Below are 72,089 nucleotides of genomic sequence, written 5' to 3' on the forward strand. Positions count from 1 at the left end.
TGTGTGCGTCAGAGTTGTATCCTCTCACCATACCTACTCAATCTGTATGCTGAGCAAATAATTCAAGAAGCTGGACTCTATGAAGAAGAACAGGGCATTGAAATTGAAAGAAGACTCATTAACAACTTTTTTTATGCAGACGACACAACCTTTCTTGCTGGAAATGAAGAGGACTTGAGGCACTTGCTGATGAAGATCAAAGACTACAACCTTCAGTATGGATTGCACCTCAACATAAAGAAAACAAAAATCCTTACAACTGGACCAATAAGCAGCATCACGATAAACAGAGAAAAGATTGAACTTGTCAAGAATTTTATTTTACTTGGGTCCACAATCAATACCCATGGAAGCAACAGTCGAGAAATCAAAAGACGCGTTGCATTGGGCAAATCTGCTGCAAAAGAAATTTTTAAAGTGTTGAAAAACAAAGATGTCACCTTGAAGACTCAGGCGTGCCTGACCCAGCCATGGTGTTTTCAATCGCCTCATATGCATGTGAAAGCTGGGCAATGAATAAGGAAGACTGAAGAATTGACACCTTTGAATTGTGGTGTTGGTGAAGAATATTGAAGATACCTTGGGCTGCTAAAAGAATGAACAAACCTGTTTTGGAAGAAGTACAAACAGAATGCTCCTTAAATGCAAGGATGGCAAGATACATCTCACATATTTTGGACATGTTATCCAGAGGGATCAGTCCCTGGAGAAGAACATGATGCTTTGTAAAGTACAGAGTCATCAAAAAAGAGGAAGACCCTCAAGGAGATGGATTGACGTAGTAGCTGCAACAATGGGCTCCAGCATAATAATGATTGTGAGTGTGGCACAGGACCAGGCCGTGTTTCGTTCTGTTGTCCATGGGATTGCTATGAGTGGCAACTGGCTGGCAGAACCTAATAACAACAAAATTGTCAATGAGGGAAGCTCATTCAAGATTTGGTGTCCAGAATTTTTATTGGGGCTTCACTATATAGGCATGGTGAATGATTGATTGATTGTATATATGGTTGAACTCAATCTTCAGGTCAATTGATACCACAAGGCCTGAAGCTCCCACCCTAAATCACTTGATTTGTTTTAGTGACATGGCCAGCCACCACCCTAAGATTTTCAGGAGTGGCTAGATCCACCCTAAACAAAGACACTCCTATCAGATATGTTACCTTTGAGTTTGATTCAGACTCATAGCGACCCTACAGGACAGAGCACAATATCCCACAGGGTTTCCAAGGCTTTAATCTTAAGGGAAAGAAGCCCTGGTGGCGCATGGTTAAGCACTCAGCTGCTAACCAAAAGGTCCATGGTTTGAACCCACCAGTCACTCTGTGGGAGTAAGTTGTGGCAGTCTGCTTCTGTAAAGATTACAGCCTTGGAAGCTCTATGGGGCAGTTCTACTGTCCTACAGGGTTGCTATGGGTCGGAATTAACTCGACATCCTTGGGTTTGGTTGTTTTTTTAATCTGTATGGAAGCAGACTGCCACATCTTTCAGTTAACAGCTGAACCTCTCAAAACCCAAGGGCAAAGGCCAGAACTTCTCCTTGGGTGAGGCCAATTTCTTCACTACACACCCAGGTATTTAACAGTGACAAACCAGAGTACATATCTTGTGAAGATCTTTGTTTTAAAGCTACTAATTTTTTTGAAAATTATGACTAATTTGCTAATTTTAAGTATGTGTGGTGTTGAGAGGTGAATAAAAAGCACAGATAAATTTTTCCAATTACAATGTTATAAAAATAAATTCTTGTTAATTATATATATATTATACTGTTCCCTACTTCTCAATTAATTTATAATTACTACACAAAGGTTGAAACAAAATGATATCCAGCATATTGGGTCCATGATCTATCCTGTGGCTAGTATGACATTGAACAAAAATGAATTTTAAGAGTTTTCATATTAATATGCTGGCTGTATTGTGGATATGCATGCTGTATAGTGGCAGCAGGCTGTTAATTGATAGATTTTTTTTTTAATTTCCATAAATGCTTAAAAACTAGATCGATTGTAATGTGCTTTGTACATTTTGAATATAGGAGTAATTACCATAGAGCAAAACTGAGCTGCTTCGTTGTTCTCTTAGGAAAAAAAAAAAGTGTTCATATTTAAGAACTTTTGCTCTAACAAAGTTTTAAAATAAACATTTAAAATGTACATTCCATAAAATAGTACTTGTAGAAATCAATATAGAAATTTACTTTCATTTTCTGAAATGCATCCTTTAAAATGTTGATATAAGCAAGAGCCCACACATATTGAAGCATTAAAGAATTCATTTCCAAATGGTCAGGCTTTACAGTGCGTTATAAAATCTGTCATTATGTATACTCTAGGAATAGCTCACCCAGAGAGATCAGACATAAAAGAGGAACAAAACTAATAAGTCAGCTTCTAAGTTCCCTTAAAATCTACAGGAGCACTTGTGCTAATTGGTTTATAGAAACTAAAAAGAGCTTATATGACTAGAAGATATGACAACTGCAGCCTTTCCAAAGAAAACAAATAAATAACTTTAATGCTTTAAAAATGCTGGCTGTTTATAGGGGAAAGAATATGCTATAATAATAATGGCCTTTTGATGTGAGTTAATTTAATGGCTTCTTTAATGTAGATTTGAAAGTAAGGGTTATGGGAACATACATTGCTTTTAAGAGATTTAAAGAGTTTCAATAATTGACATATATCTGTAAAAAGGGGGAGATATAAATATCTTTAATCAAGATGAATTCTTGGAAATTATATTGGTGTGGTAATATGCTTTCTAACTTCAGCAGAATGTAAAAAATAATTTTATATATGTATATCCCTAGACATATTTTGCTATAACACTGCCTAGACATTGGAGAAATAAACTTACAAAAATTTACCAAAATCTCAGGTTATGTCCATCCTGCTAGTATAGTGTTATACTGTCTTGATTACTGTAGTTACAGAGGACCAATTCCGAAAGCTTATTCTTAAGATTCTCTTTCTCTACCCCACCAAGATTTTTATCAGCTAGGGTATGAGTTGGAATCGACTCGATGGCACGGGGTTTGGTTTTTTTTTTTTAGGGTCCAGCTAAAGAAGTAGAACTAGTAAGAAGTACATAACAATAGGTTTATTGCAAGGAATTGGCTTACACAATTGTGGGGGTTGGCTAGGCAAGTCCACAGTCCTAGGGCAGGCTCTCATGAAGAGCAGGCTGTCAGGAGGGCAGCCTGGAACGCATGGGCACAGGCTGAAGCTAGTATTCAAAGGTGGAATTTCTTCTTCAAGGAAACTCCAGATCTTCTTTTAAGGCACTCAACTGATTGAATCAGATCCACCCACATTATCTGGGATAATCTCCATTACTTAAAGTCAATGATCACCATCTTCAGTCACATCCGAAAAATACATTCATCGCAACATGCAGATTAGTGTTTGATTGAATACCTGGGGCCCATATCCTAGCCAAATTGCCACCTCAAAAGGCCATCATGTCCTTCTTTATTTAATATGGAATATGTACTGCATTTTTTAATTAAAAGTGATAAATGTATGATTGAAATTTTCCTATTTAAATGACAGTGGATACATTTAGACTGAAACTTTTCTTCTTTGTACTGAGGGAATAAAATAATTTGGATCCCTTTTCCTTCCTTCATTCATCTTGTTTCACATTTGGCCTGTTCCCTTGCATTTGAACTATCAAAGAATGGTCACATAACATATATAACAGTTCTTGAATAGTAGTTCTGAATTAATGCAGCTTTCAAAGATAGCTTTCTTTCTCTAAGATGATAGGTTTTACTGAGAGAATCTCACTTTTTAGTCTCAGGAGCACTGTTGTCTTTTATTACATCAAAGCCACTGGTTATTCCTTATAATATCCTAAATTCTGAACTTTGGTTGAATAAGAAGTGTACAATGATTATTGGTCCAATGGAACAAAAGGCACATTAATTTAAGTAGTGATAATAAAGGGCAAACACTTTGCTCTAGTTTCTGTAATAGCACAGGGATGATCCAATTCACGCAATGTCATATTCAGTCTCTTCTTTGAAATGGGCTATTTTCATGGCAGACTCAATTATGTTAAAGGCATCATGTGACGTCATTTAATATATTTTATATCATATCATTTTTCTCTGTAATCTTGTTTGGGCTCTGTCCTGAATAGTTTTGCTGAAGATTTTAAACCACTAATCCCTGCTCACATTGATTCATTTCCAAAAAAATCTCTAGGCTGTCTCTTTTCATCAGAAAAGAAATGACTAATCAGTCAACCAGCAATTTTTAGTGTCCTTGGTGACAAAACAGGGTTACTTCTTTTCAATAAGAACCCTAACGTCATCAGTGTCTGAAAACGTATTTATATAAATCGGTTCTTTGAAAAAAGTAAAACCAAAAATGCCAATCACCTAATTGAATCATGTAACAGAAACCTGTTTAAAAAGATGTAAGGAGAACAAAATCACATTTTAAAAATAAGTAATTAAAAAATAGGAGGATGGGGTTACACAGGAAGTAACATAGAGGACCTACTTATTTCTTATTTATGAATTACTAGACTATTAACAGATTTTTCTTCTTACATCAACTTTTTATTCTCCTGCTTTTTCCTTTACCATCTTCACCAGGAGCTGGATGAGACAGTTGTTCTATTAGAATTATTTGCTAAGAATCATCAGTTAATAGGAAAGACTTTTATGTATTTGACTTCAAAACAGTGGTAGAAGTAAATTGTATTCAATTGGAGTATTTGTCTTCTCAGTCTAGAAGACATGGGTGGAGTTTCCTGCCCAAGAATTGTATGAAGAAGTCTGGGCTGACGTCTGTAAGGAGATATTATTTTCGTCTCTCTGAAACAGAAGATTTCTAGGCTAGACTGGATGAATCAGGATATTTATACAATGCTTTACAGTTTATAAAGCATTTCCTTATATTATTTTATTTAATCACTTAATCTTCACAATAACACAATAAATTAGATAATATTCCCTCTAATTTTAAAAAGAGGACTTACACCTTTGAAAAATTAAGTTCGTTGCCCAGTTTCACACAGTGTTTAGCTACATTTTCTGACTCAGAATCCCATAGATATTTCTATTATAATGACTTATCTCTTAGATGGTATATCTTGTGTAATACATTCTTCCAAAGAAATAAGAATTTAGGTGTTTCATACAGGCTCAAAGATTTTTCATAATCTGAAGGAAATTCACTTTTAAAAAGATTAACAAAGAAGGCTGGGAGATATAAAGTAACATGTACATACAATAACCATGTAATGGTAGAATTGGGACTAGAACTCTGGTCTGATGTCCACAGTAGTGCTCTTTCTAATCTACAATTCATGCCTTATGATTTTATTGTCCATAGATTCACGGTGGTACAGGCAAGGAAGAAGGTAGACTCAAACGCATCAGTTTGGAAGGCACTTCCAAGGAAACCAGTGAAACCGATTAAAGTTGTGAACTGACCTAAGCCAATGTAACCCTTCACAATTGCTGGCTTACTTTTGTTATCACAGCATCCAGTTTTTACAGGTAGGCGAGTACTAAGGGCTGTCTTCCTGACACACCAGCTGCCAGGTATCCAAGCAAAATGTGCTTCACATAAAGTTATTTATTAGCGAACAGGAACTGAAACAGTCACAACATCCCTAAATTCAATGATACCCCAGCTCTCTGCTCTTTTAAATGCTTTGACCATGCTTTGCATCCCTGGAAGCAAACACACCCACTCCTCATTTATGGACGTGGCTAGGTTCCAAAGACGAGGCCTTTAGGCGAAATTAGCGTTATGAGAGAGTTGGGGGCTGTGCCCCATCTTTGACACCAGTGTCCCATTTTCAGGTCTCTCACCATCTGTCGGGCACTCCCAGTATGTCTTGGGATAACCATGGCTGTGCGGGCCCCCCCTTCCGCACCACTGCAGAGCCGGTGGGGACCGTGGCAGGCGTGATAGGGTATAGCCTGCAGCCCCCTGTCCCCCACCACCCGCAGCCAGCTCTGGGAGAGGATTCCGTGCATCCTCTGACTGCTGCCTTACTTTTGCCGTTTGTGGGGACCTCGCTCATCGTCCGTCCGCCCGCGGTACCACAGCCCTGCACAACCCTTTCCCCCTTCACCCCTCACCCACCTACCTTCCTGGCACCTTCCGGCTCATGCCCCCACCCCCTGCCTGCCCATGACCTCGCCTTATCCCACCGTCACCCCACCAGACACAGCAGGCTAACGGGAGAAGGCTCCAGCGGCCAGTTGGCCACAGTCCCTCATGGTCCAGTTGTCGCTCGGGCCTCCAGGCCATCATTCCGGGCGGCCAGTGGAGGGCCACCGGCCTAGCCTTGGCCCCCGCCCCCTGTGGGGTCGGGTCCATCAGAGGTGGCGCCTGAGAACTTTGTCAAAGTTGTCTTAAATGTGAAATGTCAGATAATGGGATAGTGGATAGACAGGTGTAAACAACAACAACAAAAAACTTGCCATGAGTGGAATCGGACTCATAGCACCCTATAGGACAGAGTAGAGCTGCCCCATAGAGTTCCTAAGGAGCACCTGGTAGATTCAAGCACTTAACCACTATGTCACCAGGGTTTCCAGGTGAGGCGTAGGTGTGTGAAAATATGATAAAGGAGTAACAAAGTAGACTCTTTCAATTAGTGGCTGAATAGCATACTCCTAAGGATTAAAAATTTAGTAGCCATTTAAAACCACACAGACTGTTGGCCTCACTATTTTCATGAGGACCAATGTCTCTGCATTGGTCAGTCATGCATTGCTGGTGGCACTCTAACTTGTTACTGACATTTTGAAAAGAGATTTTGTAATTTCACATAGAAATGTTATTGATTTGGTATGGTGGAAAATAATAATATCAAATGAATACAGCCACACATCAACCTGGAAATGACTGAAATTCAAGCCAGATTCAGAAAAGGACAGGGAATGAGTGCTATTATTGCTAATATCAGATGGATCTTGGCCAAAAGTAGAGAAACCAGAAAGATGTTAATATGTATTTTATTGACTACCTGAAAGCACTATATAATGGATAAGATTGCAAAGAATGAAAATTCCAGAAGACTCAATTGTGCTCATGTGGAATTTGTACATGGATCACGAGGCACTTGTTAGAACAAAGTAGGTGGATATTGTGTGGTTTATAACTGGGAAAGATGTGTGGCAGGGTTGTATCCTTTCATTTTGCATATTTAATCTGTATGCTGAACAAATAACCCAAGAAGCTGGAGTATGAAAAAGAATGTAGCATCAGGATTGGGGGAAGACTTAATAACAACCTACAATATGCAGGTGATCCAACCCTGCTTGCCAAAAATAGGACAAGTTGAAGCATTCACAGATGAAGGTAAAAGACAGTAGCCTTTAGTATGGATTACACTTGAACATGAAGAAAACAAAAATCCCCACAACTGGACCAATAAATAACATCATGTTAAATGGCAAAGAAATTGAAGTTGTCAATGATTTCATTCTACTTGGATCAACGATCAAAGTCTATGGAAGCAGCAATAAAAAAAAAGTGTCGCATTGGGAAAATCTGCTGCAAAAGACCTCTTTAATATTTTTAAAAAGCAAAGTTGTCATTTTGGTGACTAAAGTGTGCCTGAATCAAGCCACAGTCTTTTCAATCACCTCGTATACATGTGAAAGTGGATAATGAAAAAGAAAGAACGAAGTAGAATTGACACATTTGAATTGTGGTATTGGAGAGAAATACACCAGAGACTGCCAGAAGAACGAACAAATCAGTCTTAGAAGAAATACAACCAGAATGCCCCCTAGAATTGAGGATTGGACTTGTCATCAGGAAAGACAAGTTGCTAGAAAAAGACCATGTTTGGTGAAGTAGAGTCAGTGAAAATGAAGGTTACTGCCAATGAGATGGGTTGACATAATAAGCCACTACAATAGACTAAAACATACCAATAATCATGAAGATTGCCTAGGACTAGGCAATGTTTTGTTCTATTATACATAGGGTCACCATGAGTCAGAGCCAACTGTATGCCAGGCATTGGTTTTCAGTGTTTTATACGTATTAATTCAAAATCTCACAACAATCTTATGAGGTTGGTGCTATAAGTTTTCACATTTTGAGGATAAGAAAACTGAGGCAAAGAAAGGTTAAGTACTTTGCCCATGGTCACAGAGATAGTAAGTAGCATAGTAAATTGCGGCCTGTTCACTTTATCTTCATTTTATCTCTTTTCATATTTTACTTGGTAATTCTTATATCCAATATGATTCTTCATTTAACATGTGACAGGGCTGTGTCTGATTATCACGTCATGGGACTGGTTTCTTGTTAAACCTCTTCAACCCTTCAAAACCCCTGCCCATCTCTTCAGTCTCAACAGGTGACCTGGCCTCTCATTTTACTGAGTAACTTTAGAGGAGAACTACTTTGGTAATCTCCCAAGCCCCCATCATCTCTCAGGAACTCTGACTGCTCCCCTGTAATAAGAAAGAAGCTCTCGCTACTCTGTCTGAGGTAATTTTCTCCATGTGGGCAACAGATCATGTCTTTCTGATCTATTCAGGCATGTAGCTCTCGTATTAATTCCCTCTATCTCCTGAGCCACAATTTTTTCTCTCTTACCAGATCAATCCCTTCGATAGAAAAATGTGCTATATTTGAAGAGGGCTTGAAGCACTTACTGATGAAGATCAAAGACCACAGCCTTCACTATGGATTACACAAAAATCCTCGCAACTGGACCAATAAGCAACAAATGTCATAATAAATGGAGAAAAGATTAAGGTTGTCAAGGATTTCATTTTACTTGAGTTCACAATCAACACCCATGGAAGCAGCAGTCAAGAAATCAAAAGATGCATTGCATTGGGCAAATCGGCTGCAAAAGACGTCTTTCAAGTGTTGAAAGCAAAGATGTCACCTTGAAGACTAAGGTGCTCCTGACCAAAGAAAGCCGTGGTATTTTTGATCACCTCAAACGCATGCAAAAGCTAGACAATGAATAAGGGAAGACGGAGGAAAAATTGATGGCTTAGAATTGTGATGCTGGTGAAGAATATTGAATGTACTGTGGACTGCCAAAAGAATGAACAAATCTGTCTCAGAAGAAGTATAACCAGAATACTCCTTAGAAGCAAGGATGATGAGGCTAAGTCTCATATACTTTGGACATATTATCAGGAGGGATCAGTCCCTGGAGAAGGGCATCATGCTTGGTAAAGTAGAGGGTCAGTGAAAAAGAGCAAGACCCTCAAAGAGATGGATTGACCCTTGGCTGCAACAATGCGCTCAAGCATAGCAACAATTGTGAGGACGACACAGGAACAGGCGGTGTTTCATTCTGTTGTGCATAACGTCACTATGAGTCGGAACTGACTGGGCGACGCCTAACAACACAACAACATATTTTTACTTTAATAAAAGAAAATACCTTCCTTAGTTGCCTTCCCCACAAGCTACTTCATCTCTCTCACCTCTTTAGAGCAAAATACCTCAAAAGAGTTCTTTTCACTTCCTCATCTCGTTTTCTTTATTCAACTCACTTAAATCACATTTTTTGGTTTCCCCCTCACTGCTGAAATTTCCCTTTGTGAGAATACTAAGGATCTTCTTTTTAACTTATTTCAAATATGTATATAGATGATGGTTTATTTTCATCTAATGCATAAGAAAAGTAGGTTAATATTGATATACCTTAATAAGGAACACACGGTGATCAGTTTTCATTTGAAAACTCAAATCAGAAGCACACACTACAAGAGAAGACATCAACTCATAAGCCTCAAACATTGTTAGCTCTGACCAACACCACAGATTTTTTTAATTAACATAATGAACACTAGAAATGGCTTTTTGCTGATTAAGTAACTGGTGTTCAAGATGTGTAAATTAGGTAGAAATATTTTCTAAGCACTCTGATCCCTACACAAAAAGCCCTATTTCCTACATACTTCAGAATGTGTCCTTAGGTTAGAATTCAGAGCCAGTTATATATCTGATTATTGAATGATTTTTTTTTACAAGACTCCTTCTAGAAAATTAAGTGATCTCACGTGCTTCATTGGAAGCACACAAGGTACCATACGGCAAATAGCTGGGAATTCATTTTGCTTATAGAACAGGTTGCTGATATGTGTTTGTTTAACACCGACTTTCTCAACTCAACATTATTCACACTTTGGACTAGATGAGTCTTTGATGTGGAAGACACCCTTGTGTATTATGCTTGACAGCATCTCTAGTACCACCTCCCCTCTCAATACCTCCAGATATTGTCAAATCCTCCTGGGGGGCCAAATCACCCCCTGTTGACAAGCTGTTTTAACAGAAATCATCAAAGATTTGTTTACATGGTAATATAATACTTGATGGAAAGATTATGGGTGGGAGAGGAAACTCCCCACTCACCTAAGTAAAAAGAACCTAGTAATCTTCAACAGCGGAATGAGCTTAGGTCATGTAGAAACATCCTCCACATTCAAGACAATTTCAAGTCTTCAAGTTACTCAGAAATGGCATTTGACATAGTTCTTCTCTCATTCCTTTTTGAAATTCTTTCTTTCCCTGGATTCTTAGACATAATACTCTTCTGCTTTTTAGCACATGCCACTAAATTTTCTCTTTCAGTATTCTCTGCTAGATCTCTCTCCAGTTCTGGGCCTCTTTATCTAGGAAAATCCATACTCTGTAGATCTCTTAAGTATGTATTCTCACTCCCTTGCAATCCCATTCATTCCAGTGACTTTAAGTATCATTAATGTTATCTTGCTCAATTTTATGCCTCGAGCCAAGATCTCTACTTGCCTCAAACTCCAGACTGCTATACCCTATTGCCATTTCCACTTGGATGAGTAATAGGCATTTTAAATGTTACATGTCTAAAACCAAAGTCATAATTTAGACCCATCAACCTGCTCCTCCTTCAGTGTTCTCATATCCATAAATGGCAACACCATTCACAGAGGAGTTTGACCCAAAAACTTGTAGTCATCTTGAACCCTTATACTTTCCTCACACCATTTATTCCATCATCAAAACTGGACACTACCTTCAAAACAAATTCGTAATAGAACCATTGGCTTCCTCTATGGCTGCTGCTCAGGCATACCATTATCTCTAGCCCATGCAATAGCTTTTTAACATTTATTTTGCTTCCATTGTCAAACAATAGGCATTGTCAATTCTCCCCACACAAAGAAGAATATCCCTTAAATGAAAGTACATTATGCCACTTCCCTTACTCAAAACCCTTCAATAACTTCTTCGTACACTAGGAATAAAATCCAAATTCTGCTATCATAACCTCGAGGTCACTGCTAATATCTCCAACCTCATTAATCTCTTCATCACTCACTCTGTTTTTTTTTTGCTTGCAAGCTTTCTTACTCTTTCTTGAACATACAAAGATACCAAGGTTATTTCTACCTCAAGACATTTGTTTTCTTCTGCTGAAATATTCTCACCCCAAATGATCTCATGACTTCCTCTATCTCTTCCTTCTGGTCTCAAATGACAACTTGTCCAAAAATTCCACCAGCCATCCTATTTAAAATAACCTTCTGACATACCATTGTCTATTCTCCTACCCTGGTTTAGGTTTTTGGTAACCTGATTAGTTTTTTTTTTTTTTTAATAGAACATATTACTACCTCACATTTTATAACATGTTTATTTGGTTATTGACCTATTGTCTATCACCCCAAATAGAAGCTAAGTTTCATGAGGGTAAATATCTGTTTACTTTGGTTACTTCTCTATTCTCAGAACCTAGAATAATGCCTAGCACATAGTTATCATTTAATAAATATGTGCAGAAAAATATATAAATCTTTAAATGAATGAATGAAATGAGATTCAATGTAGTCCATAAGCCCTAATTTTGATTGGTTCTTGTTATCTGCTTTATTACCTTGGTTTTCTAGGCTCTGATACTATCATCTTATCCAATATTTCAGTAGCTCTTTTATTGTAGACAATGTGACTTGGTCTTAAGTATGCGCCTCTCGACTTTGCTCTGGCCTATTCCTCTACATCTATTGGATCCAGACCCTGACAGACTTTCAGTGATTTGAATTTTAAATTTTGAGAGAAGTTGGATGAGTTCCTTAATGTATTTCTGCTTTTGTGCCAGAGTAAACTCTGCTTAATGTGCCAAATATGCCCTATTTCCTGAGCAGATTCTAAGAAGCTAAATCATTCTGTTACCAATAAAGATATATATAATCTTTATGCCAAGGTCCTGGATTAATTAAAGTGAATTTGTTGTTCATTCAACAAAAAAATGCACTGAACATCTACTATGTAACAGGTATTTGTGCCAAGCAGAGAGTTCAATATTTCATGAATACTGAACTGTATATCTCTTCAAAAATTGTGTGTTGGATATTTGAATACTAAAATATTTTGCATTAACATATTATAATTTTAGAGCTATGTTCAGAAGAGAGAAATTTAAGAGGAGACATAATTGACAGTTATTGGAAGAACTCCCAAAAGTATGAGGTATTTGATAGATTTTATTTTTTCAAATGAAAAAAAGGTTGGAAATTACAAAAATATTTTGCCTCAGTAAAAGGAAAAGCATCCTAACACTCAGAGCTGTCTCTCAGAGATGTACCAGAAAGTCCCAATGGACTAGTTTTAAAATCTTCTCAGTTAAAAACTGTAACCTTCCCCCCCCCGCAACATCTATCAGTTTGTCGTACTCTGGGGGCTTGTGTGTTGCTGTGATGCTAGAAGCTATGTCACCGGTATTCAAATACCAGCAGGGTCACCCCTGGCAGACAGGTTTCAGCTGAGCTTCCAGACTAAGACAGACTAAGAAGAAGGACCCAACAGTCTACTTCTGAAAGGAATTAACCAGTGAAAACTTTATGAATAACAGCAAAACATCATCCGATATAGTGACGGAAGATGAGCCCCTCAGGTTGGAAGCCACTGAAAATACATCTGAAGAAGAGCTACCTCCTCAAAGTAGTCAACCTTAATGACATGAATGGAGTCAAGCTCTGGGGATCTTCATTTGCTGATGTGGCATGACTCAAAATGAAAAGAAACAGATGCAAAAATTCATTAATAATCAGAACCTGGAATGTACAAAGTAGGAATCCAGGAAAATTGGAAATCATCAAAAATGAGATGGAACGCATAAAGATCAATATCTTATGCTTTAGTGGGCTGAAATGGACTGATATTGGTCATTTTGAATTGGACAAACATATGGTCTACTATGCTGGGAAGGACAACTTGAGAAACGGCATTGCATTCATTGTCAACAAGAACATTTCAAGATCTATTCTGAAGTGCAATGCTGTCAGTGATAGGATAATATCCTATCCCTACAAGAAAGACCAGTTAATACGACTATGATTCAAATTTATGCACCAAGCACTAAGGCTAAAATGAAGAAATTGAGGATTTTCATCATCTTCTGCAGTCTGAAATTGATTGAACATGCAATCAGGATGTACTGATAATTACTGGTGATTGGAATGGGAAAGTTGGAAACAAGAAAGACTGATAGTTGGAAAATATGGCCTTGTTGACAGAAACGATGCTGGAGATTGCGTGATGGAATTTTGCAAGACCAAAGACTTCTTTATTGTAAATACTTTTTCAACAACATAAATGGCGACTATACACATGGACCTCACCAGATGGAATACGCAGGAATCAAATCGACTACATCTGTGGAAAAAGACAATGGCAAAGCTCAATATCATCAGTCAGAACAAGGCCAGGGGCTGACTGGGGTACAGACCATCAGCTACTCATATGCAAGTTCAAGTTGAAACTGAAAAAAATTAGAACAAGTCCACGAGAGCCAAAGTATGACCTTGAGTATATCCCACCTGAATTTAGAGAACATCTCAAGAATAGATTTGATGCATTGAACACTAACGACCCAAGGTCTGACAAGTTGGGGAATGACATCATAAATGAAAGCAAGAGGTCACTAAAAAGGAGAGAAGGAAAAGACCTAAATGGATGTCAGAAGAGACTCTGAAGCTTGCTCTTGAAGGTTGAATAGCTAAAGCTAAAGGAAAAAATGAATTAAAAAAAGGTGAACAGAACATTTCAAAGGGCGGCTCAAGAAGACAAAATAAAGTATTATGGTGACATGTGCAAAGGCCTTGAGATTAAAAACCAAAAGAGAAAAACACGCTCAGCATTTCTCAAGTGAAAAGACCTGAAGAAAAAAATTCAAGCCTTGAGTAGTAATACCGAAGGATCCTTCAGGGAAAATATTAAACAATGCAGGACACACCAAAAGAAGATTGAAGGAATACACAGAGTCACTATACCAAAAAGAATTGGCTGATGTTCATCCGTTTCAGGAACTGATGGTACTGAAAGAGGAAGTCCAATTTGCACTGAAGGTATTGGCAGAAAACAAGGCTCCCAGAATTGATGGAACACCAATTGAGATGTTTTGACAAACGGATACAGCACTGAAAGTGCTCATTCCTCTATGCTAAGAAATTTGGAAGACAGTTACCTGGCCAACTGACTGAAAGAGATCCATATTTATGCCTATTCACAAGAAAGGTGATTGAACCAAATGTGGAAATTATTAAGCAATATCATTAATATCACATGCAAGCACAATTTTGCTCAAGATCATTCAAAAGTGGCTGCAGCAGTATATCGACAGGGAACTGCCAGAAATTCAGGCTGGATTTAGAAGAGGATGTGAAATCAGAGATATCATTGCTGATGTCAGATGAATCCTGGCTGAAAGCAGAAAATACCAGAAAGAAAGATGTTTACCTGTGTTTTATTGACTATATTAAGGCATCCGACTGTGTGGATCATAACAAATTATGGATAGCATTGCAGAGAATGAGAATTCTGGAACACTTAATTGTGCTTGTGAGGAATCTGTACATGGATAAAGAGGCAGTCATTCAAACAGAACAAGGGAATACTTCATGGTTTAAAGTCAAGAAAGGTGTGCATCAGGGTTGTATCCTTTCACCATACCTATTCAATCTGTATGCTGAGCAAATAATTCAAGAAGCTGGACTCTATGAAGAAGAAGGAGGCATCAGATTTGGAGGAAGACTCATTAACAACCTGTGTTATGCAGATAACACAACCTTGCTTGCTGAAAGTGAAGAAGACTTGAAGCACTTACTAATGAAGATCAAAGACCACAGCCTTCAGTATGGGTTACACCTCAACATAAAGAAAAAAAAATCCTCACAACTGGACCAATAACCAACATCATGATAAACAGGGAAAAGATTGGAGTTGTCAAGGATTTCATTTTACTTGGATCCATAATCAACAGCCATGGAAGAAGCAGGCAAGAAATCAAAAGACACATTGAACCGGGCAAATCTGCTGCAAAAGACCTCTTTAAAGTGTTGAAAAGCAAAGATGTCACCTTGAGGACTAAGGTGTGCCTGACCCAAGCCATGGTGTTTTCAATCGCCTTATATGCATGTGAAAGCTGGACAATGAATAAGGAAGACTGAAAAAGAATTGACTCCTTTGAACTGTGGTGTTGGCAAAGAATACTGGATATAGCATGGACTGCCAAAAGGATGAACAAATCATTTTACTTGGCTCTATAGTCAATACCCATGGAAGCAGCAGTCAAGGAATCAAACAACACATTGCATTGGGGAAATCTGCTGCAAAAGACCTCTTTAAAGGGCTAAAAATCAAAGATGTCACTTTGAGGACTAAGGTGTACCTGACCCAAGCCATGGTGTTTTCAAGCACCTTACACACATAAGAAAGCTGGACAATGAAAAAGAAAGACCAAAGAAGAATTGACAAATTTGGATTATGATGTTGGTGAAGAACATTGAATATACCATGGACTGCCAGGAGAACGATCAAATCTTTCTTAGATGAATTACAGTCAGAATGTCCTCTAGAAGCGAGGATGGCGAGACTTCATCTCACTTAGTTTGGACATGTTATTTGCTGGAAAAGGACATCATGCTTGGTAAAGTAGAGAGACAGCAAAAACCAGTAAGACCCTCAACAAGATGGATTGGCACAGTGGATGCATCAACAGGCTCAAACACAGCAATGACTGTGAGGATGGCAGAGGACTGGGACAAAATTTCATTGTGATGTACATAAGGTCGCTAGGAGTCAACACTGACTTAACCGCACCTAATAACGACGACATGATACATTCTACGATGCAGTAGAGAACCATCTAACGTCAGGTGTAAGAAGAGGCTGAAAAAGAGAAAAAAAGACAGGGTATAGTAACTACTGTTATTTTTGCAGAGTAATTATTCCCACTTCTCTCTCTGGTGATCAAATTCCTCTTTTCTGAGAAAAAGCTGTAACACTTCAACATAAAGAAACGAAAAGCCCTCACAAGTGGAGCAATAAGTAACATCATGATAAACGGAGAAAATATTAAAGGGCTAAAGAGATATTCCTGTGACCCAGGCCTGGCCACACAAGCCTCTGTAGAGTGCTCGATCACAGTGATTGGTTCAGGTTGATCATGTGATCCAAGTCAGACTAACTTGTCTCTTCACAGACTTTATCTCAAAGACTAGTTGGAAAGACTGCCCTTCTATGGTGGATAGGATTTAAGCTTGAGAGATGAAGTGTAGGGCTCCTGGTAGGCGTTTTGTGAGCCATTTCAACAGAAGAGATTACAAGAGAACAGAACCTGAAGGAGCCCATGAGTCTAGCCATGTCTGAAATCAGCTATACTCCATTACAGCCAGGACAATTTCATGTGAGCTTTTTTTTCCCCACTAAAAACAATTTTGAATTATATGGAGGATATCAGCAATATTACAATCAATTATTGGTACACTTAATTTACATCTTAACTTACTACAAACCGTCTTGAATTTCAATCTTGATTATTTTATTAAGAAGTAATTTTGGTCATAATTTCTGCATGAATTGGCAGAGATGTCTAATGAGTTCTGTTTTATTTTTTTCTTGGCACTGTTGGTAAGTAGAACTAAGATGGAACTAAGCATAAAGAGAAAAAGCAAAGTCCACCAGATATTATGCTACTGGACTTCTGTGATTACACAAACAATATATGCCCTCTGTTGGACTGTAAGATCATGAATCAGGCACGTAGATAAAAATACACAGGAAATGAGGTGGATTAAGGGAGTGGAGAGAAAAAAAAAAGAGTCTAATTTAAATCTCATTATAAAATCTACCTATTGACAACATAGGAAAATATACTTCATGTTATAAGTATATCTTAACAGTCTACAAAATGAGAGAGAATTTATGATATGTTCAGCTTCCAGTAGAAACCTGCTGGAGTTGACAAGTTCACTGTTAATACTTGATTTGAAAATCTCGGGCACAGCAGTAGCAAGTTAAGATGCAAATTAAAATTTTCAGGGAACAGGAGAGATGCACATTTTAATTGAATTCCCCATGAATAAAAGGTTATAAAGTCCCCACTAGAAGGGAAGCAGCATTGTTTCACAGGCTGAATTTATTTTGGATGACTTGGGAGGAGGACTTAATGTTCTTCTCTTTTCCTTTATTTTGTTCCCCATGTGCATTAAGAATCCCCCCTCCTGTCTTAGGGTGTTGCCAGTAGGACTCAAAGGGCATTTGTCTTGTTTTAATAACAGTCAGTTCGTTATAAAGAAGACCAAGTGAATGGGTTCCATGTGACTCAGGATCAGAATTAATGACTTGACAAAGGCTGATCCCCCAAGGGTGAGCTGCTTAGGTAACAGTGGGCTTGGGTTTGCATTCAAACACAATCTGCAAAATTTTCCATTTAAGAGATCTTAGTATGCTAAACTGCAAAATAAATCCTTGTCCCTAACCAACCGAGGGTACGAGGGTACCAGCCTTTTTACCTGATGTACTTGTACGTAGCTCTTCACAACTTCGTGTTCAACTTTTAAGATAAATAAAGGAGGTAAAAAATGTTATTAGCAGTTTGAATAATACTGTAATGAATTCCCATATATTCTCCCTGAGAAATTCAGGGCCTCATACATGATGGTTTCCCATTTGGTTCCTGATGCTTTTCCAGGAACATAATAAACATAGAGATGAGCAGGGTTTGCTAAGAAAAAAACAGCAGTGGGGAGGGGGGTGGGGGGGTGTGGGGGGGAACAGCACTAGCAATTCAGTCTTCAAAGGAAAAAATTATCATGTTCCTTTACTAATGACAGTGGTGAGACTGGCCAATTTTTGCTGTAAACAAGTATTTTTCTGGGGTCAGCTACATGGTATAATAGGAATGAATTTAATATCTTGTCAGTTTGTATCTTTTAGATGAAGAATAAGAATAAGTGGATTATCACTGAGACTTGAAAATGAAACAAAATAGGAATAAATGTATCATCACTGAGATATGAATATGAGACAATTCATTTTTACTGTATATTTGAAGGTGGCCATAATTAGGAAACTGTAAATTTATCAATAGCTTTTTTAAAAAAAAGACAATTTGAAGACAAATAAAAAATACACTAAATAAATAATTTATCATGATGCATATTATAAAACCATGATTAATCTAGTGGAAAATGACAATGTTGAATTTTTTTACCTGAGCCCTGTGCTTCCAGAAAATGGTGATGGTTAAGAAAACCTCTTATGGATTTGTGTTTGTGGATATGGCCAACTCCAACCCTGCCTTCCTCATGCATATTCCAGGAAAGACCTTTCACCATTCTTCCTCACGACTCGTATAAGACTTGGGAATGACTCTCTTTTTGTCTGCCTCTGTGAAATCCCTAGGAAATCCTGCTGGTATAGTGGTTAAGAGTTAGAGCTGCTAACCAAAAGTTTGGCAGTTCAAATTCACCAGGCACTCCTTTTCTTTAAGACATTCATCATTAATGAATGTTCTCCCAACTGCAATAACTTGATTAAAATCATCTCTGGTGATTTTAATCAAGTTATTGTCTGGTGTAATTTTTGTCTTTCACAAGAGGTATACAAAATTCAAAAAACTGGTTTTGAGTCTTGATGCTAGCACATGCTCACTACCTTTCTAAGCCTTGTTTGCTACATATATGGAGTAGAAATAAAAGCAGTAGCCCATCCACATGGTTATTGTTCATATCAAATCAAAACTTCTCATCATAGACTATAGGTCTTTGACTATTTGGGCTGCCTACACCTATTAAACTCTTGCTTTGCCATGTGTCTCCATGCTTAACAAGATTTAGCAACCCCAGCTTACGTCTTTTCTCGAATACTTGCTTCAGTCTCTGAGCTTTTGCACCTGCTGTTCCCTTTGACTGGCAGAGTTCCCATATATTCACAAGACTGACTTAATCTCTCACAATTCAGGTCACATATTCAACGTCAACTCGTAATGAAAACCTTCTCTGATTACCTTTCTAAAGTAACACACACAAACACACACACAATCTATCCAATTACACTGCTTTAGTACTATAAAGTACTTTCTCATATAATTTTTGTACAGGTTCTCCCAGTAGTCATTTCTGGACTAAGGATTTAAGCACTGGTTGTTTGTATGATCAGTGCAGGGAACATCAGTAAGAGAATGAGGAACTGATATAGGAAAGAAAAGGCATTATTAAGGGGAATGGTACACTATTAAGCCATCTACCAAAGTGGGCTACTAAGGCTTAACCCCACGGTGATTCTAAGAATCATGGAAAATACACACCTCAAATTTAGCTCAACTGAACAGCAAAAAAAGTGGGTTTTAATTCCATTAATAGGGATTTTAATTCTGCAGTTCTTTTGGACTGCCTCTCATAGGTTCTACAGGTCCCGAAAAACCTTGTTCACAGAGATGAAGATGCCTACAGCTAGAAGTCTGTAGAGCATGATGAAATGGTAAAGTGTAAGGGAAATGGGCTGGCTACTAACAGCATCTGTTGTACTATTTTATAAGACTTATTAAAGAAACTAAGGTGCCGTGGTGGCACAACAGTTAAGCACTGTGCTATAAACAGTAAGTTTAGTGATTTGAGCCCACCCAATAGGTCTGCAGGAGAAAGACTTGGCAATCTGATCCATAAGGATTACACCCTGGAAAACCCTATGGGGAAGATTTACTCCATCACATGGGGTTGCTATGAGTTGAAAATTGACTCAACAGCACCTAAAAATGAAACAATATTAAATAAATGAATAATTTATTTTGAATTAATCTTTCTTACTCCCTAATCAGAATTGAAACTCCATGATAGTTAGAGCTTTGTATGTTTTAATTGCTCATATGCAAGTTCAAGTTGAAGCTGAAGAAAATTAAAATAAGTTCAACAGAGCCAAAATATGACCTTGAGTATATCCCACCTGAATTTAGAAACCATCTCAGGAATAGATTTGACACATTGAGCATTAATGACTGAAGAACAGATGAGTCATGGGATGGCATTAAGGACATCATACATGAAGAAAGCAAAAGGTCGTTAAAAAGACAAGAAAGAAAGACCAAAATGTATGTCAGAAGAGACTCTGAAATTTGCTGTTAAATATAGAATAGCTAAAATGAACGGAAAAAAAAAAGATGAAGGAAAAGAGCTGAACAGAAGATTTCAAAGGACGGCTCTAGAAGACAAAGTAAAGTATTATAATTGAATGTGCAAAGACCTGGAGTTAGAAAACCAAAAGGAAAGACACTTTTGGCATTTCTCAAGCTGGAAGAACTGAAGAAAAACTTCAGGCCTAGAGTTGCAATATTGAAGGGTGGGCAAAATATTGAATGACACAGGAAGCATCAAAAGAAAGTGGAAGGAATACACAGAGTCACAGTACCAAAAAGAATTGGTTGACTTTAAACCATTTCAGGAGGTAGTGTACAATCAAGAGTCCATGGTATTGAAGGAAGAAGCCTAAGTTGCACTGAAGGCATTTTCAAAAAACAAGTCTCAGGAATTGATGAAATATCAATTGAGATGCTTCAACAAATGAATGCAGCCCTGGAGATGCTCATTTAGTCTATGCCAAGAAATTTGCAAGACAGCTACCTGGCCAACTGATTGGAAGAGATCCATATTTATGACCATTCCAAAGAAAAGTGATCCAACAGAAAGAGGAAATTATCTAATAATATCATTACTGTAGCACATGTGAAATTTTGTTGAAGATAATTCAAAAGGGATTATAGCAGTACATCAACAGGGAACTGCCAGAAATTCAGGCTGGATTCAGAAGAGGGCCTGGAATGAAGAATATCATCGCTAATGTCAGATGGATCTTGGCTGAAAGCAGAGCACACCAGAAGATATTTACCTGTGTTTTATTGACTATGCAAAGGCATTCAACTGTGTGGGTCATAACATAGACCTAGAGGCAATCATTTGAACAGAACAAGGGGATACTGCGTGGTTTAAAGTCAGGAAAGGTGTGTGTCACAATTGTATCCTTTCACTCTATTTATTCGATTTGAATGCTGAGCAAATAATCTGAGAAACTGGACTACATGAAGAAGAACGGAGTGTCAGGATTGGTGGAAGACTCATTAGCAATATTCAATATGCAGACGACACAACCTTACTTGCTGGAAGTGACGAAGACTTGAAGCACTTACTGTTGAAGATCAAAGATTATACCCTTCAGAGTGGATTACAACTGGACATAAAGAAAACAAAAATCCTCACAACTGGACCAATAAGCAACATCATGATAAACAGAGAAAAGATTGAAGTTGTCAAGGATTTCATTTTACTTGGATCCACAATCAACACCCACGGAAGGAGCAGTCAAGAAAGCAAATGACATATTGCATTGAGCGAATCTGCTGCAAAAGACCTCTTTAAAGTGTCAAAAAAAAGTCACTTTGAAGTCTAAGGTGTGCTGGACCCAAGCCATGGTATTTTCAACTGCTTTATATGCATGCAAAAGCTGGACAATGAATCACAAAGGTTGAAGAAAAATTGATGCCTTTGAATAACGGTGTTGGTGAAGAATATTGAATATACCAAGGACTGCCAAAAGAATGAACAAACCTGTCTTGGAAGACGTACAGCCAGAATGCTCCTTAGAAGCGAGGATGGCGAGACTTTGTCTCACTTGCTTTAGACATGTTATCAGGAGGGACCAGTCTCTGGAGAAGGACATCACGCTTGATCAAGTAGAGGATCAGAAAAAAAGAAGAAGATCCTCAACAAGATGAATTGACGCAGCGACTGCAACTACGGGATCAATGATTGTGAGGATGGAGCAGATGGAAAGAGTGGTTCAACTGTTGTGCATTGGGTCGCCATGAATTGGAACTGACTCGAGGGCACCTAACAACAATGGTAACAGAGTACATAGAACCTAGACTCAAACCAGACACATAGTAACCGCTTAGTAAATACTTCTTAAATGAGCATAAATTAAAGAGTTTTATTATGAATATGAAGCCCCTGAATCATGCAAAGACGTCCCTAGGCAGCACAGTTAAGCACTTGGCTACTAAATGAAAGTTTGGTGATTATAGTCCACCCCATTGTACCTCAGAAGAAAGACCTGGCAATCTATTTCCAAAGAATCAGCCATTGAAAACCCTTTGAAGCACAGTTCTACTCTGACACACATGAGTTGCCATGAGTTGGAGTTACTCAATAGCAACTGGTTTTATGATTATTAATAACCTTATATATATATTTTAATTTGAAAGCATATTTTTGGTTGGTACCTAAAATTTTGCTAGAAGCTGGAGAGCTGATACCAAGAAATTCTCTGTACAGCAGCCCTGTATATTGTTAATTTATATGGATTTTGTAAGACATATTCCATATTTGGGAATATTGATAGTTCTTATCCATAAACTTCCCTGAAAGAAAGCTGTATTTGAATGGGGCCCTGAACAAAAGCAGACCATATGTGAACTGCAAAATATGGTCTATATTTTGATGGCTTTAGGCCCCTATAAACCACATTCAAATATGATTTTGGAAGTGTCTGAAAAACGTACTTATGCAGACTGTGGAAACCCTGGTGGTGTAGTGGTTAAGAGCTACGACTACTAACCAAAGGGTCGGTAGTTGGAATCCACAGGTATTCCTGGGAAACTCTATGGGGCAGTTCTGCTCTGTCCTACAGAGTTGCTATGAGGTGGAATCGACTCGACAGAAACGGGTTTGGTTTATACAGACTGCAGTTTACGGCAAATGTCTGTGAGTGCTAAACTAGAGTTATCACTGTGGACACAGTGGTAAGATACGCATCATTTTAGAAACAATTACTAACTTCCTAAAAAAAAAAAATTGAAACTGCCCCATAATTAAGGACATAACAAACCTAAAATCTAAAATGCGCATGATGCCTTGCACGATGTTAGAGAAACACTCTAATAAGAAAGGAAGTGCCTAGAAGAGTTCATAATAAAGTGGAAATAGCTTATATCAGGAACATCCTATTGGGGAAATGAAAGGAGGTATTCATCACATTCATGAGCAGGTAGCCTTTTTCTTCTGCAGCTGACTTTTACCAAAGGAGAAAGACTGGACTAAGGAAAAACTGGATTCAATTAACCATCAGCTAATTTCTATGCTAAATAATTCTACAGAAGTGTATCATAAGATGCAAATACTGGTAGATTTAATTGAGGAAACAACGAATCAAATTAGTTAAAAAATACGATGTGTATGCAATGGCTTTATAAGGATATATTAATTGTTTATTTAAATCTACCCCTTCCCCACACTGGCTCCTTCAAATGTTAGACATATGTATATATCAACCCACTGCCGTCGAGTCTATTCTGACTCCTAGAGACCCTATAGGACAGAGTAGAACTGCCCCATAGAGTTTCCAAGGAGTGCCTGGTGGATTCAAACTGCTGACCTCTTGGTTAGCAGTCGTAGCACTTAAGCACTACACCACTAGGGTTTCCTATATATAACCCCAGTGGCATATATATACATATATATATATGTATATATACACACACACACATATATATTTCTTTTTTTAAGTTGCTGTCAAGTCAGTTCCAAATCAAAGCGACCTCATATGAATCAGAGTAGAACTGTACTCTGTAGGGTTTTCAGTGGATGAATTTTCAGAAGTAGATTGCTAAGACTTTCTTCCAGTACCTCTGAGTGCACTAGAACTACCAAACTTTTAGCATTCATGCCACCCAGGAACTCTGTTTGTTATATAAATGATTTACTAAATGTAGATACTCATATATGATTTTTTCTTTTTTTTTAAAGAGAGCTTAGGTCAAGGATCAGGGACTGGCCTATTCAGTAAAATACTAACTCGAGGAGTCTGGGTTGTCTACACCCTGCATATTCTGAAGAAATATCTGACCTTTGCCTTTCTCCTGGGAGATAATCTGTACATCCTTGGAATATCCTGCCTGATAACATTGTCGTTGTTTACCTAGGGGCTTTGAGCCATGTAAGGTAGTCTATACTAGCACTATGATTTATGATGGAAGCTTTGGACCATGCCATATCAGCTTGGCCTCAGGAGGGGCTGGACACTAAAGATCAGCCAACTGAACAGTGGATCATGGCTACATAACTGACCTTCAATAAAAACCCTGGACATCAGGGCTAGGATTTCCCTGATTTCCAATACTCCATGCATGTTATTATATGCTATGGGTGTAATAACTGGTGTCCACTGGGAGAGGACAATTAGAAGCTTACACCTTGTATTTCCTGGAGTCTGCTTTATGTACCCTTCTCATGACTGATTTTAATCTATATTCTTTCACTGTAATAAATTGTAACCTTGATCATAATACCTTTGCTAAGTTCTGTGTTCCTTCTTGTTGTAGTCAGGTGCCGTCAAGTCAGTTCCGACTCATAGCGACCCTATGCACAACAGAACGAAATACTGCCCAGTCCTGTGCCATCCTTACAATCCTTGTTATGCTTGAGCTTATTATTGCAGCCGCTGTGTCAACCCACCTAGTTGTGGGTCCTCTTTCTGCTGACCCTGTGCTCTGTCAAGTATGATGTCCTTCTCCAGGGACTGATCCCTCCTGACAACATGTCCAGAGTATGTAAGACCCAGTCTCGCCATCCTTGCTTCTAAGGAGCATTCTGGCTGCACTTCTTCCAAGACAAGATTTATTCATTCTTTTGGCAGTCATGGTATATTCAATATTTTTTGTTAACACCACAATTCAAAGGTGTCATCTCTTTTATGGCCTTCCTTATTCATTGTCCAGCTTTCACATGCATATGATGTGATTGAAATTACCATGGCTTGGGTCAGGCGCACCTTAGCCTTCAGGGTGACATCTTTGCTTTTCATCACTTTGAAGAGGTCCTTTGCAGCAGATTTACCCAATGCAATGCGTCTTTTGATTTCCTGACTGCTGCTTCCATGGCTGTTGATTGTGGATCCAAGTAAAATGGAATCCTTGACAGCTTCAATCTTTTCTCCGTTTATCATGATGTTGCTCATTGGTCTAGTTGTCAGGATTTTTCTTTTCTTTATGATGAGATGTAATCCATACCGAAGGCTGTGGTCTTTGATCTTCATTAGTAAGTGCTTCAAGTCCTCTTCACTTCCAGCAAGCAAGGTTGTGTCATCTGCATAATGCAGGTTGTTAATCAGTCTTCCTCCAATCCTGATGCCCTGTTCTTCTTCATATAGTCCAGCTTCTCGTATTATTTGTTCAGCATACAGATTAAATAGGTATGGTGAAAGAATACAACCCTGACGCACACCTTTCCTAACCTTAAACCAATCAGTATCCCCTTGCTCTGTCCGAACAACTGCTTCTTGATTTATGTAAAGTTTCCTCATGAGCACAATTAAGTGTTCTGGAATTCCCATTCTTCGCAGTGTTATCCATAATTTGTTCTGATCCACACAGTCAAATGCCTTTGCATAGTCAATAAAACACAGGTAAACATCCTTCTAGTATTCTCTGCTTTCAGCCAGGATCCATCTGACATCAGCAATGATATCCCTGGTTCCACGTCCTCTTCTGAAACCGGCCTGAATTTCTGGCAGTTCCTTGTCGATATAATGCTGCAGATGTTTTTGAATGACCTTCGGCAAAATTTTGCTTGCGTGTGTTATTAATGATATTGTTCTGTAATTTCCACATTTGGTTGGATCACCTTTCTTGGGAAAAGGCATAAATATGGATCTCTTCCAGTCAGTTGGCCAGGAAGCTGTCTTCCATATTTCTTGGCATAGATGAGTGAGTACCTCCAGTGCTGCATCTGTTTGTTGAAACATCTGAATTGATATTCCATCAGTTCCTGGAGCCTTGTTTTTCGCCAATGCCTTCAGAGCAGCTTGGACTTCTTCCTTCAGTACCATTGATTCCTGATCATATGCCACCTCTTGAAATGGTTGAATATCGACTAATTCTTTTTGGTATAATGACTCTGTGTATTCTTTCCATCTTCTTTTGATGCTTTCTGCATCATTTAATATTTTCCCCATGGAATCCTCCACTATTGCAAGTCAAGGCTTGAATTTTTTCTTCAGTTCTTTCAGCTTGAGAAACGCCGAGAGGGTTCTTCCCTTATGGTTTTCTATCTCCAGCTCTTTGCACATGTCATTATAATACTTTACTTTGACTTCTCGACAGGCCCTTTGAAATCTTCTGCTCAGTTCTCTTACTTCATCAATTCTTCCTTTTGCTTTAGCTGCTCGATGCTCAAGAACAAGTTTCAGAGTCTCCTCTGACATCCATCTTGGTCTTTTCTTTCTTTCCTGTCTTTTCATTGACCTCTTGCTTTCTTCATGGATGATGTCCTTGATGTCATTCCACAACTCATCTGGTCTTCGGTCACTAGTGTTAATGCTTCAAATCTATTCTTCAGATGGTCTCTAAATTCAGGTGGGATATACTCAAGGTTGTATTTTGGCTCTCGTGGACTTGCTCTGATTTTCTTCAGTTTCAGCTTGAACTTGCATATGAGCAGCTGATGGTCTGTTCCACAGTCGGCCCCTGGCCTTGTTCTGACTGATGATATTGAGCTTTTCCATCATCTCTTTCCACAGATGTAGTCGATTTGATTTCTGTGTGTTCCATCTGGTGAGGCCCATGTGTATGTCACCATTTATGTTGGTGAAAGAAGGTATTTGCAATGAAGAAGTCGTTGGTCTTGCAAAATTCTATCATTCGATCTCCGGCATTGTTTCTATCACAAAGGCCATATTTTCCGACTACTGATCCTTCTTCTTTGTTTCCAGCCTTCACATTCCAATCGCCAGTAATTGCCAATGCATCTTGATTGCATGTTCAATCAATTTCAGACAGCAGCAGCTGATAAAAATCTATTTCTTCATCTTTGGCTCTAGTGGTTGGTGCATAAATTTGAATAATAGTCATATTAACTGGTCTTCCTTGTCGGCTTATGGATATTATCCTATCACTGACAGTGTTGTACTTCAGGATAGATCTTGAAACTTTCTTTTTGACGATGAATGTAACACCATTCCTCTTCGAGTTGTCATTCCCAGCATAGTAGACTATATGATTGTCTTATTCAATATGGTTAATACCAGTCCATTTCAGCTCACTAATACCTAGGATATCAATGTTTATGGATTCCATTTCATTTCTGATGATTTCCAATTTTCATAGATTCATACTTTGTACATTCCAGGTTCCAATTATTAATGGATGCTTGTAGCTGTTTCTTCTCATTTTGAGTCATGCCACATTAGCAGATGAAGGTCCCGAAAGCTTTACTCCATCCACATCATTAAAGTAGACTCTACTTTGAGGAGGCAGCTCTTCCCCAGTCATCTTTTGAGTGCCTTCCAACCTGGGGGTCTCATCTTCCAGCACTATATCAGACAATGTTCTGCTGCTATTCATAAGGTTTTTACTGGCTGATGCTTTTCAGAAGTAGACTGCTAGGTCCTTCTTCCTAGTCTGTCTTAGTCTGGAAACTCAGCTGAAACCTGTCCTCCATGAGTGACCCTGCTGGTATCTGAATACTGGTGGCATTGCTTCCAGCATCACAACAACACACAAGCCCCCACAGTACAACAAACTGACAGACATGTGGGGAGTGTTCCTTCTAGTGAATAATTAAACCTGAGAGTTGCCTTGGGGAATCCCCAAACACATACCAATACAAACCTCTATTATCAGAGACTTCCTTCCTGTCTCATATTCAAAGACATTTAATATTTTGAAAATATCTTTAGAGAATTCCTCTCTATATCTCATTTCTATTTTATATATTTTAAATTAATAATTATTTCACTATTTCTAAAATGTTCTTAGTGAATCTTTTATGTATGTGTGTATATGTACACAATACATAAAATAGACACAGAGAAAGAGATTACTTAATCTTTACAATTTGATACTCTGAGGAAATATGAAGTCAATAGTTGATGTTCGTATCAATTGGTCTATATTCTAATTGGCCTATTGCATATCTTAACATATTACATTAAATACAAATTTGTATTATACTTACAAATGGCACTGCTCTCGTCAGCAAAAATCAGTCAAAGGAATTATATTTCAATTTAGCCCGAAGCTATTCCTAGGGTAGAATTTTTGTACATTTAAATATGACTGTCTGGCTTATAAATATTTATACTTTAATAATTCCATAGATTAAAGGTAAATGAAAAGCCACTGTATATGTGTACAAGAATTGAGCAATTAAGTAAATGGATGGTGGATAGTAAAAACCAGGTTTCTCACTTTCGGAGCGAGGAGTTACAGATAAGTCAGGGGAGAAGGCTAGAATGACTCATGGTAATTTGTTAGAGTTGGAGTATGACCTCTATGAACTCATGGAACTCACATTTATGAATATGATCTCATTGTTATGGATTGAATAATCCCCCCAAAAAATATATGTTGAAGTTCCAAATCCCGTACCTGTAAACTTGATCCTGTTTGGAAGCAGGATTTTCTTTTGTTATGTTCATTAGGTCATAACAGAATGGGCAGGTGCTAAATCTAATCCCTTCTGAGTGGTTTCTTATAAAGGCCAGCACAGGCACAGAGAGACAGACACACAGGAAGAAGACAGGTGCCATGTGACAATGGAGGCACGTGCATCTATCAGCCCTGTTAGGTCAAGGTTTGCTAGTGGCTACTAGTAGCTGAAAGAGCGAAGAACCTTTCCCTAGAGCCAACACCCTAAATTTAGAATTCTAGCCTCCAGAATGGTGAGAAGATAAATATCTATTCTTTAAAGCCACCCACTTTGTGGTATTTTGTTACGGCAGCTCTAGGAAACTAAGACACTCATTCTTAGCTTGAAATAGATACAGATGGTTACATATAGAAATATTTAGAGAGAGAGAGATATACACAAGTTACTATACACATGTATATCTCTTTTCTCTGTTTACTGAGAAGACCAAGAAGCAATGACAAGGAAGATCAGTTAATATGACTATTATTCAAATTTACACACCAACCAGTAAAACAAAAGATGAAGAAATTGAAGATTTTTACCAACTTCTGCAGTCTGAAACTGATTGAACATGCAATCAGGATGAATTGATAATTACTGGTGATTAGAATGAGAAAGTTAGAAACAAAGAAGAAGGGCAGGTAGTTAGAAAATATGGTCCTGGTGATAAAAATGATGCCAGATATTGCATGATATAATTTTGCAAGACCAACAACTTCTTTGTTGCAAACACCTTTTTTCACCAAAATAAACAATACACAGGGACCTTGCCAGATGGAATACATACGAATCAAATAGACTACGCCTGTGGAAACAAATGATGGAAAAGCTCAATATCATCAATCAGAGCAAGGCCAGGGCTGACTGCAGATCTGACTATCAATTACTCATATGCAAGTTCCAGTTGAAAGTAAAGAAAATTAGAACAAGTCCACAAGGGCCAAAGTATGGTCTTGAGTATATCCCACCTGAATTTAGAGACCATCTCAAGAATAGATTTGGCTTATTGAACACTAATGATCTGAGACCAGATGAGTTGTGGAATGACATCAAAGTCATCATAAAAGAAGAAAGCAACAGGTCACTAAAAAGAGAAAGCCCTAAAAGGATGTCAAAAGAGATTCTGAAACTTGCTTTTGAAAGTTGAGTAGTTAAAGCAAAGGGAAAAAATGATGAAGTAAAAGAGCCGAACAGAAGATTTCAAAGGGTGCCTTGAAAAGACAAAGTAAAGTATTATGATGACATGCACAAAGACCTGGAGATAGAGAACAAAACGGAAGAACACACTCTACATTTCTCAAGCTGAAAGAACTGAAGAAAAAAATCAATCCTTGAGTTACAATATTGAAGGATTCTACAGAGAAAATATTCAATGACACAGGAAGCATCAAAATAATACATAGAATCACTGTACCAAAAAGAATTGGTCGACATTCTACCATTTCAGAAGGTAGTACATGATCAGGAACCTATGATACTGAAGGAAGAAGTCCATACTACACTGAAGACACTGGAGAAAAACAAGGCTCCGGGAATGACAGAATATCTACTGAAATGTTTCAACAAATGAATGCGGTGTTGGAAGTGCTCCTTAGTCTACACTAAGAAATTCGGAAGACAGCTACCTGCCCAACTGACTGGAAGAGATCCATATTTGTACCCATTCCAAAGAAAGGTGATCCAACAGAATGTGGGAATTATGGAATAATATCATTAATATTGAAACAGGCTGCTTAGCCATATTGAAAACCCCAATCAACACCCCTTCCCCCCATCTTTGTCTCGCTAACCACAAGCTTGTTTTGAGCAACATTTTTCGGGAAGTCACAGCAGGTAGTGGCTCCTTCCAGTGAACTAGCTCAAGTTATACCTTGAAGCATGCACAGTTTGAAGAAATCATATCCTTCAACTGACCCCCCCAAAGCCCCCATATATGGCCATGGGAGGGCTAAGGACCGAAAATTCTGGGTACCAAACCTAACCCCCAACAGCACTGGAAACAAAAAGCTCCCCAGCCCCCTTAGTCAGTGAGCACGTGGCCTTATGGTCACTAGACCCCACGCGCTCCTTGTATGTGCGGACAATAAATTTGCCACTTTCTGTTTCCCTTGCAATCAGTATCTGTCTTATTTCAATCAGCTAATAAGACAGGACAAGAACCCAAGTGGCGCTCGGTTACAATATCACATGCAAGTAAAATTTTGCTGAAGATTATTCAAAAGCAGTTACAAAAGTACATTGGAACTGCCAGAAATTCAAGCTAATTTCAGAAGAGGACATGAAAACATGGATATCGTTGCTGATGTCAGATGGACCTTGGCTGAAACAGAATACCAGAAAGATGTTTACCCGTGTTTTATTGACTATGCAAATGCATTCTACTATATGATCCTAATAAATTATGGATAACATTGTGAAAAATGGGAATTCCAGAACACTTAATGGTGCTCATGAGGAAGTTGTACACAGGCCAAGAGATAGTCATTCGAACAGAACAATGAGATACTTCGTGGTTTAAAGTCAAGAAAGGTGTGTATCAGGGTTATATCTTTTCACCACACTTGTTCAAACTGTATAATGAGCAAATAATTGGAAAAGCTGGACTATATGCAGAAGATAGGGCAACAAGATAGGAGCAAGACTCATTAACAACCTATATTATGCAGATGACACAACTTTGCTTGCTGAAAGTGAAGAAGTCTTGAAGAACTTACTGATAAAGATCAAAGACTATAGCCTTCAGTACGGGTTATGCCTCAACATAAAGAAAACAAAATCCTCACAATTGGACCAATAAGCAACATAATGATAAATGGAAAAAATATTGAAGTTGTCAAGGAGTTCATTTTTACTTGGATTCACAATCAATCCCCATGGAAGCAGCAGTCAGGAAATCAAACAACATATTGCATTGGGCAAATCTGCTGCGTAAGACCTCTTTAAACTGTTAAAAAGCAAAAATATCACTTTAAGGACTAACGTGCACCTGACCCAAGCCATGATATTTTCAATTGTCTTGTATGCATGGGAAAACTGGACAATGAGTAATGAAGACTGAAGAATCGATGCCTTTGAATTATGGTTTTGGTGAAGAATATTGTCTATACCAAGAACTGTCAGAATGAACAAATCTGCCTTGGAAAATGTACAGCTAGAATGCTCCTTAGAAGCAAGAATGGCAAGACTTTGTCGCACATACTTTGGACATGTTATTAGGCAGGACCAAGGACATCATGCTTGGTAAAAGATGGTCTATGAAAAAGAGGAAGATTTTGAAAGAGATAGACTGACACAGTGGCTGCAAAAATGGGCTCAAGCACAACAACAATTGTGAGGATGGCTCAGGACCATGCAGTATTTCTTTCTGTTTTACATAGGGTCACTAGGAGTCACACTGACTCAGTCACACCTAACAACAACAACAGCATACAAAATACCTGACCAGCACTCCTCAGCTATCAACATAATCAAAATAAGGAACGGCTGAGAAACTCTTAAAGTCAAGAGGAGCCTAAGGAGACATGACGGCCAAATGCAGTGTCATATTCTGGATGAGACCCAGGAACAGTAAAAGGTCGTGAGGCAAAACTCAGGAATCTGAACAAATTAAGGACTTTAGTTATTAATGTATCAATATTTGTTCACTAATTGTAACAAATGTACAATACTAATATAAGATGTTTATAATAAATGAAACAGGGTATGAAGTATACAGGAACTCTCTATATTACCTATTCAATTTTTCTGTAAATCTAGAACTGATCTAAAATAAAAATTTTATTCAAAAATAAACAGATGAAAACAATTTCATGAGCTGCACATTTACTATTTATGATATGGAAGGCAAATTACTGTGAATAAATGTTACTTTATGTGAAATGAACTTTGCATGAATCTCAACACGCTCCTAAAAGGTAATGAGCACATTAAATAAAAAATAATGTGATTATAAATTATTGATATAAATTATACAGCTCAGTGAGGCAGAACGCATATTTCAAACATGATCTCTAACAGTTTTTTATTCTTTTAAAACGATAAACAATAAATCGTCTTCTACAGTTAGTTTACTAGGAATCACTATATTCTTTGACATATTATCCTCAGACAGTTACATCAACAATTTGTGGTTCATTTAATTTCACTTGAACAATATTTTATGGTCTACAATAATGACTTAAGAAAAAAAAAAAAAGGAACAGAGTCAAAGATTTACCAGCAATTTTTTTTTGTATGACATGCAAAAATCAAGCTCGTGAAGGGATTTGGAGAAGAGGTGTTCTGTCACTCCTTGTCTTGTCAGTTTCAGGCCACTGCTTCTTAAAATCAATGGAAGCCAGATCATTTTAAAAACATCTGAGGCAGTAAAATACCAAGTCATGCATGGAAGGTAAATTTCCCCAACAGCAAACACTTCTTAAGGAAAGATTAGAAATGTTTTCACTGATAACTCCATATTTGGGAATAAATCATTTCCTTCTTGCTTTCCATTTTACTAATGATCAGCGTTTATCTTTTGTTGGGGAATCAATGGAGGTTCAATCAAGGGAAAAGAGTCACTCTGGGTGTTTTGGAATAAGGGTTTCTTATAGGAAGTAGACCTTACACAATTGTGATAAAATAAAGGCCCAGAAGAAAGACTGGCTAAGAAATGGAACCACCAATCAATCAGTCAAAAGAGACATGAGAAGACATGCCCTTTCAGTTACAGATGTGGAACCAGGAAATGGGAGTTTGTGAAGAGGCCTACAGAAACTTTTACTTCTCAGTTGCTACTGCTTTGATATTGAAAACACCAGGGCTTGAGTCAGGCACCCCTTAGTCCTTAAAGTGACATCATTGTTTTTTAACATTTTAAAGTAGTCTTTTGCAGCAGATTTTCCCAGTGCGATGCATCATTTGTTTTCTTTACTGCTACTTCCATGGGCGTTGATTGTGGATCCAAGTAAGATGAAATCCTTGACAACTTCAATTTTTTCTGTTTATTATCATGTTGCTTATTGGTCCAATTGAGGATTTTGTTTTCTCTATGTTGAGGTATAATCCATACTGAAGGCTGTAGTCTTTGATCTTTATCAGAAAGTGCTTCAAGTCCTCTTCACTTTCACCAAGCAAGGTTGTATATCTGCATCTGTGTAACAGTAGGTTGTTAATGAGTCTTCCTTCTATCTTAATGCCCCGTTCTTCTTCATATAGTTCAGCTTCTCAGATTATTTGCTCAGCATATATATTGAACAAGTATGGGGAAAGGGTACAACCCTGATACACACCTTTACTGCCTTTAAACCACACTGTATCCCCTTGGTCTGCTTGAACCATTGCCTCTTGATCTATGTACAGGTTCCTCAGGAGCACAATTAAGTGTTCCGGAATTCCCATTCTTCACAATGTTACCCATAATTTCTTATGATCCACACAGTCCAATGCCTTTGCATAGTCAATAAAACACAGATGAACATCTTTCTGATGTTCTCTGCTTTCAGCCAAGATTCATCCGACATCAGCAATGATATTCCTTGTCCCACTTCCTCTTCTGAATTATGCTTCAATTTCTGGCAGTTCTCTGTGGATATACTGCTGCAATCATTTTTGAATGATCTTCAGCAAAATTTTACTTGTCTGTGATATTAATGATATTATTCGATAATTTCTGCTTTCTGTTGGGTCGCCTTCCTTTTGAATGGGTACAAATATAAACCTATTCCAGTCAGTTGACGAGGAAGCTGTCTTCCAAATTTCTTGACATAGATGAGTGAGCACCTACAGTGCTGCATTCGTTTGTTGAAACATCTCGATTGGTATTCCATCAATTCCTGGACCTTGTTTTTCTCCATTACTTTCAGAGCAGCTTGGACTTTTCCCTTCAATACCATGGGTTCTTGATCATATAATACCTCCTGAAATGTTTGTATGTCAACCAATTATTTTGGTACAGTTACTCTGTGTATTTCTTCTTCCTCCTTTTGATGCTTCCTACTTTGTTCAATATTTTGCCCACAGAATCCTTCAATATTGCAGCTTGAGGCATGAATTTTCTTTTTCCTTTTTTTTTTTTTTTCAGTTCTTTCAGCTTAAGAAAAGCCAGGTATGTTCTTCCCTTTTGATTTTTGAACTCCAGGTCTTTGCACCTGTCGTTATTGTACTTTATCTGGTCTTCTCAAGCTGCCCCTTGAAATCATCTGTTCAGCTTTTTTACTTCATCATTTCTTCCATTCACTTTTGCTACTCTACACTCAAGAATAAGTTTCAGAGTCTCTTCTGACATCCATTTTCGTCTTTTCATTCTTTCCTGTCTTTTTAATGGTCTTTTGTTTTCCCCATATATGATGTCCCTGATGTCATTCCACAACTCATCTGGTCTTCAGTCATTAGTGTTCAATGCATCAAATCCATTCTTGAGATGGTCTCTAAATTCAGGTGTGATATACTCAAGGTTGTATTTTGGCCTTCCTGGGCTTGTTCTAATTTTCTTCAACTTCAGCTTGAACTTGCATATGAGCAATTGATGGTCTGTTCCCGGTCGGCCTCTTGCTTTGTTCTGACTGATGATATTGAGCTTTTCCATTGTCTCTTTCTACAGATGTAGTCGATTTGATTCCTGTGTATTCCATCCGGTGAGGTTCATGTGTGCAGGCCCCGTTTATGTTGTTGAAAAAAGGTATTTAGAATGAGGAATTCATTGGCCTTGAAAAATTCTATCATGCAACCTCTGGCATTGTTTCTATCACCAAGGCCATATTTTCCAACTACCAAATCTTCATTTCCAACTTTTGTATTCCAATCACTAGTAGTTATCAGTGCATCTTGATTGCATGTTTCATCAATTTTAGACTGCAGAAGTTGGTAAAAATCTTCAATTTCTTCATCTTTGGCCTTTGTGGTTGGTGTGTAAATTTGAATAATAGTCCTACTAGCTGGTCGTCCTTTTCAGCTAATGGATTTTATCCAATCACTGGCATCATTGTACTTCAGGTTAGGTCTTGAAATGTTCTTTTTGATGATGAACGCAAAGCCATTCCTCTTCAAGTTATCATTCCCGGCATAGTAGACTATATGATTGTCTGATTCAAAATGGCCAATATCAGTACATTTCAGCTCACTAATGCCTAGGGTATTGATTTTTATGTGTTCCATTTCATTTTTGATGATTTCTAATTTTCCTAGACTCATACTTCCTATATTCCAATTTCCTATTGTTAATGGATGTTTGTAGCTTTTTCTTCCCATTTTGAGTGGTGTCACATCAGCAAATGAAGGTCCCGAAAGCTTGACTCCACCCATGTCATTAAGGTCAACTCTACTTTGAGGAGGTAGCTCTTCCCCAGTCATATTTTGAGTGCCTTCCAATCTAAGGGGCTCATCTTCTGGCACTATATCAGATAGTGTTCCACTGCTATTCATAAGGTTTTCACTGGCTAATTCTTTTCAGAAAACCAAAAAAAAAATCTGTGTTTCCACTTCTTTTCAGAAGTAGACTGCCAATTCCTTCTTCCTAGTCTGTCTTAGTCTGGAAGTTCAGCTGAATATTGTCCACCATGGGGCACGTATATATATACAAATATACATGCATACATATATGTATTTATGTATTAATTTATATATAGGTTAATATCCTACTGGTCCTGTTTCTCTGGAGAACTCTGACTGACATGCAACAATGTTTATAAAAACTTAGCACACAGTGTCTGGCATGCAATAAATACTCCATAAACACAAACTCCATGAAGGCAGGTATTTTTGTCTGTTTAGTTCATTGTTATATACTCACCTTCTGACACTACTTAATAATCATTAAAGAATTAATCAATTAGTTAATTAATTCATTAGTCATTAATGGCAGCTGCTTTTATTGATGGTCATGTTATTGCTGTTAGTGTATCATCCTAAGGTGTCAGATAGTCATAAGGAGAGATCACGTGATATATTAATTGCTTTTTCCTTTTTTAATCTCCAACCCACCTAGGCACGTACTGCCCTCAAAGTTGTTAGGGAAGACAGGTTTGTTGTTGGAGTTCCAATATGCCGAGGGTCTCTACATTGAGTTAAGCCACAACAGTCAGTTTTTCTAGCAACTTCATTGCTCAATAACATTTTTTCCAAACAAAATTCTTCACATGAATGCCCTCTTACAGGCTTGTAGTGATTGCTTTTGATTTTTCCTCTTGGCCTCAGGAACTGTAGCATTTCTTTGCTGAACATAATGCTCTTATTTCCCAGCACTTGGAGGATATTTTATAACACTCAAAGTCATGCGTCATGCTGTCTCTCTTTATCCTTTTAGCTCCTATAAAGTACAAATACCATTGTTGTTTCACGTAGCCTTTGCAGTGTCTTGAATAAAAAGTGGAGATAAAAGCATGTCATTCTAAAGGCTACAACCATTTCTAAATTCTAGAATGAATGCCAACATCTTCCCTTTGTTCTCCTAGGGGACACTTTGGTGACCCTTTTAGCCATGCAGATATTTTAACCAGCAGTGAAGAAATGAAAACGCACATATTTCAGACTGACCTGTTGAGGATTCTATTTAATCTTCAAGCACATAAAAAAAAAAAAAAAAAAAAAAATTTTTTTTTTTTTTATTTTAAAGGCTCTATTTATTTTGGGTTAATCTTTGTAGAGGTTATTAAAAGAATGGACTGTATACCCAGATTGCCTAGGTTTAAATTCAGTGTCTGTGGTGTAGTAAATTACTATAATATGGCCTTTCTGGCCATCGTCTTGTGACTTCCACAAAACGATTGTGTGGGACTATGCAAATAAGGTGCTTGTGGCCCACCAAGAGAATTGGATATCCTGCTAATCATGCAAATAAGGTGCATGGAACACTTGTGGTGGTAAGACCATGCAAATAAGGTGTATAGAACCCTAAATGGGCAATTGGACAATTTTACCACTCCGCTAGGCTTAAAGGTAGCCAATCCCAGAAGGGAAAAATGGGACCTCACTACACTCAAGAAAAGTCAGGAGTGGAACATGTCCTTTGGACCTAGGGTCCCTGCACTGAGAACCTCCTAGACCCAGGAGTCAGAGGGAGTTTTAACACCAGACACAGCACAAGATAACAAGAAACAGCAGAAAAGTGGCAGAGTCCAGCAGCACTGCCACAAGCAGAGAGAACCAGGAGACTAGCACAAGACAATGTGGTGGGCTTCTGGGCCCACAAAGCAAGGCAGTTACAGTGGGCAAGCCAATCCATGGAGCAAGACAGCTGAGAGCCTTTGGACAGGAGGCTTCCTGACAGAGACATCCTGGTCACTTATTGGTGAAGCTAAAGAGCTTTGTAACACTTGCCAGAGCAGAGAGGAGACCAGAACTGAGAGGAGCCTGTCCTGAGGGAGTCAAGAGGAGCTTGTCTTCAGGGGACCAAGACGATGCCTGTCCTGAGGGGGCTGAGAGGAGGCCTGTCCTCTGGGGGCTCAGAGGGTGCCTGCAAGGCCAAGAGGGGCTGAAAGAGTTGTCCTCCACTTAAAAAGGGAGACTTTTCCTACATGTCTCCTAATCCTGATCTCTGGTTGTAGTCTGTTGATCCTGATCCCATGTTGTAAACTGGTACTTCTGTAACAAACCCATAGCAGTGAATATGTTCTATGACTTCTGTGTGGCCATTGCAATGAATTATCGAACCCAGCAGAGAAACAGAGAGTGCAGAGGGAGGGACAGCTGGTGTCAGAATTGGTAAAAGGTTGGAGAGTGGATGTATGTATGTCTGACCTCCACCTCATAGGATTCAGTCTTGGGCTGATGTCGATGTTGATTATCCTTCCTCTTTGTGAAGTTAGAGGAATTCTAACCCTGCACTGCCATTTTTACAGTGTCTTAACTATGAAATGGTGATAATGTAATACTTCATAGGTTTGGTGGGAGAATTAAATGAATATATATATAATTTCTTGGTAGTTATATTCTATAACCACCACTTTTCTGTCAGTTTGTTGTACTGTGGTAACTTGTGTTGCTATGATGCTGGAAGCAGGGCCACAAGACAGACCAGGAAGAAGGGCCTGGCAATCAACTTCCAAAAATCATCCAATGAGAGCCCTATGGATCTTAACTGAATATTGTTCAGTATAATGCTAAAAGATGAGCCTCCTAGTTTCGAAGGCAACAACGGACTCAAGCATGCTGGCATGGAACCAGGCAGAGTTTCATTCTGTTACACAGGAGGTTACCATGAGTTGGAGCCCACAGACTGCAGCTAACAATAGCAACATGTTCTATAAAGTCGCCATGAACACTGAACAGAGTGAGGTTTTTTTAGTTTCTACTGGGAACATGTACATGGAGTGACTCAAGTTTTTTGCCTCCTTGCACATATTTGTGAATCACTGCAAAAGCACAGTGAGCATTGATTTTGATGTTACAAATAAATATTAGCAAGTAATCAGATTCCCAGATAGGTAATCCATGAATAATGAAGTTCAACTGTGTGTGTGTATTAGAAAAATATCTAATCCATAGCAAGTACTAACTAATTGATAGTTATTATTACCAACACTATTATTATCCCCAAGAGTTAGTAAAATCTTAAAGACGAAAGCACTGTGGTAGCTATGTTTAACTGTTTAGTTACTGTTGGTTTAACAGTATACCAGCCATTTTTTATGCTTCTCGACCTCATAGGTAGTAAGTTATTCTGGTTCTTTTTATTCTGTTTTTTTTAATGCACTTAGTGTCAAGGTGCGTTTCTTTTGAAATGCACGAAGCTCAGCAGACTGGAGTAGGAGCCTCGTTGTTGTGTAGGTTGAGCCTTCTATTAGATGATGCTTCCTGGAGTGTTGGTTTTGTAAACTTTTACCTTTTTCCCCTTTATTTCTGTGAGATAAGGTTTGCAAGCATAGTTACGGCTTTCCTCTGTGATAGGGAGCGCTGATGGGCTTGTTTTCATTTTTCTGTGTCATATTTGGAAAACCAGGGGTTCCTCATATAACCTAACGGAAAGGTGCCCACAATAAATTCTCTATTTAGTTCTTAAACTTGACCAATAAGCAACATCATGCTAAACAGAGAAAAGATTGGCGTTGTCAAGGATTTCATTTTACTTGAATCTACAATCGATGCCCATGGAAACAGCAGTCAAGAAATCAAATGATGCATTGCATTGGACAAATCTGCTGCAAAAGACTTCTTTAAAGTGTTAAAAAGCATAGATGTCACTTTGAGGACTAAGATGTGCCTGATCCAAGCCATGGTATCTTCAATTGTCTCATATGCATGCGAATGCTGGACAATGAATAAGGAAGACCTAAGAATAATTAATGCCTTTGAATTGTGGTGTTGGCAAAGAATATTGAATATGCCATTGTCTCCCAGAAGAATGAACAAATCTGTCTAGGAAGAAGCATAGCCAGAATGCTCCTTAGAAGTGAGGATGCCAAAACTTCATCTCACATACTTTGGGCATGTTATTAAGAGGTACAGGTCCCTGGAAACGAAAATCAAACTTGGTAAGCAAGAAAGTCAGTGAAAAAGAGGAAGACCCTGAATGAGATGGATTGACACAGTGGCTGCAACAATGGGCTCAAACATAGCAAGGATTGTGAGGATGATCCAGGACAGGGCAGTGTTTTCTGTTGTAAATAGGGTCGCTATGAGTCGGAACTGACTCGATGGCACCTAACAACAACAACATTTAGTTCTTACTGGTATATTGTCATACCATAAATCGGTGATGCCAGAGTGCCACTCAACATTATTGATGTCTTATATTACCAGATCATATTTCTCAAAATCCATATTACCAACCAAAAAGTTAAATATGTTCAGTTAGTAAGTATGCACTCCAGTACTGAAAACACATGCCATCAACTTTTTTTAAATAAAAATTTGGTAATGAAAGGGTTGCAGACTTGAATGGATCAGGTTCACGAAACCACAGGGGAAACTTGCAGTTCACCACTTCCTGCAAGTTTCTTAGTCATCCTGCAGGTCGTGGAACAACTCTGGCCCGCCTATGCCTTCAGGCCAGCTTCTCAGACATTCATTGATTACTTTCCTGAAGACCAGTTAGCAAGTTGTTTTTTTTTACCCCTGGCAGGCTGTGAGTTCCTGAGGTAGCCATGCTGTCTCCAACAAAATCTGAATCCTGGGGGTGTACAGAAACTCTTCCAAGCTCTGTGATTCTTCCTTGCTCACTTCCCTTCACCCCCAGAAAGAGTAGATGGTTTTTCGCATTTTGTATTTCTGCGTCCTTTTTTTTTTTCTACTCTTTCATACTTCATTACCTTTAATATTTACCTTAGGGATTACCTTTTGCTAATTGACACATTTTATATAAAATTTTCCCTATTCCATATGATGGTGCGAGTTTTCTCTCCAGGTTCAATCCTTATTGGCCTGTACCTCTCACTGGATTTAGATTTCCTTTTCATTTAGGTGTTTCTCTATTATAGGCAGTATACTTCCCCCCCTCCAAAAAAAAAAAAAAAAAAAAAAACCCGTTGCCGTTGAGTTGACTCCAACTCATAGCGACCCAATGGGACAGAGTAGAATTGCCCCCACAGAGTTTCCAAGAAGCACCTGGTAGATTCGAACTACGGACCCTTTGGTTAGCAGCCGTAGCACTTAACCACTACACCACCAGGGTTTCCAGGTTAAATTCTAGGTTCTTTTAAATAGTAAACAAAGCTAAAACATGACTGTAAACTGATTTTCTAACTTCACCTCCATTCATTTTTTTTATAGACTTCATTGAATTTAAACTTTTCCCTGATCTTGACAAGATACATATGCCTTTGCTCTGGCATACGTTGTTTCTTTTACCTAGAATGCCTTTTCCTTTCTTCATGTCTGGAACTTCAACTAATTTTTATTTCCAAATAATGGTGAATCCTAGAATGTACAAATATGCATTAGTAAATACAAAGATTTTATTTTTAAAACTTGTTATGCCCATACTATCTTGTTAAATTCAAAAGTAATCGTATAGAGGTGGATAGACTTTCTATAGACTTTTATTCCTTAAAAGAGAAAATTCCTCTCAATTCATAAAATTTTAGAAACACTAGAAAAACAGAAAGTACAGAAAATTATACATCACTCTACCAGCAAAATGAAACCAATATTATTATTTTTATTTGTATCAATATGACAATGTTTTCTTTTAAAAAATACTGTACTTTGTGTTTTTGGTTTTTTTTTCTTGGTTAACCTTACTAGAACTTTATCAATTTCATTGATTATTTTTCAAAAAATCAGCTTTTGGTTTTGTTAATATTTTCTATTATTGTATATTTTCAATTTCATTGATTTATGCTCTATGATTCTGTTTTTTTATTCTGCTGGCTTTAAGTTTAAGTTGTTCACATTTCTCTGGTTTCCCAAGAGGGAACCTTGGGTTATTGATTTTGGGTTTTAATGTTATAAATTTCCCTTCAAACACTGCTTTTGCTGCCTCACACAAATTTTTATAAATTGTGTTTTCATTTTCATTTAGCTCAAAAAATGTTTAACTTCTCCTAAGATTTCTTCTTCAACCCATGGATTATTTAGAAGAGTGTCACGTAATTTATAAATATTTAAGGTTTTCCAGTTATCTTTATTACTGATTTTTAGTTTAATTCCATAGTGGTTGGAGAACGTATTTTGTATAATTTCTATTATTTTAAGTTTATCCAGGTGGGTTTTATTGCTCAGGGTGCTATCTATCTTGGTCAGTGTTCCACCCGAACTTGAGAAGACTGTGTCCCGCTGTTGTTGGATGGAATATTCTATAATGTCAATTTAATCAAGTTAATTGATAAGTGCTGTTTAGGGCATCTGTATCCTTAATTGCTTTCTGCCTGCTTAAACTATCAGTTACTGACAGAGGAGTGTTGAAGCCTTCAACTGTAATAGTGGATTTATCTATCACTCCTTGCAGTTTTATCAGCTTTTGACTCATGTGTTTTTACACCATCTGGTTAGAAAATTGCATACAATTTTCTTGGAGAGATGACCCTTTTATCATTAGGTAATGTCCCTTCTTATACCTGATAATTTTACATGTTCTAAAATCTGCGTTGTATTAAGTTAGTATAGCTACTTAAGTTCTTTTTTTTTTTTCTTTTAAAGCAACATGGTGTATCTTTCTGCATTCCTTTATTTTTAATTATCAGCATCTTTATATTTAAGTAGGTTTTCTTAGTCCAGGTATAGTTGGGCCTTATTATTATTATTTATTTATCCTTTCTGACAATCTTTGTTTTCTAACTAGTGTACTCAGACTATTAACAGCTGAAATGATTACTGATACAGTTGAATTATTATATATAATATTTGTAACTATTTTGTACCAGTAGCATTTGCTCTTTGTTTCTTTTCTTTGTCTTCTTGTTCTGTTTTCTTTAGCTTAAGTAGAGCATTTTATATAATTCCATCTTATCCTTTTTCATAATATATCAATAATACTTCTTTATAAAAATTTTAGTGGTTGCTTCACAGTTTATAATACGGAAAAACCTATCATCGACCTTGGCCACTGTTTATCTCCTCAAAACACTTTGTTCATTGGCTTCTGTAATCTCCAAATGTTGTGGAACCTCTAAATATTAGCATATTGTAGACCTCTTCTCCATCTATACTCTATAGATTATGTCTTATGGCTTTAAAAATCATCTATAGTCTGAAAAGGGAGCAATGGTGGTTCAGTGGTAGAACTTTCACCTTCTATGTGGAAGACCCACCTGGCCTACCCACCTCATACACTACCATCTGTCAGTGGAGGCTTGTGGGTTGCTATGATGCTGAAAAGGTTTCAGCGGAGATTACAGAAGAAGGCAGACAAGGAAGAAAGGCCTGGCGACCTACTTCTAAAAATCAGCCAGTGAACACCCTATGTATCTCAATGGCCTGATCCTCAAGTTACATGGGTTTGGCACAGCTTGGGGCAGCATTTTGTTCCCTTATGCATAGGATTGTCATGAGTTGGGGGTCGAATTCACAGCAGCCAACAACATTTCTTGAAATCTCTCTAATTTGTATCTCCGTCTTTGACTTCTACCCTGAATTTCAGGCTCTTCTATAAAACTGTGTACCTGACACTTTGGATGTCTAATAGATATCAGAACTTAATATGTTGAAAAGATAACTCTTGCTATCTGCCCTTCCCCCTGCCCCATACCAAATCAATGTAAAGAAACCACTTCATTTCTGTTAATGGTATCATTATTCCAGTTGCACAGGCCAAAACCTGATATAATTTCTGACTCCTTCCCTCCCCTTTCACTATACGTCCAATTTATTGGCAAACCTGATTGACTCCACCATCAAAATATATTCATAATCTGACTGACTACTTGTTATTGCTTGCACTGCCACAATCCTGGAAAAACCACCATCATCTCTTGCTTGGATGAGTGTAACTGGCTCCTAACTAGTATCTCTGCTTTGGCTTTTGTCCCTCTAAATACTTCACCCATAGTGACACTTTTAAAGCAAAAATCTCAACACGTCACCCATCTGCTTAAACTCTTCGGTGGCTTCCCTTTGCCCTCAAAATAAAATAAACAAAAATAAAGTTATAAGGCTGTACATGATCTGGCCCTGCTTCCTTTTTGACATCATCTCCAAAAACTTGCTTCTAATTCATGTTGCTCAACCACAGTGACTCCTTGGTGTTCCTTGAACATGCCAGAGATGTTTCTGCTTTATGGGTTTGTACTTTTTCTTCTACCTGGACTATTCTATGTCTATACATTCACATGGTTAGTTCATCAATTTCCTCCAGGCTGTTATCAGGCAGGAAACAGAAATCATATTAGATATTTTAACAGAGAGGCTTTGATGTGGAATTGTTTAAGCAGGCATTGAAGGACAGGAACAGCCAAAGACAACATTAAGGAAATAGAAAGTAGCTACCACCCCTACAATTGGGAAGGATTTGGGGTTATCAGAACCTAGCAGCTCAGAGGAGTAGCCAATGAATTGTGGCTCAGATAGCTAAGGATGGTGCTGCTCATCTGGTGTTGGTGCCTCAAGAGTTTAGAGGAGGAGCCCCAGGGGCCTTGATCTCATATCTCAGAGGAAGGGAAACTGCCCAACTGTACTGATGCCTCAGGGGATCAGATGAGAGGCCTGAAGAATTGAGACCTAGAACTCTGAGATGGAGGTTCTGAGGAGTCAAAATGGAGCTGGTTCTGAAAGTGCTGAAAAAATCTGAAAACTGGAACGAATTTTACCTTCCAAGGATAAAGGGTCATTTCTGGAGTGTTACTGACAAGAATCAGTATCAGGAGAGATTAGTCCCTGGAGAAGCACATCATGATTGGTAAAGTAGAGGGCCATCAAAAAAGAGGAAGCCCCTCAACAAGATGGATTGGCACAGTGGCTGCAACAATGGGCTCAAGTGCAACAACGGGCTCAAGCACAACAATGATTGTGAGAATGGCACTAGACTGGGCAGTGTTTCATCCGTGGTACATAGGGCCGCTATGAGTCAGAACTGACTTGACAGCACCTGATAACAACAACTGATGAGAAAGGAAGCAATTAGAAAGAATCAAAACCCTTCACTTCTCTGGAATTCCAGTCTCCCTCTAGTGAATGTTATTGAGATGATGTAGGCAAAAAAGGCACAATCCAAATCACCTTGAAGATAAGGGTAAGGATGGTGGACTTTCTCCTATCCATGGGTTTTAAATGGAACAATGAAATAACACATTTTATGTCTCAAAAGTGTCTAAAAAGAACTCTGGATATTACTGTAGATGAGCTTTATTGTATGGAAGAGGAAACTGAGCAAAGAGTAGCGAAGTGTCTTATGTTCTGTAACAATGTAGTTCTAGCTAAAAGTAAAAAAATAAAAAATAAAAAAATACTTATAATAAACATTTGCTATTAACAATCTCTGCCTGCTTAGCATGGGTCATTTATTCTTCCATAATTGGTTTCTTGGTTCGCTGGGTATAAACTGTGTATTTCACATTAGGTTTAATGAAAACATAATCACATACATTAAATTATAAAGATGCATTGTATTTTTTCCAAATTATTAGGAGATGGCCAATAAATTAAAAAAAAAAAAAAAAACTTTTGGCCAATAGGGCATCACAAAACCCAGCATTTAGCTCAATGATGTCTTACAAATGTTTTAGGGATCTGGAAGAGAAATGTAAAGCAGATTGATAAAATATGTGGGTGATGCAAAGATTATAAGTGGAGCAGCTGATACCCAGAGGAAAAAATAGAGTACATAGACCTGCAGGAGGTTTTATTCATAGAGAATGAATAAAGTGGGCTTCAATATTTAAAAAAAAAAAAAAAAAAAAAATCCCTATAGCAATGTAGCATGAAATGAAAAAAAATAATCTAACAAACCTTAGGCCAAGGTGTGAGTCTCCTTTTCTGTGTGACTTTTGGGAAGTATGGTAAGATGGATCACTTTTGTGTAGCCTTTCTCTTCATGGTCTTCTAACTCTCACCAAATGATTGGGCGGGACCATGCTAATAAGGTATATGGAACCCTGACAAGGGGATTGGTTAGTTTTGCCATCCCGCTTGGCAGGAGCTATTCCAGAGGCAGGAAACAGAGGAGCTCACCACCACCGAGGAAGATGGGCCAAGAGTGGAGCTGGTCCTTTGGACCTGGAATTTCTATTCTGAGACGCTCCTGTAAGAAGGAGACAGAGAGAGAGAAAGAGAGAGAGCTGTAACACTGAGGATGGTGAGAAGTAGCGGCAGAGAAACAGTGGCAGGAGAGACCAGCAGGAGACATTGGATGAGACAGCATGGTGGGTTTCCTGGCCTATGGAGCAAGAAAGCTGAGTGCCTTTGAGCAAGAGGCTTGTTTGTGGAGCAGGATGCCTCTGGGTACTTGGTGGAGCTCGGTTTGCCAAACCAAGGAGCTAAAGCTTAGCACCTTCTGGCCAAGTCTTCCTGGCAGAGTGGGATGCCTTGGGTATTTATCCTCAGAGGTAAACAGGGGCAGGTCCAACCTCTGCCTCATAGAAATCAGCCTTGGGCTGTTGATCTTGTTTTCCTTCCCCCTTGTGAATCTAGAGGGAGTCAAATGATGCCATCCTCATGGCATTTTTACAGGAAGCTACACTTTGGGTTTTAATAAGAAGAGTTAGTGGGGAATAATAGCAAATTTCAAGATGCACCCTGAAGTACAATGCTGTCAGTAATATGACAATATTCATACTCCTACACGGAAGACCAGTTAATACAACTATGATTAAAATTTACAACCAACCACTAATAGCAAATGTGAAAAAATTGAAAATTTTTACCAACTTCAGCAGTCTGAAATTGATCAAACATGCAATCAAGATGCATTGATATTTACGGGCAATTGACATAAGAAAGTTAGAAACAAAGAAGAGGAATCTGTAGTTGCAGAATATGGCCTTGGTGATAGAAACAATGCCAGAGATAACATGATAGAATTTCACAAGACCAATGACCTATTCATTGAAAATACCTTTTTTCAACAACATAAACGGTGACTATAAATGTGGACTTCACTGGGTGGAGCACACAGAAATGAAATCGAGTAGGCGTGTGGAAAGAGACTATGGAGAAGCTCAATATCATAAGTCAGAACAAGGCCAGGTGCCGACTGCAGAACAATCAATTGCTCATATGAAATTTCAGGATGAAGCTGAAGAAAATTAAAACAAGTCCATGAGAGCTAACGTGCGACCTTGTGTGTATTCCACTTGACTTAAGAGACCATCTCACGAAGAGATTTGATGCATTGAACACTAATGACTGATGAGCAAATGAGTTGAAGAATGACATCAAGGACATGGTACGTGAAGAAAGCAAAAGATCATTAAAAAGACAAGAAAGAAAGAAAAGACCAAAATGGATGTCAGAAGAAACTCCGAAACTTGCTCTTGAACATACAATAGCTAAAGCAAAAGGAAGAAATAAAGTAAGAGCTGAACAGGAGATTTCAAAAGGCAATTTGAGAAGATAAAGTAAAGTAGTATAATGGAATATGCAAAAATGTGGAGTTAGAATACCAAAAGGGAAGAACATGCTTGGCATTTCTCAAGCAGAAAGAACTGAAGAAATAGTCAAGCCTCCAGCTGCAATACTGAAAGATCCTATGGACAAAATATTGAATGACACAGGAAGCATAAGAAGAAGATGGAAGGAATACACATTCACTGTGCCAAAAAGAATTGGTCAATGTTTAACCATTTCAGGAGGCAGTATATGATCAAGAACACATGGAATTGAAAGAAGAAGTTCAAGCACTGAAGGCATTGCAAAAAAAAGGTTCCAGAAAGTGACAGAACATCAGTTGAGATGTCTCAACAAATGGATGCAGTGTTGGAGGTGTTCACTCATCTATGCCAAGAAATTTGGAAGACAACTACCTGGCCAACTGACTGGAAGAGATCCATATTTGCCCCCATTCCAAAGAAAGGTGATCCAACAGAAAGAGGAAATTATCAAACAATATCATTAATATCACATGCAAGTAAAATTTTACTGAAGATCATTCAAAAGTGGTTGCAGCAGTACATTGACAGGGAACTGCCAGAAATTCAAGCTGGATTCAGAAGAGGATGTAGAACAAGGGATATCATTGCTAATGCCAAATGGATCTTGGCTGAAAGCAGAGAATCCATAAAGATGTTTATCTATGTTTTATTGACTATGAAAAGACATTCTACTCTATGTATCATAACAAATTATGGATAATATTAGGAAGAATGATAATTTCAAAACACTTAATTGTGCTCATGAGGAATCTGCACATAGAGTAAGAGGCAGTCGTTCAAACAGAAAAAGGGATACTTCATGGTTTCCAATCAGGAAAGGTGTACATCAAGGTTGTATCCTTTCACTATACCTATTCAATTTGTATCCTAAACTAATAATCCAATAAGCTGGGCTATATGAAGAAGAATGGGACATCAAGACTGGATCAACAACCTGCATCATACAGATGACTAAACCTTGCTCACTAAAAGTGAAGAGGACTTGAAATACTTAGTGATTAAGATCAAAGACTACACCCTTCAGTATGGATTATTATCTCAACATAAAGAAAATGAAAATCCTCACAACTAGACCAATAAGCAACATCATGATAAATGGAGAACATATTGAAGTTGTCAAGGATTTCATTTTACTTGGATCCACAATCAACACCCATAGAAGCAGCAGTCAAGGAATCAAACAAAATATTGCATTGGGCAAATCTGCTGCAAAAGACCCTTTAAAGCCTTAAAAAGCAAAGAAGTTACTTTGAGGACTAAGGTGTGTCTGTCTCAAGCCATGATATTTTCAATTGCCTCATATGCATGTGAAAGTTGGACAATGAATAAGGAAGGCTGAGAAAAATTAATACCTTTGAATTGAGTGTTGGCAAAGAATATTGAATATACTATGGACTGCTGAAGAACGAACAAATTTGTCTTAGAAGAAGTAAGCCAGAATGCTCCTTGGAAGTAAGGATGATGAGACTTCGCCCATTTACTTTGGACATATTATAATGGACAAGTCCCTGGAAAGGCCATCGTGCTTGGTAAAGCAGAGGCTTAGCGAAAAAAAAAGGAAGACCCTCAATGAGATGGACTGACGCAGTGGCTGCAGCAATGGGGTGGTACAGGATTGGACAGTGTTTTGTTCTGTCATACATAAGGGTCACCATGAGTCAGAACCAACTCAATAGCACCTAAAGACACTAACAATAGCATTTCTTTAGTCTAGTGTACTGTGTCATAAGTCCGTATAATTTAGCTTAGAAGAAATACCCCACAGCATTTATCAAAGGAACAAAATCAATGCCAATGAAAGACACTCTAGACTTACCCTGTCTTCATGCGTTTTTATACAGCTCAATTATTAAACAAGGCAGTGCTAGAATGCCAATGGAGAACAAGTAATGGGCTTTGTATTTGCAATTAAGATACAAGCCTGGGAGTATCTGATGTACCTGGCTTTTCTTCCCCTTGCCAAATGTTATTAAAATATAAATTAATTCTATTAAACTTGCTATTCTTGGTCAGAGACAAGAGACAGTTCTTGGTGTTACAAGCCTATGGGCATTTTTCTTTGAATTTAATACACTGTTCTTCTTGACAACAATAAGCAGAGAGACACATCCACAGGACTTTGCAAGACATCTGCTGGTTAAGTGTATACATCATATAAAAGCTCATTTTTCTTTTCTCCAAATATCTCAGTGGATAACTTCCCAGATGCTACCCATGCAAAGACAATGTCCAGAGGACTGTAAGAATTCCTTTTTCTCCCTAAAGTGTTCCATAGATCCATACTTTAAGCCAAGGGATTTTGCACAAATGTTGCTATTGTTAGCTATTATCATGTTGGCCCCTGACTCATGCACCCCACGCTCAAGGGAACAACTGCTGCCCCGTTCTGTGCCATTCCCATGGTCAGCCGCAGATCAGATTGTTGTGACCCACAGGGTTTTCACTGGCTGATATTTGGAAGTAGATTTCCAGGACTTTCTTCCTAGTCCATCTTAGTCTGGAAGCTCTGCTAAAACCTGTTCAGCATCATAGCAACAGACAAGTTACCACCGACAGATTGGTAGTGACTGTGCATGAGGTGTGTTGGCTGGGAATTGAACTCGGGTCTCATTCATGGAAGGTGAGAATTCTACCATTGAACCACCACTGCCTTTTTTACACGAATAAACACTAATACAGTCTGATCGGGAAAACCCAGTATCCTCATCTTTAATATCTGATTCTTTTTTTTTGAGCATGGTGGTTTTCCTTCTGTAACATATTAACTTTGCAAACCAGCAAATGGAGCTGGCTTGCGAGTTATGAATGACTGAAAACAGCAATGCGTTCTGGTAACTGGAAGCTCTGTAATGGGGTTGGCACCATGACACAGATTGGTAGTGGTCTGAGAGTCAATAGGATGCCCTTATCAGCCAAAAGTATTTCTTCCATTACCTTAAACTTCACTATTAGAAAATTATATCTCCAGTTTAAGATCTGTTCCCTTGTTAACATACAAATAATGTAGGTTACCCATTTGCAACTTAAGTTGTTTTGTTGCTGTTGTTGATGATTATTCTGTATTTGCTTCCCACTCAGATTCATTGCTGACGTTATCTGCGCCTTAAGTGTTGACCCATGGCAGACAGTGTCACCTACACTCCCTTGGTGTCTGGCTTCTAGTTGGAAGGGCCAGTGGGAGGCTGCAGCAGATTGGATGGCAGGAGGAGTGAGATATCAGGGTGTTTTTCCTCACCCCCTCCCTGTTCTGATGCTGTATCTGTGGCAAAAGCTGTGTCTGTTCGTGAGTTTAGCTCCTAGCTAGGGGATCTTCCTTCAGGCTTTGGGAACTTGCTATTGTTTGTTCCTGAGAGTCCCACCATTCTGTGTTTGTTCCCATAGCTTTAATCGTGCCTGTTCAAGAAGTCACTTCAACAAAAACTCTTTATTTGAACCGTCTTGGACTTTCACTTTCCTGCTGGAACCTCGAATGATACCTTTCTAAACAAGACCCAGTTTATAAGAGGGGGAAGAAACAAAAGAGGAAAGGTAGCATGAGGGAGCAAAAGAGCAATAAAAGGCTGGAAGGCTACAAGAATGAACCCTGTACTGTTTCATTTGGTCAAGAATTTTCCTGCAATGATGACTCCTAGCTATGTGAAAGCCCTTATGCTCCAAATTAATAGTCTGTGCCTAGGGGTAAAGTTTTCTTTCTTGCTTCATTAGAATACAAGCCCTTTGAAAGCATATTTTTTTTTCTTTTTCTTTTCTTTTTTCCACGGATAGCCAAATATCTAGAACTGAGCATATAGCAGGTCCTCAGTAAGTATTCCTTAAATTCAAGGAGCCTCCATTCAATTAGATCATCACTTGAATGAAAAATTTAATGGATGGCTAAATGGATGATAATCATTGGCCAATTCTTTATTTTCTTTAAATGGACTACATACCCTCAGATACTGACCCTATCCTGACTATTTCTAGGAGCTAGAATGATATATACTAGCTAAGACATACTCAAGAAAAATAGAGAAGCCTGAAGAGATGTGATATGATAGAGAAGGATTTGGGGGATGGTGGGCAGATTTAACACGAATAAATATTCAACATTAAAGACATAAATTAAACTTCTAAGTTATTGCAAAAGTGGAAAAATACGCATATATACTAATTTCAATAAATATTTTTATAAAGTCAGCTGAATCTCAGTTCTCTCTTTTGGGCAAGTTACTTGATCTCTCCAGGTTTCCATTTTCTCATTTATTCAGTAGGTTACAGCAGTATGTACTGGTAAATGTTAAAACAACTGGCTCTCCAGAAAAATAAATAAGAAAGCCAATTTATAGCATTTGCTGATTTCTGTGGTGTAAATACTCCTACCACTTTCTCTTGCTGCTGTACAAATTACGACGAACTTAGTGGCTTAATCAATTGTGACAAATTATGCATAACATTGCAAAGAATGGGAATTCCAGAACACTTACTTGTGCTCATGAGGAACCTGTACATAGATCATGAGGGAGTTCTTCAAACAGAACAAGGAGATACTGCATGGTTTAAGCCAGGAAAGGTGTGTATCAGGGTTGTATCCTTTCACCATACCTACTCAATGCTGAACAAATAATCACAGAACATGGACTATATGAAGAAGAAATGGGCATCGGGATAGGAGGAAGGCTCATTAACAACCTGAGAGATGGAGATGACACAACCTTGCTTCCTGAAAGTGAAGAGGACTTGAAGCACTTACTGAAGACTACAGCCTTCAGTATGGATTACACCTCATCATGAAACAAAAATCCTCAAAACTGGACCAATGAGCAACATCATGATAAATGGAGAAATATTGAAGTTTTCAAAGATTTCATTTCACTTGGATCCACAATCAACAGCCATGGAAGCAGCAGTCAAGAAATCAAGCGATGACGCATCACATTGGGTAAATCTGCTGCAAAAGACCTCTTTAAAGTGTTGAAAAGCAAAGATGTCACCCTGAAGACTAAGGTGTGCCATGGTATTTTCAATCGCCTAATATGCATGTGAAAGCTGGACAATGAGTAAGGAAGACCAAAGAAGAATTGATGCCTTTGAATTGTGGTGTTGACGAAGAATATTGAATATTGACTGCCAAAAGAACGAACAAATCTGTCTTAGAAGTATAACCAGAATGCTCCTTAGAAGCAAGGATGGCGAGACTGTGTCTTACACACTTTGGACATGTTGTCAGGAGGGATCAGTCCCTGGAGAAGGACATCATGCTTGGCAGAGTACAGGGTCAGCAGAAAAGAGGACCCTCAACGAGGTGGATTGACACAGTGGCTCTAACAATGAGCTCGAGCATAGCAAGGTTGTAAGGATGGCTCAGGACCAGGCAGTGTTTTGTTCTGTTGTGCATAGGGTCGCTATGAGTTGGAATCGACTCAACGACACCTAACAACAACAACATCAAGTTGTCAGCAGAACTATATGCCTTTTTGGAGGCTCTAGGGGAGGATTCTTTTCCTTGTTCATTCAGGAGGTTGGCATGGCAGAACTAAGTTCCACATAGTTGTAGTGCTGAGGTCTTCGTTTCTATGCTGACTGTCGGATATGGACAACCATTAGCTTCTAGAGGCCTCTCTGAAGTTCTTGTACAAGGCCCCTTACTTCTCAGAACCAGTAGCTACACTGAATCCTTCTCGCCAGGTCATACCTCTGACTCTACTTCTGTTGTCAGGGCTCTTTCTCTGACCACAGGTGGAAAAGTTTCTTCACTTTTTTTTTTTAATTGTACTTTAGATGAAGGTTTACAGAACAAACTAGTTTCTCATTAAACAGTTAGTACACATATTGTTTTATGACATCGGTTAACAACACCACAAAATGTTAACACTCTCCCTTCTCAAACTTAGGTTCCCTATTACCAGCTTTCCTGTCCCCTCCTGCCTTCTAATCCTTGCCCCAGGGCTGGTGTGCCCCTTTAGTCTCATTTTGTTTTATGGGTCTGTCCAATCTTTGGCTGAAGGGTGAACCTCAGGAGTGGCTTCATTACTGAGCTGATAGGGTGTCCAGGGGCCATAATCTCAGGGTTTCTCCAGTCTCTGTCAGGCCAGCAAGTCTGGTCTTTCTTTTTGAGTTAGAATTTTGTTCTACATTTTTCTCCAGCTCTGTCCAGGACACTCTTGTGATCCCTGTCGGAGCAGTCAGTGGTGGTAGCCAGGCACCATCTAGTTGTACAGGAGTCAGTCTGGTGGAGGCTGTGGTAGATGTAGTCCATTAGCCCTTTGGACTTATCTTTACTTGTATTTTTAGTTTTCTTCATTCTTCCTTGCTCCCGAAGGGGTGAGACCAGTGGAGTAACCTAGATGGCCGCTCACAGGCTTTTAAGACCCCAGGCTGTACTCACCACAGTAGAATGTAGAACATTTTCTTTATAATCTATGTTATGCCAGTTGAGCTAAATGTTACCTAAAACCATGATCCCCAAAGCCCTCAGCCCAGCAATTTGGTCCCTCAGGGAGTTTGGATGTGTCCGTGGAGCTTCTATGACCTTGATTTGTACAAGTTGCGCTGGCTTCCCCAGTATCGTGTACTCTCTTACCCTTTGCCAAAGTTACCACTTATCTATTGTCTATTTAGTGTTTTTCCATCCCCACCCCTCCCCTCCCTTATAACCATCAAAGATTGTTTTTCTGTGTGTGTATAAACGTTCTTTTCATGAGTTTTTACAGTAGTGCCCTCATACAATATTTGTCCTTTTTTTTTTTAATTAATTTTTATTAAGCTTCAAGTGAACATTTACAAATCCAATCAGTCTGTCACAGGTAAGTTTACATACATCTTACTCCCTTCTCCCACTTAATCTCCCCCTATTGAGTCAACCCTTTCAGTCTCTCGTTTCGTGACAACTTTGCCAGCTTCCCCCTCTCTCTATCTTCCCATGCCCCCTCCAGACAAGAGTTGCCAACACACTCTCAAGTGTCCGCCTGATTTAATTAGCTCACTCTTCATCAGCATCTCTCTCCCCCCCGCTGACCAGTCCCTTTCTTGTCTGATGAGTTGTCTTCGGGAATGGTTCCTGTCCTGTGCCAACAGAAGGTCTGGGGAGCATTGCTGCCGGGATTCCTCCAGTCGCAGTCAGACCCTTAAGTATGGTCTTTTTATGAGAATTTGGGATCTGCATCCCACTGATCTCCTGCTCCCTCAGGAGTTCTCTGTTGTGTTCCCTGTCAGGGCAGTCATCGATTGTGGCTGGGCACCAACTAGTTCTTCTGGTCTCAGGATGATGTAGGTCTCTGGTTCATGTGGCCCTTTCTGTCTCTTGGGCTCTTAGTTGTCGTGTGACCTTGGTGTTCTTCATTTTCCTTTGCTCCAGGTGGGTCGAGACCAATTGATGCATCTTAGATGGCCGCTTGTTGGCATTTAGGACCCCAGGCGCCACAATTCAAAGTGGGATGCCAAATGTTTTCATAATAGAATTATTTTGCCAATTGACTTAGAAGTCCCCTCAAACCATGTTCCCCAGACCCCCGCCCCTGCTCTGCTGACCTTTGAAGTATTTATTTTATCCCGGAAACCTCTTTGCTTTTAGTCCAGTCCAATTGAGCTGACCTTCCATGTATTGAGTGTTGTCTTTCCCTTCACCCAAAGCAGTTCTTATCTACTGATTGATCAATAAAAAGCCCTCTCCCTCCCTCCCTCCCTCATCCCTTCGTAACCACAAAAGTATGTGTTCTTCTCAGTTTTTACTATTTCTCAAGATCTTATAATAGTGGTCTTATACAATATTTGTCCTTTTGCCTCTGACTAATTTCGCTCAGCATAATGCCTTCCAGGTTCCTCCATGTTATGAAATGTTTCAGAGATTCATCACTGTTCTTTATCGATGCGTAGTATTCCATTGTGTGAATATACCACAATTTATTTACCCATTCATCTGTTGACGGACACCTTGATTGCTTCCAGCTTTTTGCTATTGTAAACAGAGCTGCAATAAACATGGGTGTGCATATATCTGTTTGTGTGAAGGCTCTTGTATCTCTAGGGTATATTCCGAGGAGTGGGATTTCTGGGTTGTATGGTAGTTCTATTTCTAACTGTTTAAGATAACGCCAGATAGATTTCCAAAGTGGTTGTACCGTTTTACATTCCCACCAGCAGTGTATAAGAGTTCCAATCTCTCTGCAGCCTCTCCAACATTTATTATTTTGTGTTTTTTGGATTAATGCCAGTCTAGTTGGTGTGAGATGGAATCTCATCATAGCTTTAATTTGCATTTCTCTAATGGCTAATGATCGGGAGCATTTTCTCATGTATCTGTTGGCTGCCTGAATATCTTCTTTAGTAAAATGTGTGTTCATATCCTTTGCCCACTTCTTGATTGGGTTGTTTGTCTTTTTGTGGTTGAGTTTTGACAGAATCATGTAGATTTTAGAGATCAGGTGCTGGTCTGAGATGTCATAGCTGAATATTCTTTCCCAGTCTGTAGGTGGTCTTTTTACTCTTTTGGTGAAGTCTTTAGATGAGCACAGGTGTTTGATTTTTAGGAGCTCCCAGTTATCTGGTTTCTCTTCATCATTTTTGGTAATGTTTTGTATTCTGTTTATGCCCTGTATTAGGGCTCCTAGGGTTGTCCCTATTTTTTCTTCCATGATCTTTATCGTTTTAGTCTTTATGTTTAGGTCTTTGATGCACTTGGAGTTAGTTTTTGTGCATGGTGTGAGGTATGGGTCCTGTTTCATTTTTTTGCAAATGGATATCCAGTTATGCCAGCATCATTTGTTAAAAAGACTATCTTTTCCCCAATTAACTGACACTGGGCCTTTGTCAAATATCAGCTGCTCATACATGGATGGATTTATATCTGGGTTCTCAATTCTGTTCCATTGGTCTATGTGCCTGTTATTGTACCAGTCCCAGGCTGTTTTGACTACTGTGGCTGTATAATAGCTTCTGAAATCAGGTAGAGTGAGGCCTCCCACTTTCTTCTTCTTTTTCAGTAATGCTTTGCTTATCCCGGGCTTCTTTCCCTTCTATATGAAATTGGTGATTTGTTTCTCTATCCCCTTAAAATATGACATTGGAATTTGGATCAGAAGTGCGTTATATGTATAGATGGCTTTTGGTAGAGTAGACATTTTTATTATGTTAAGTCTTCCTATCCATGAGCAAGGTATGTTTTTCCACTTAAGTATGTCCTTTTGAATTTCTTGTAGTAGAGCTTTGTAGTTTTCTTTGTATAGGTCTTTTACATCCTTGGTAAGATTTATTCCTAAGTATTTTATCTTCTTGGGGGCTACCGTGAATGGTATTGATTTGGTTATTTCCTCTTCGGTGTTCTTTTTGTTGATGTTGAGGAATCCAAGTGATTTTTGTATGTTTATTTTATAACCTGAGACTCTGCCAAACTCTTCTATTAGTTTCAGTAGTTTTCTGGAGGATTCCTTAGGGTTTTCTGTGTATAAGATCATGCCATCTGCAAATAGTGATAACTTTACTTCCTCCTTGCCAATCCGGATAACCTTTATTTCTTTGTCTAGTCTAATTGCCCTGGCTAGGACTTCAAATACGATGTTGAATAAGAGCGGTGATAAAGGGCATCCTTGTCTGGTTCCCGTTCTCAAGGGAAATGCTTTCAGGTTCTCTCCATTTAGAGTGATATTGGCCGTTGGCTTTGCATAGATGCCCTTTATTATGTTGAGGAATTTTCCTTCAATTCCTATTTTGGTTAGAGTTTTTATCATAAATGGGTGTTGAACTTTGTCAAATGCCTTTTCTGCATCAATTGATAAGATCATGTGGTTTTTATCTTTTGTTTTATTTATGTGATGGATTACATTAATGGTTTTTCTGATATTAAACCAGCCTTGCATACCTGGTATAAATCCCACTTGATCAGGGTGAATTATTTTTTTGATGTGTTGTTGGATTCTATTGGCTAGAATTTTGTTGAGAATTTTTGCATCTATGTTCATGAGGGATATAGGTCTATAATTTTCTTTTTTTGTAATGTCTTTACCTGGTTTTGGAATCAGGGAGGTGGTAGCTTCATAGAATGAGTTGGGTAGTATTCCGTCATTTTCTATGCTTTGAAATACCTTCAGTAGTAGTGGGGTTAAGTCTTCTCTGAAAGTTTGGTAGAACTCTGCAGTGAAGCCATCCGGGCCAGGGCTTTTTTTTGTTGGAAGTTTTTTGATTATTGTTTCAATCTCTTTTTTTGTTATGGGTCTATATAGTTGTTCTACTTCTGAATGTGTTAGTTTAGGTAGGTAGTGTTTTTCCAGGAATTCATCCATTTCTTCTAGGTTTTCAAATTTGTTAGAGTACAATTTTTCATAGTAATCTGAAATGATTCTTTTAATTTCATTTGGTTCTGTTGTGATGTGGTCCTTCTCATTTCTTATTCGGGTTATTTGTTTCCTTTCCTGTATTTCTTTAGTCTAGCCAATGGTTTATCAATTTTGTTAATTTTTTCAAAGAACCAGCTTTTGGCTTTGTTAATTCTTTCAATTGTTTTTCTGTTCTCTAATTCATTTAGTTCAGCTCTAATTTTTATTATTTGTTTTCTTCTGGTGGCTGATGGGTTCTTTTGTCGCTCACTTTCTATTTGTTCAAGTTGTCGGGACAGTTCTCTGATTTTGGCTCTTTCTTCTTTTTGTATGTGTGCATTTATCGATATAAATTGGCCTCTGAGCACTGCTTTTGCTGTGTCCCAGAGGTTTTGATAGGAAGTATTTTCATTCTCGTTGCTTTCTAAGAATTTCCTTATTCCCTCCTTGATGTCTTCTATAACCCAGTCTTTTTTCAGGAGGGTATTGTTCATTTTCCAAGTATTTGATTTCTTTTCCCTCGTTTTTCTGTTATTGATTTCTAGCTTCATTGCCTTGTGGTCTGAGAAGATGCTTCGTAATATTTCGATGTTTTGGATTCTGGAAAGATTTGTTTTATGACCTAATATGTGGTCCATTCTAGAGAATGTTCCATGTGCACTAGAAAAAAAAGTATATTTTGCAGCAGTTGGGTGGAGAGTTCTGTATAAGTCAATGAGGTCAAGTTGGTTGATTGTTGTAAGTAGGTCTTGCGTGTCTCTATTGAGCTTCTTACTGGATGTCCTGTCCTTCTCCGAAAGTGGTGTGTTGAAGTCTCCTACTATAATTGTGGAGGTATCTATCTCACTTTTCAATTCTGTTAAAATTTGATGTATCTTGCAGCCCTGTCATTGGGTGCATAAATATTTAATATGGTTATGTCTTCCTGATCAATTGTCCCTTTTATCATTATATAGTGTCCTTCTTTATCCTTTGTGGTGGATTTAAGTCTAAAGTCTATTTTGTCAGAAATTAGAATTGCTACTTCTCTTCTTTTTTGCTTATTGTTTACTTGATATATTTTTTTCCATCCTTTGAGTTTTAGTTTGTTTGTGTCTCTAAGTCTAAGGTGTGTCTCTTGTAGGCAGCATATAGATGGATCGTGTTTCTTTATCCAGTCCGTGACTCTCTGTCTCTTTATTGGTGCATTTAGTCCATTTACATTCAGCGTAATTATAGATAAATAAGTTTTTAGTGCTGTCATTTTGATGCCTTTTCATGTGTGTTGTTGGCCATTTCGTTTTTCCACATACTTTTTTGTGCTGAGACGTTTTTCTTACTAAATTGTGAGATCCTCATTTTCATAGTGTTTGACTTTGTGTTGGTTGAGTAGTTACGTTTTTCCTGGCTTTTATCCTGAGTTATGGAGTTGATATTCCTTTTTGTGGTTACCTTATTATTTACCCCTATTTTTCTAAGTAAAAACCTAACTTGTATCGCTCTATATCGCCTTGTATCACTCTTCATCTGGCAGTTCAATGCCTCCTGTATTTAGTCCCTCTTTTTGATTATTGTGATCTTTTACCTATTGACTTCCATGATTCCCTGTTACGTGTATTATTTTATTTGTTTATTTATTTTTTTAAATTAATCTTAATTTGTTTGTTTTTGTGATTTCCCTATTTGAGTTGATATCAGGACGTTCTGTTTTGTGACCTTGTGTTGTGCTGGTACCTGATATTATTGGTTTTCTGACCAAACAATCTCCTTTAGTATTTCTTGTAGCTTTGGTTTGGTTTTTGCAAATTCTCTAAACTTGTGTTTATCTGTAAATATCTTAATTTCGTCTTCATATTTCAGAGAGAGTTTTGCTGGATATATGATCCTTGGCTGGCAGTTTTTCTCCTTCAGTGCTCTGTATATGTTGTCCCATTCCCTTCTTGCCTGCATAGTTTCTGCTGAGTAATCTGAACTTATTCTTACTGATTCTCCCTTGAAGGAAACCTTTCTTTTCTCCACGGCTGCTTTTAAAATCTTCTGTTTCTCTTTGTTTTTGGCAAGTTTGATGATAATATGTCTTGGTGTTTTTCTTTTTGGATCAATCTTAAATGGGGTTCGATGAGCATCCTGGATAGATATCCTTTCGTCTTTCATGATGTCAGGGAAGTTTTGTGTCAGGAGTTCTTCAACTATTTTCTCTGTGTTTTCTGTCCCCCCTCTCTGTTCTGGGACTCCAATTACTCACAAGTTATCCTTCTTGATAGAGTCCCACATGATTCTTAGGGTTTCTTCATTTTTTTTAATTCTTTTATCTGATTTTTTTTCAGCTATGTTGATGTTGATTCCCTGGTCCTCCAGATGTCCCAGTCTGCATTCTAATTGCTCGAGTCTGCTCCTCTGACTTCCTATTGCGTTGTTTAGTTCTGTAATTTTATTGTTAATCTTTTGGATTTCTACATGCTGTCTCTCTATGGATTCTTGCAACTTGTTAATTTTTCCACTATGTTCTTGAATAATCTTTTTGAGTTCTTTAACAGTTTTATCAGTGTGTTCCTTGGCTTTTTCTGCAGTCTGCCTTATTTCATTTGTGATGTCTTTAAGCATTCTGTAAATTAGTTTTTTATATTCTGTATCTGATAATTCCAGGATTGTATCTTCGTTTGGGAAAGATTTTGATTCTTTTGTTTGGGGGGTTGGAGAAGCTGTCATGGTCTGCTTCTTTATGTGGTTTGATATGGACTGCTGTCTCCGAGCCATCACTGGGAAACTAGTTTTTCCAGAAAATCCGCTAAAAAAAAAATGCAGTCAGATCCCTATCAGAGTTCTCCCTCTGGCTCAGGCTATTCGGATGTTAATGGAGCCGCCTGGGGAGGGTGGGAGAGGGATCAGAGAGTAGGAGAGTAGCACCTCAGAATATAGCCAGAGTTGCTTGTCTTGCTTGGAATGACTATTATATCTGAGATTTCCGCGGGGCGCGTCGCCTATGTGTACTGGCTGTGTGGAGATTGCCCCTGGGGGTCTGGCCCTCTTGAGTCACAGTCAGATCCTCCGCTGTCAGCCCCACCCCCTAGGTTAAGGCTCCCCTACTGGGACGGTGCACTCTCGACTCCAAACTCAGTCGTTGCCTCCCGGAGACTCCCCGTCCCGCCAGCCGTGTGGTGCGCCGCCCCCGCAAACCCGCTGGGACCCCCCCGGGGTCAATTCCGGGGGATGGAGTTGCTTCCCGTGCTCACGCCATGCCCGTGCCCGCCAAAATCCTGGCGGGACGGCTTCCCGGCTGGGACGCTGCTCTCCCCACTCCAAGACCAGTTGCTGCCTCCCGGGGACTTCTCCCACCGGCTGCGCCGCCACGCGGCCCACGCGAATTGGCTGGGCCCCCTCCCGGGATGAGTTCGGGGGCTAGGCCTGGGCCCCTTGTCTGTGCCATCTGCCCCCCTGGGATCTGCCCCGAATCGGGCTCCGAATGTCACCTGACTGGTACGCTGGCTCCAGGCTCTGAAAACAATCGCTGCCTCCCTGTATTTGTTCATTCTCCGTCTCTAAATCTGTGTTTATTGTTCAGAGTTCGTAGATTGTCATGTGTGTGATCGATTCACTTGTTTTTCCGAGTCTTTGTTGCAAGAGGGATCCGCGGTAGTGTCCACCTAGTCTGCCATCTTGGCCCTGCCCAATATTTGTCCTTTTGTGATTGACTTATTTCACTCAGCATAATGCTCTCCAGATTCATCCATGTTATGAGATGATTCACAGATTCATTGTTGTTTTTTATTGTTGCATAATACTTCATTGTGTGTATGTACCACGGTTTGTTTATCCATTCTTCTGTTGATGGGCATCTAAGTTGTATCCATCTTTTTGCTATTGAGAACAATGCTGCAATGAACATAGGTGTGCATACGTCCATTTTTGTGACAACTTTTATTTCTCTAGGATATATTCTTAGGAGTGGGATTGCTGGATCATATTATATTTCTATTTCTAGCTTTCTAAGAAAGTGTCACATCATTTTCCCAAATGGTTTTATCATTTTGCATTCCCACAAGGAGTGCATAAGAGTTCCGATCTCTCCACAGCCTCTCCAACATTTGTTATTTCCTGTTTTTATGATTCGTGCCATTAATGCCAGGGTGGGATGGTATCTCATTTTGGTTTTGATTTGCATTTCTCTAATGGCTTTTGTGAGCATTTCCTCATGTGTCTGTTGGCTGCTTGAATATCTTCTTTGGTGAAGTGTCTGTTCATTTCCTTTGCCGATTTTTTGATTGGATTATTTGTCTTTTTGTTGTAGAGGCGTTGGATTTTCTTGTAGATTAGACCTTTGTCTGATTTGTAATACCCCCAATTTTTTTCCCAGTCAGTAGATTCTCTTTTTACTCTTTTGGTGAAGTCTTTTGATGAGCATAAGTGTTTAATTTTTAGAAGATCCCGGTTATCTAGCTTATCCTCTGGAGCTTGTATGTTGTTGTTGGTTGTGGTTTGTATCCTGTTAATTCTGTGTATTAGGGCCTATAGTGTTGATCTTATTTTTACATCTATGAACTTCATAGTTTTTGGCTTTATATTTAAGTCTTTGATCCATTTTGAATTAGTTTTTGTGTATGGTGTGAGGTGTGGGTCCTCTTTCCATTTTTTTGCAGATGGACATCCAGTTTTGCCAACACTATTAGTTAAAAAGACTGTTTTTTCTCCATTTTGATGGACTTTGGGCCCTTGTCAAAGATCAGGTGACCATAGGTAGATGAATTTACATCTAGATTCTCAATTCTGTTCCATTGGTCAACGTATCTGTTGTTGTACCAGTACCAGGCTGTTTTGACTACTTTAGCTGTATAGTAGGTTCTGAGGTCAAGTAGTGCAAGTTCTCCTAATTTATTCTTCTTCTTCTTCGATAGTGCTTTACTTATCTGGGGCTTCTTCCCATTCCATATAAAGTTAATGATAAAATTCTCCATCTCTTTAAAGGATGTTTTGGTATTTGGATTGGGTTTGCATTGTATTTGTAAATCACTTTGAGTAGAATTGTCATTTTCACAATGTTGAGTCTACCTATCCATGAGCATGTTATGTTTTTCCATTCATGTAGATCTCTTTTGAGGTTTCTTCACTTTTAATGATTCATGTGCTCAGACTGAGGATAATCTAAGATAATTGCCTCATCTCAAGTTTCTTAACCTTAAACACATCTACAAAATCCCTTTTGCCATGTACGTTAACACATTCATAGTTCTGAGGATTAAGACATGGACATTTTGGGGGGCCATTATTGTGCCTACCACAGCCACCATGGCCAATTTCAATCTACCAATATTACATCCACTGGCTCACAAATTACCTAAAAATTTAACAATAAATTCTTGTGACCTAGAAGGAACCAGCTTCTACTATCAGAACTTGGAGCATGAATTCCAAGGTCAGAATGCCTGGATTTTAATCTTGAGTCAGCAATATATTAAAGCTGTGACTTTTAGAAAGTAGCTTAGCTTCCCTTTATCTAAATCCTTATCTGTGAAATGGCAATCGAAATAGTACTATGTCATATGATTTTTTTTTTGAGAATTGGCAGAAATTATACATGTAAAGTAACTGAAATGCAAATAATAAATGTTAGTTATTATTTTTATGTTTGTATCATCTTTTCAATTGATATCAGGTGAATATGGGTTTTTTGTTTGTTTGGTTTTTATCCTAGTAAACTAACACAGTAAATCTCCAGTTATACAGTGACCAAGTAATTAGAAAGTTCAAAACACTTGTTTTCTTCCCAAGAAACACATAATTTATTTCCAAAATGGTGATTAATGTATCAAGAGGCTCATGGACCTTTTGAAACTTCACAGAAAGATGCAATCAATTTAGCAGTGGTAGTGTTGTTTCTACTTTGTTCCAGCCTAGTTCTTGAATGCTGTTATTGGAATTGGAATACCAAGGCTAAAGAAGAGAAAAGTACCCTAAAGAGGACAGTAAAGCTGGAATGACATGTTCTTGCCAATGTAACCTTGGAAGAGAGAAAAAATATTTGTTGTTAGTACACTTCTCTCAATAAAGGGGTGGGTAATGCATGCGAGAGGGTATGACAGACCCAGGTAAGGAAACCCTTCTAAGTTCTACAAAATTCTGACAAGGCATTGTCATGGGCAAAACCTGTTACAACATCTTGTATATTAGACAAGGGGTTGGATAAATTACTCTGTATCCTTCTAAGCCCTCTGACCAAATAAATGTTCCTCAAAGGTTTTTCTCATTTCAAATACCGAAATACAAGTAGTCCCTGACTTATGATGGGATTCCATTCTGACAATTTCACCCCAAGTCAGTTCTGATAGAAATCAAATACCTCATTTTTCTTTTTAGTTTTCATTATTATTGCCTTTTATTATCAGTATCTTTATAAATCCAATCTTTATTTGTTTTCAGGGGTTGAAAACATTACATATAAACTTTCAGATATATTTTAATACATATAGGTATGGGTTTTGGGTATACAAAAAAAATACACAAATCATAAAAATTTACTCCAATAATGAAGAAGAGTTGGATGACATTGGCATTTTGCCAGTTGTGGCAATAACTCTACGTGTAGAAGGTTCTGGATCATCTGGATTGCCCCTGGGAATGGGGATGGCATTTCTAGTCAGAAAATTAGTGGGGATTGTCTTTATGGTCTTTTTTCTTTGCGTATTCCACAGTAACATCTCACAGCTTCCTGAATCTGCCTATTGACTTTAGCAAAGTGATCAGCATTTGGGCCCATGTGTTTAAGCAACTGAAGCCCTTGATTTAATTTATAAAAATACCCAGTTAATCCTTTCACCGTAAATTTTTTTGGCAATTTCTTTCCTTTCTTTTCTTTATTTATCTCTTCCTTCTTCAGCATTTCTTTTCTCTTCAAAACCCATTAAGTCCTGATCTGTCCATTTTCCTTCTTTGTGATCTATGAGCTGCTCCACATTAGTGATACCAAGTTCTAAATTCAGTGTTCTTGCCCTATGGATGATTTTTCCACTGATCTCTTCCTTCATATTACCCTGATGAAATACTTCAAACATGTTCGCATAACTCAGCATTTTTTCCACTTCCCCTGCGTGCATTTTCCCTTAACTTCCTCCCAGAAAGATACAATGTTCCAGATACATTGAGGATGGTAAGTATGCTTCATCGTAACTCTAAAATGTGGCAAATTGGGGACTACCTGTAACTTCTTAAATTTGGAGCCATAGCAAGACTGCCAGATGGGAATCAACTCATTAATTTATTTCTTTAATTGTACAACAAATTTATATTGTGAAGTTCCAGAAATTATTCATAGAAACCAAAAATAGGACAAAGGATACATGGGCCCAGATGGAATTTTGTATGAGTTTGCTTGCTGCTCCAGCTGGCTCTTAATCTGTTTGATCCAAACAACAGATTTTTCTGAGCTACCTAAGGTCAGAAAACCCTGGTGGTGTAGTAGTTAAGTTTTACAGCTGCTAACCAAAGGCTTGGCAGTTCAAATATGCCAGGCGCTCCTTGGAAACTCTATGGGCCAGTTCTACTCTGCCCTATAGGGTTGCTATGAGTTGGAATCAACTCGACTGCACTGGGTTTGGGTTTTTTTTGGTTTTACCTAAGGTCATGAGGTGCTTCTGGTATTGATTCTGTTCCTTTTCCATTTGAAGGATTTTTTAAAAATGTGAAAGTATGGTCCCTGATCCCAAAAAAGATTATGATTTAGGTGGAAAATGAGATATGCACACCTGGAAAAGCTAGCTAATAGCAAATGACTAATGCAAAGGCTTGCAATGCAATGTATGGTTAAACAGACACAGGAAGATAGCTAGGAGAAGTACAGTGAGTACAGATCACTGTGAACTGGAGAAGCCACGAAGGAAGAAAGATCTGAGAAGTATTTTAATTGACTAGAAGTCTGAAGGGAAGAGTATATTCCAGTTAGAGATAATTAGCATGAGTAATAGGCTGCAAGGGCTGTATATGATGAGTTTGTGGATAGCGAGGAAAGCAATTGGGCTGATCTCTTATTTGGAATTTTCTCCTCTCAAACTTATGTTTGGATTTTTATTTTAGTTACCTCATGAAAAGCTTTCCAGCTTTTCCAGTGAAAGAATTGGAAGAAATCATTAAAAACAGCCATAGTTTTGTGTAAATTTTTTTTTTTTTTCATTTTATGCATGTCACTCGCTTGGCATGACCTCTACTTAAAACATGTACTAGCAGGTGTAAGATAAAGGAAACCAAATTGCCACTTCCTGTCCAGATTTGCAGGGATGCCAAATGTATGGGGAAAAGAGAGTCCAGTGGAAGGAGAATTTCATGTAAAAAAATCTGGCTGTGCTAGTATTCTTATCTGTATGTAGGCTCTTCTTGTGCTGTGACATGTCATTTTAATGTGAACAACAATGTACCTTGAAAATAAGTTACTGGTAGAGAATATAGTCAGTGAAATCAAGGTGGGATATTTATAACTTTTTTTTCTAAGTTTTTTTCATCAATTTGCTATCTATAATTATACTTTCCAAAATTTGTTTTCTATTGTACTTACTTTAGTTTTCAGCATAATATACTAATATGACAAATATATATCAGATTAGTCAATTCACTTAACAACCTTAATTTTCAAGGCAAAGATTGGCTGTGACTCCTTACCCATGTAGTAAAGGAAAAGGCTTCTTCCATTCTGTCCCTGACTCTTTAGTCAAAAATTATAAGTCATCTTCCTGGGAAAACTTAGCATACTCTTCCAAATACAAGTCATAGACAAGTATTTTCAGCCAAGAAATAAAATAAAACTCCAAAAGCATAAGGGCACAGACCAGGGCAAGTCTAATTTTGTTTATTATTATATCTTCAGAACCTAGAAAAGTAGATATACACAGGAGACATTCAAATGATACGTGATGAATGAAAGAATAAACGTATGAAGGCTGTTTGAGAGGATGAACTTTTTTTTATAGTTGTAGTCATAGTATCTAGCACTACATCTGACCCAGAGCTGGTTGGTATCTGGTAGTAACTTTAATGAAAAACTTGAAGGACTGACTGGATGAACAAATGAAATGATCTGCACTGAAAAGAGGCATAGATGGTCAAAAGGATGAACACACTTGTATTTTCTTCTGATGTTTTCTCTAACAGAAAGGAAATCCAAAAATTTTAATCTATATACTGACTCTATCATCCTAATCTCTATCATTCTAACCTATCCAAGTGAATACATTCCCAGTTTGCCTCTTGAACAGAGTACAGTGGAAGCCCAAGGCTGCCAACTGATGAATGGAGAAGTACTTTCCCTTTGATGCTTTCAAACTGTGCAGGACAGGTCTAGATTTGCATCTGTTACTGCTGCTCATCATGCTAATACCACTGTAGGTACACTCCCAACTTTTCAGTTGCCAAGGAAAGTATCTTGGCAGAGTCCAGGAAGAGATGAATGTGTTTTCAAGCATCTCTCTGGTGTTCAATTGCCAGATTAGTGAACAAAACAGATTTATCATTTCAACTAAGAGAAAAATGATAGAGTGGATGTCCTTCTCCAAAGCAAAGACCACAATCCATCAGTCTCATGTTTCTGCCAGAGCTCAGGAAGAGACCCACTCCTGTTCTTACTTACTTGGCTTCAATATTGATCCAGGTGCTTCACATTGGATAGAAATAATCATTCAATTGTAGTGCCCTTTACAAAGTCAGCCATATGCTCCCTGTACTTAAGCTCTCAATTTATAGGAAAAGCCTACCCAGAAGTGGCATTTTTTTTATAAATGCATTTTTTATTATTGTTCTTCAATATTTTTTTCTCTGTACCCTGGGCAAATACTTATTGTACTTCTGACCTATCTATAGAAAACCGATGTGGAGGGAGAGCTATGCTCTTGTTAGATACCTTTACGAAATTGAAGGTCTTGAAGCATCCTAATTTAATGTCATATTATCCCATGCCTCCATGACTTTGCATAGGATGATAAGTCTAGGAAGGAAGCCCTTCCCAATCTTGTCTGCCTGGCAAACTCCTTGTGCTTGATTCATGTTAATACCATGTGCATGATCTCCTTGATGAGAAAAGGACTATTTCCCTCATTTCTACCCTTAATACACCTTGCACATCTCTCCCTCTTCACACTTAACACATGGAACATTATATTAAAATTTTTGTTTGAAAATCTAACATTGTGTGTAGGACAGTAAAGAGCGAAGTAAATAATATTTATGCCTGGAATGGATATACCTCTTCTTCTGGTTTGCTTTTATTGTGTGGGGAAAAAGGGAGAGAGTGAATTCAATACAGCTAAGTGTTGAGCTGGATTTGGTTTTTGTTGCTGCAATGCTAACTTTAGTGCAACACTGGCTTTAATATCCTATAGTGTACCTAGGAGCCCTTGTAGCACAATGGTTAAGCATTCCGCTGCTAACTGAAAGGTTGACAATTTGAATCCACCAGTGGCTCTGAGGGACAAAACCTGGTGGCCTGCTTTCATAAAGATTGTTGTTGTTAGATATCCTTGTGTTGGTTCCGACTCATAGTGACCCCATGTACAACAGAATGAAACACTGCCCTGACCAGCACCATCCTCACAATCCTTGCAATGTTTGAATCCATTGTTGAAGCCACTGTGTCAATCCACCTCACAGAGGATCTTCCTCTTTTTTATTAACCTTCTGTCTTACCAAGAATGATGTCCTTCTCCAGTGGCTGGTCTCTCCTGATAACACGTTCAAAGTATGTGAGATGAAACCTCACTATCCTTGTTTCCAAGGATCACTCTGGCTATACTACTTCCAAGATGGATTTGTTCTTTCTTCTGGTAGTCCGTGGTATATTCAATATTCTTCGCCAACACCATAATTCAGAGGTATCAATTCTTTAATCTTCCTAGAAAACCCTAGAGGGCAGTTCTACTCTGTCCTAAAGTGTCACTATGAGTTGTAATTGACTGGAAGGCATACAGCAACAACAACAGTTGTTACCTTGTGCTAAGGATGGGAATTGCTTTGCTGAAGGGATTTTCACAGTGTTCCTGCTCTATCCTCAGAGAGGACCTCTGTCCAAGTTTTCCCACTCCACCAGCAGAAGATTGTTGTTACTTGTTTACTAGGTGCTTGCTAGCCCAATGGTGGTGGGCAGCAGGGTTCTCTGTTGTCCTGATTCTGCCAGAGTCTTAGAAAGGCTCTGTATCACTGCATCTCAAGGGTTTCTCAGTGATCTTATCCTACCTCAGTGGTAGATTTCTTATAGTCTGGACCCAAGAGATTTCCTGTCCCTCCCCAAAATGTAGAGGGTAATTTTGTTTTCCCTTTTCCCAGCCATAGAGGGTCTAAACTAGTGACGTGAGTGTGGCAGAGTTTGTTGCCTGTCCCTCATTGATTTAAGGCTTTTTTCTACTGAGAGAAGGAACCAAGTGAGTTTTCTGCTTTTCCTGCAGCGGTAGTCATTCCCCTACTCCATGACTGAACCATGAGGGAATCCTTCTCTGTTTTAGCACCTGCCCCCAATCTTTCCCACCAACACTTAGTGGAGAGCTGTGCAAAAGAGCCCGCAAGAAGGGGCAAATTCCCTTTCTGTATTCGGCTCCCAGGGTTTCTATACTCTCATATTTACCCACAATCCAGTTGTACCTAGTTCTTATTAAAAATTTTAACTGAATTCTTCTTACCAACTGGCATGAAAACCTCATATTCCATCTGCTCTTTCACAGGTAGATCAGTGCTTGTGGCCTTTATCTCCTTAGATACACATACCTGTCTTTCCATAGATTTCAGATTAGTTGGCTGCCCATGACCTCAGCTCTCTGATGGATTCAAGAAAACTTATGATTTGTAGATTTTCCTGCCTTTTCTGGTTCTTAAGGTGCAAGCAACACTGTCCCCAGCTTTCTACATCCTAAGCAAAAATCCAGAATCCTTGATACATTTTACCATGAATACATAGTAATTTTTCTAGTGTTCATCATATGTACCTGGAATTATCTAATTTAGCACCAATGTTATAAGTATCAGACTTTGGGAAATCCTACCATACTGAAAGAAAAATGGACTGAATATCAAGAAACCTGTATTCTACCTCTGCTTTGCCAGTAATTGGGTGCATAGTCTATGGAAGTTATGTAAACACTCTGGACTTTGAATCACATTGATACCTAAGATCCTTTCCAGCTCTAATTTCTATTATAGTTCAAATTTTTGGTAAAGAAAGGTATATTTTCACTTGTTTTTAGTTGAGTGTAAATTCTTAGCTGAATAGAGGGTTGAAATTAGAACTTAGAGAGACAAGTTTTCCCCGTAACCAAACTACTTCCTGGCAGCAAGTTAGATACTTGAGATATTGCACTAAATGGTGAGTGTTACTTTAGGGAGTGAGGATATTAAATATCCCCTAACGAGCACCTGTGCTTTACTGACTAAGGAGTCCATTAATTTCAACAACTAATCAAGTTATTGGCAAAATGCTGATCCAGATGGCAATCATAGTGATTCTACACATTAAAGTAAAAATGAGTTTTTTTCCCCTAAATAATACCCATAGACCCATACCCTCAGATTTCTGAAAGAACTCTTCAGTTTGTAATTCACGTGAAAATTCAAGCTATACAGAATTTGGATATTTTAATAAAGTAGATGTATTTATGTATTCATTTTATTAATCCTTTTTTTTTTTTTAAATCTAATAAAGGGAGCATACTGCTAAAAGCTACACTTATTTAAGTGTAACTCAATGCCCAGTTAAAGTTAAATGTTCTCAAGATTTCAATTTAAGTTGAAACTTAAGTCATAAATAAAAATTTGTGCTAGCATATTTATTCTTTGGCTTGCCATCTGACTGATTGTCTCCAGAAGCAATATCAATTTTTTCATCTACATTTGTGTCTTCTTATTCTCTAGCTATATTTGGTAAGTGTTGACATGGAGTTTGCACAAATGCCAAATATTACATGTTAGAAATATATCCATGTAGGTTTTTTTTTTTTTTTAAGGTAGGTAAAATACAGGTTTGAAATTGAGCAAATTCCTGAGCTACCATATTAAACATTCCCTGTGGTTTCTAGGTGAAATGTGAAGCACATATCCCTCAGCTTCCAAAAGCAGCATCAAACTTCAGGAGACTTTTCAGATGACCTCAAACCCCTACCCCTCTCTTTTGTAGTCTTGTGTCAAACCCAAGGAATTCCTTACATTGTTTATCTTTTATGTCTTTTAAATGAATTTACTGCAATCAAATTTGTTGAGTGCACACTATGCACAAAATAGTAGGAATATATTTCAAATATTGCACCATACATTTTTGCAATGCTTTATAGAGATGATTTTGAAACATAACTGATTGTTGGAATTACCTGAAAAATCAGAATCTCCACCTTTGGGCCCAGGAATCTGGATTTTTAGAAGCTCCCCAATGTATGATGATCAGTCAGGTTCAACAGTCACTGCTTTAGTGGGGCAGCTCTACTCTGTCCTAGAGGGTCACTATGAGTCAGAATCAACTCGACGGCACTGGGTTTGGGGTTTTAGAGTGTAACAGGGTAAAGAATATTTTGTTGGATATTTTTTTCTCCTGGTAACATAATCATAATTACACAGAGGGAAATACCTTAATTAATATTTAGGTGTAGAAGGAAGGGGAGCCTCACACCCAAGGCTGGGGCATTGATGTTACCATTCACTGAGCACCAATTATGTGCTTTAAGGGAGAAGAGAGGATGCTCAGCATTTGAATGGCTTAGTGTATTGATTCCTTTTTTTCTTTGCCACACTGAGTGTTCCAAGCAACCCAGATCTAAGCCAATCAGCCCCTGTAACTCTCCATCACTGCATTTTTCCAAATACTGTGAGGCGAATGTTCTTGATCGTTGTTGTCTTAAGCTGGGTTCTCTAGAGAAGCAAGACCAGTAAAGTGTATAAGTATTTGTATATACAGAGATTTATATCAAGGAAATGGCTCACACAATTGTAGAGGCCAGAACGCCCCAAGTCCATGGTCAGGATAGAGGCTTCTCCTGATTCACATAGCTGCAGGAGCTGGTGAAGCCAAGATTAGCAGGTCAGACAGCAGGGCTTTTGCCCATAGGCTGCAAAGATTGATGATCCCCAGATCAGCAGGCAAGACCACAGGTAAGCTGATAACTCAAGTCCCAAGAGACAGAGGTCAGATGAACAGGAGCT

Source organism: Loxodonta africana, chromosome 5 (genome assembly GCF_030014295.1).
Source record: "Loxodonta africana isolate mLoxAfr1 chromosome 5, mLoxAfr1.hap2, whole genome shotgun sequence".
Lineage (NCBI taxonomy): Eukaryota > Metazoa > Chordata > Mammalia > Proboscidea > Elephantidae > Loxodonta > Loxodonta africana.